This window comes from Strongylocentrotus purpuratus, unplaced genomic scaffold (assembly GCF_000002235.5).
Source record: "Strongylocentrotus purpuratus isolate Spur 01 unplaced genomic scaffold, Spur_5.0 spur5_contig_828, whole genome shotgun sequence".
Taxonomy (NCBI): Eukaryota; Metazoa; Echinodermata; class Echinoidea; order Camarodonta; family Strongylocentrotidae; genus Strongylocentrotus; species Strongylocentrotus purpuratus.
In genome coordinates this window covers 120,018-178,441 of record NW_022145533.1, presented here as the reverse complement: position 1 = coordinate 178,441, position 58,424 = coordinate 120,018, and the positions used below count along the sequence as shown (strand labels likewise).

At 38.1% G+C, this 58,424-nt stretch overlaps 2 protein-coding genes across 3 annotated transcripts; both read left to right on the top strand.

Moving 5' to 3' along the window:
• The first annotated feature begins 3,052 nt into the window (after positions 1 to 3,052).
• LOC115923050 (transgelin-3-like) lies at positions 3,053 to 32,824 on the top strand. 2 transcript variants are annotated; one of them, XM_030983170.1, is made up of 5 exons: positions 3,053 to 3,665; positions 25,410 to 25,549; positions 27,034 to 27,112; positions 30,131 to 30,235; positions 30,850 to 32,824. In XM_030983170.1, exons 1-5 carry the CDS (start codon positions 3,615 to 3,617, stop codon positions 31,054 to 31,056), a joined length of 582 nt encoding a protein of 193 aa, XP_030839030.1. In that variant the 5' UTR covers positions 3,053 to 3,614; the 3' UTR covers positions 31,057 to 32,824. The 2 variants fall into 2 exon arrangements, with proteins under 2 accessions (XP_030839030.1, XP_030839024.1); XM_030983164.1 differs by lacking the exon at positions 3,053 to 3,665 and adding an exon at positions 8,920 to 9,092.
• A 3,784-nt stretch (positions 32,825 to 36,608) lies between these two features.
• LOC752584 (cilia- and flagella-associated protein 57) lies at positions 36,609 to 57,178 on the top strand. Its single transcript, XM_030983155.1, has 19 exons — positions 36,609 to 36,708; positions 37,275 to 37,782; positions 38,293 to 38,549; positions 39,238 to 39,412; positions 39,886 to 40,038; positions 41,249 to 41,388; positions 41,978 to 42,143; positions 42,961 to 43,074; positions 43,924 to 44,136; positions 45,014 to 45,187; positions 46,338 to 46,502; positions 47,150 to 47,399; positions 48,591 to 48,781; positions 49,572 to 49,745; positions 50,469 to 50,627; positions 51,234 to 51,494; positions 52,348 to 52,479; positions 53,089 to 53,232; positions 54,284 to 57,178. The coding sequence occupies exons 2-19, from the start codon at positions 37,312 to 37,314 to the stop codon at positions 54,602 to 54,604; spliced, it is 3,660 nt and encodes a 1,219-aa protein (XP_030839015.1). The 5' UTR covers positions 36,609 to 36,708; positions 37,275 to 37,311; the 3' UTR covers positions 54,605 to 57,178.
• Positions 57,179 to 58,424: the final 1,246 nt, after the last annotated feature.

Here is a 58,424-nt window from a genome sequence, read left to right as displayed (position 1 = left end):
CCGTCATGAAAAAACGAACGTTTATGGCATTTTCTGTACGGAGCAAAGTAAAGTGGACATCGCAAGATACGTCATAGTGTTGCCAATCATTTTAGTGTTTCACTGATGACAACTTTAATTCATAACTTTCCTATTTTTAATGTTTAATGCTTAAAGTTTGACTCGTTTGTTTCTCGCGCTTTTCTGTTGTTATTTGTAACCCTAGCTAAATTAACAGGATAAACGACTAAAATGAAAAGGAAATGGGAGGAAAAAAACCTCGAGAAGAAAAGAAAGTTAAAAAGAGTAAGTCTAATCAGAATAATATCTTCGTTTTATGAATTTCATTCAGAATAGAAAGAAAATATAGAATGAATAGGAGGAAGAGAACCTTATAATGAACAACCATTATGTTTCTTGATTCATCTGTTTTGCAAAAATGTGATTGTATTTCCATGGAACCTAGGGGTGGTCTCAACTGAGCCCGGTAATCTCATTTCCGTATATCACGCAACGCGTTAATCCATTCAAGCTATCATTTTCCTTGTCCCGTCAATTTTTCCTTATTCGCTTTAAAAGGATTTTGCCCCCAAAATTGGCAATGTTTTTTGCTCAAACATGAACGATATAACATGAATTATAATTTGAATTTGTATATAATGGTATAATTGTCTTTTTCTTCCCCTCTCTCTCTCTCTCTCTCTCTCTGCCCGTCTGTCTCTCTCTCTCTCTCTCTCTGCCCGTCTGTCTGTCTGTCTGTCTCTGTCTCTCTCTCTGTCTCTCTCTCTCTCTCTCTCTCCCTGTCTTTTTTTTAATTCACTACAAAAGGATTTGGTGTTTTTTAATCGTGATAAGGCAATACTTTGTTCAAAACATGAACGATAAAACAAGAATCATTATTTGAATTTGTCTATAATTTTAAAATAATTATCTTTCTCTCCCCCCCCCCCTCTCTCTCTCTCTCTCTCTCTCGCACCCCTCTCTCACTCTTTCTCTCTCTCTCTCTCGCTCTCTCTCTTTCTCCGTCCGATATGCTTCTCTCTCTCTCTCTCTCTTTCTATCTCTCTCTCTCTCCCTCCCCTCTCTCGCTCTTTCTTTCGCTCACCCTCTCTTTTTTTTTCTCCGATTGTCTGTAACTATGTCTGCTTGTCTATCACTGTCTCCCAAAGTTCTCTCTGCCCCCAACTCTTTACCCGTCTGTTTCTGTCTCTGACTGCATGATCATCTCTGTTTTCTATCCTTCTTCCCGCTCTCTCCTTTTCTCCCTCTCTTTCCCGTTTGCTCTTGACTTCCTCTCTTCTCCCCAACTCCTTCACTTTTCTTCTGTCGGTCTAATAAATTGGCTCATTATAGTGTGAATCATCAATTTGAATACAGCTTATAATATAGACAAGAACCTGCATGGGTAATAAACACTCGACAAAGCTCGTTCAGTCCTAAATCCAAACCTCTTTCTGCATGACATCACACTCATGACTCCAATCCAGGCACGTACACAAACGAGGCGGATTCATACGGACCCCCCCCCCCCCCCCCCCCCACTCCGGGGTCGGGGGGACCGCATGCGTGTTCCCAAAATTTCCGGTAAAGAGGTACTTTTTACGCACCAAAATCCGGCCCGTATTGACTTTATACACCGGACTTAGGGGGGGGGGGTGTTTTCAAAAGGAGGGGTACTTTTTACGCACAAAAATCCGGCCCGTATTGACTTTATACACCGGACTTAGGGGGGGGGGGGTGTTTTCAAAAGGAGGGAACATGCATACGCGTACCCTAAATAAAACTGAGTGGGGGGGAGGGGAACGCCCCCACCCCTCCCACCGGCGCCTTTTAATAAACCAATATAGCTATTGTGATTCCATTCAGCAGATCACTTTTCAATTATCAAACTGCGGTGAAGGTTCAACACTCGGAACATGCAAATTAAATGTTGTCTAAAGACCTTCTCAATATCCTTCGAAACGCTCGTTACAAAAATTATGAAGGATTATGTTAATTCTCAATCACTTTTGAATTGCTGCAAGGACTCATCTTTCAACTGCTTACTGTGGTGGCATTCTAATAGTATGAATCATTACAAGAGATAAGTCCCATTCTCATTCAAAGCACATGCGACCGTGAATGGTAATTAAAGAGAATGAGTAAATACAGAAAGACAGTGGGGTGAACAGGGGCAGTTAGAACCCCCACGGGTGAAGCCAGCGTATACCCTTCCCCTTTAAATCCAGACTTCCAGAGGAAAATGATACTGCTTTCAATGAATCTTCAGGGCTATGTGGGGCTTCCCAAGTGCCTGCCCCTCCCCCTTCGATTGATAAATTTCTGTGTGCGCCACTGTGCAATTTTTGGTAAGGAATAAGGATTCGCATTTCGTTTTGTTTTCTTAGTCAAAGAAAGAAGCTCAATTCTCTCAACATTACTCCCTTGCAGGGTTTGCAGTTTTTCACATTAACGCCCCACCCAGCCCCCCCCCCCCCCCTCGCTCTCTCTCTCTTTGTTGCATGTAATGGTTATCCTGGGTCCGCTCTCGTAAGACAAGAGTTCTGAAGTTACAACCTTCATTTTAACTCCCTGATTATATACTTCATTAAGAATCATGCCGTGATGTCTGACCATTCATCCCTCTAGCAAGTAGCAACGGGAACCTGGCAAGCGTTTCCGCTTCCGCTCCAGACGCCTCTCTCTCTCTCATTCACAAGAAGGGGGGGGGGGGGGGTTGGAAGGGTGGGGGTATGGGCAGTTAATGTACTATCATGAATCACATAGTTTTCAAATTAATCAAATCAGTGAAAAAGGAATCATGCTTGATATAACTACGTTGATTATCGAAACTGTCCCTCCAACCATTGATTAATTATCGAAAGGAATGGCTAGATTAATTCACCTAATTTGTTTCTATATCGTTATGAATGTGATTTCTAAATCTTGGCCTATGATAACTAATAAGCCTGCATGCATCACGCTGCCCCGCCCCTTCGTGTCACAACTACCTGTTATCTGGTTATGCCACTTCGATATGCTTGTTTGTCACCTATACCTCGACGGAAACAAAATCTCACCGCCACATTCTTTGCACACTATTATCACCAACGTGTAAACAAGGAAGAAGACAAAAACAGTGATCTTGTTTCATGAAGGTCCATTGCTAACACAGAATAGCCAGCCAGCCATGCGATAGTAATTTTCTTTCTTTCCTAAATCGCATAAAACGACTCGTCACCCGGCTGTAGCCTAGAGCGCGAGATCGGATCGGAGAGGGTGTGACCATTTTTGTGTGGATGTTTCCCGCCATTATCCCGATCTAGGATACAACAGAGATCCTACGCATTATAGCACCTTACCTCGCGAATCGTATTTTCAAACCATTTACAATACGAGCCAGACCGTGAGACACAACATTCTCTCTTTTTTACTGGATATATTACCAGTACAATTGAGCTAGCTCAGTTTTGTTCACTCGCGAACAATAGGAACACACCTTCTTTTTTGTAATTGTCTGGTGAGACGACTCGACCTGAAGCAACTAGGTTCGGCCGACCTTTCATTGTAGTATATAAAATAGGGGAACATTTCAGAGTTGAATATCCTCTCTTCAATTTGACTCAGCTTCAGGAGTAACACAGAAATAAATCATCATGACGGGCCGAGCACCACCAAGCGGAATCAACAAGGACATTGAGGACAAGGTGATTATTATTGTCATTAATCAATTATGATTTAAAGATAAAGACCACTTATGGTCATGCGACTGCATTGTGAAAGAAACGTTGTGGAATCGATCAGAAAAGGTTGATCATCTAGCATATAAGTATTGGTGTGTACTGCAAGGTTCTGGAATCATCAAAATGATAAGAAATTTGGCCCAGTCTTGGTAAAGTTACAAGCACTGTATTACGTACACAGAAAGACGTGCGTTTATCTCTCACACACCAATAGATAAACTAAGTAAGCGATTTCCCGGCAAAATGTTTATCATCATGTATTAGTAAAAACATATTCTTTCACATGATTGGTAATAAGAGCTTCCATTTCATTTTTTGAAATTGGGGCGTTTCCAATACTGGTCTTTACCTTTAAACATGATCGCAAAGACTTTCAAGAAATCAACCCAAGGGCGATTTAAAAGCACCTTTGTATTGTCTACAGAAAACGGATTCGAAATATTATGTTATAGTCGTGTTCACACAATTCAAAAAGTGGACGCACATGAGTATCGAAATTGAGTTTTTGCGACCGTGTTATTGTTATCCATTTTATACCAAAGGATAATTTGATGTATTTGCTTGTGCTAAATATAATTTTTTCAAATAAATAAAAATGTATCCTTTCTCACCTTGTATGATTATCTGTATTGCGATTTATTTTCAAGATTATATATCATAAATTATATCTGACATAAATAACCAGATAACCTTACTCAAATATGTGTCAATATAATGTCAAGTGGGCCAAGGATTTACAAAATGATATTCATGGTTTTACTGCAATATACATGTACATGTACCAGCATAATATTCAAGACAATATTAACATAATGGATGTATACAGAGGCATGCACTACCTTCCAATTTGTTAGTTCTTCTCATGTGGTTTTACATATCTTTTGAAATAAGCACGCACATTCGTGTATTAGTATTATGAGACTTAACAACATTTATATACAAAATGTTGCTAATAATAGTGTGCCAAATGTGATTATGGTGTTGTTATAATGGGCATCAGTGCAGTGTTGTCAGCCGGTGAGCTTTCATTATTTTATGAGTTTGAGTAGGTTATTTGGCCTGTGGAGAGATGTTTTTCTTCTTTTTGTCAATCTAAACTCTCAAGGTATTTTAATAAAAAGGAATTTTCAAAAGTATTTCCCACTTTCCCTTTTCATTTTACTAGCCGAGTATATTATAGTATCGATACAATTTACACTTTCACTATTTATATGTTTTCATGTTATAGGGTTCCGGTATGTGTAACACATTACGTATCGGGGCGTTAAGCCTAAAATATGTTGGATATTCTAGTTTTGTTTATTGTAAAGACTGATGCCCCAACGTGACATGTTTTTCTCAAAAGCAGGAGAGCGAAACAGAGGTCATTATAAGTATGCAAGAATGTAGCGAAAACAATGTTCTCACCTTCGCAAGTACTATACAGTCATACCGCCAGCCCGACCCCCAAAACGACCATAAACCGACAAATCGGTGCCATTCGGGGGAGGGGGGGGGGTGTCGGCAGGTGTCGGTTGGCTGGCACTTTTAAGTCTGTCTGTTATCGGGTTTTGTCATCCTATTGTCGGTTTCCATAATATCTTTTCAATATATTTGAAAGATATTATCTTTCAAATATATTGAAAAGATCCTTCCCCGCCCTTTTGTAGCAGACCGATCGGGGTCTATAGTCGGGGATTGGTATATGGTCCCAGAAGAAGAATAATGAGGATAACAAAAAGGGTAATAAAATTATGATGCAGGCAATTTGGGAAAGGGATACCCTTTTTATCAACATGATGATTAATCATGACTTAAGACAAGCAGTAAAATCAGACAAATAGATAGCGAAACATATAGTTGTAAGAAAATTGGGCAACGTATAACAATTTTAGGTATGATATTTTTAAAGACATTGTATAGTATATCTGTAAAGCGCTTAGAGACGTCTGAGATGTATTAAGCGCTATATAAAAGCTGAATATTATTATTATTAATCAAGGGAAACTTTGAAAATCACCTTTGTTATAATGAGTTTATGTCATTCTGTCACTATTATTCATTGCTTCAGTTTGTAATATATTTTGATACAATCAAGTTTCTTTTTTATCCCCAACTAAATTAATTCCCTCATAGATTGCGAACGTTATATTGATGTATGTTATGTTGCTTTATATTATGTTACTTTCAGGTACCTTCAAAAAGGTTCATGAATTTAACAAGCTGAGGCTATTTCAAATATCATAATAATTAATTTCATCTCTTGCCGGATATAATACATTGAAGTTGCCATTAAGTCGATTTTCTTAAATGATTGCGATCGTGCTAACAAAAAAAAATCCAGCAGAAGCAGAAAAGGCTACAATATTTATTATTGAATCAATTTTCTGATTAAGAGCAACACACAACCTTTATATTTCACTTTTCTACTGAGATTAAACGATACTGAAAAACAACGGGTTTCACATTATAAAACGCCATCATCATTCTGAATGGTCGATTAAACTAATTTCACGCATTAATTGCCGCATGTCATGCTTTATACACACTGAATTAAACCCTGACGATTTAACGGGAAGCTTTATAACACGTTCTTCGTAGTCTAGTCCCTACGGAGATGACAATCCTTACACCTGGGGGGGGGGGGGGGCATTTCACAAAGCATTTCTTCAATGACAAATAACAAAAATCTGTGACAAATCTGGTGATGGCCAATCAGAAGCAAGGATTTCAGTAGCTTATAACATAAAATGTCATTTGTCACTGATGACAAATTTTGTGAAACGCCCCCCTGCACACCGGGATGAAGTTTCATAATGATGTGAACGAGAATGATGCGAAATACTATGTTTTGATTCGAGAAGAAGACATAAATTTGAATAGTCCCTCCCTCATTATTTTGTTTGCGGTCGTATTCATGAATATTGTAAATAGGTATGCTGATGTGAAATCCTTCGAACAATAGCGCCCACCCCCCCCCCCCCCCCCCCACCCCACACCGAAATGATTATGATGGAGGCGCGCTCGTGCATGCAGTTTTTACCAAGGAGTTCGGGAAGCAAAATTAGTCAAATTTGCCCATCTCTCTCTCTCTCTCTCTCTCTCTCTCTCTCTCTCTCTTCCCATGTCCTTTTCATTCAAATGGGGGGATGCGTGGGAGGATGCCACTAGATGTAAGTCTATTACCATTTATTTTTATTTCAGGCGATAGTGATTAAGAAAACGATTATCTCTTTTGCTCCAGTCCGTGAACGGTATGGAGCAAAAGGAAATAACTAGATTAGAACTAATATGTCTGAAATATTATTAGGCATTGGTGTTTGTGAGTATTTTGTTTATGATAAAAGATTATTATCGGCATTTTCATTTCCGGAACCGGAAGGTAAATAGCATGCTACCACTTTAAGATGAAAACAAAAATGTAAGATCACTTGAGTCCTTTGTTCACGGAATTCCAAATGTCTTTGTTAGTAAGACGGTGGTCGCACATCTGGGGCCCGTTCCATTTTATCTGAAGAATATCTGACGTCATAAAGACATAGTGAATGATAAAGCTGCGCACATACCGCATCGATGACGCATCATTGGTCACTGTGTACCCAGACACTACTCAGACGAAAGAGACGATAGAACATTTACCCCCCCCCCCCCCCCTAATTTGTCAAGTTTCTTCTTCGCTTTCAAATACATGCACACGACTGTCTGGCGAGGTTGATTAAAGCGAGAATCTATCCTGATATTGAGTTCATAAAAAATCCAGTTTATCTGAAAAGTTGTGAATGAACTTTTGGTAGATGGGGAGTGAAAAATGGCATTTTATACAAGGGCAAGTAAATTGTTGGTAAAACAAACATCATAAGTCATTAATTGTTCAGTAAAATTTTAAGCTGTTTTCACCGATCATCGGAACGCTCAGAGGGGGAGGGGTGGAAGGGATGAAGAGGAGAAATTCAAAAAAAATATGATAAAAGAAAGGGAGAAAGTCGGGATCTTGAAGAAAAGATCGAAATATTTTAAGAGAGAGAGAGGATAGAGAGAGAGAGAGAGAGAGGGGGAGAGAGAGAGAGAGAGGAGAGAGAGAGAGAGAGAGGAGGGGGGGGGGTCGGAAAAAAAATCAATGATACGGAAGCATTTCCCGATTTGATGACGTCACTTTGGTTTACCAGGCCCAAACAGCAGCGAGCTGGACAGACGTAATCTACATTTTTGATCTCTATATCATCTTCAGCTCAGCAAGAGGTGTACTAGGCCTATTTTCTTTGCTGATTTAAAAAAAAAAACTTAGGCCTACCAATAAAAAGCGCCACTCCGTTTGAAATAAGCCTGAGTTTATTTGAAAGACATTGTGTCAAACTGCCATCAGCCTAATTCCATCATTTTCAAAGGCATAGTACTTTATTCATTCATTTGTTTATTTATTCATTTTCTTTTCATTTCCAGGAACATTAACATTAAAGGAGTATAACAATCACAAAGAATACAAGAAAGTTAAGTAAAATGATAAATACGATAACATTATAAAAGAAACCATCAACCTATGCCTGTGGATTACCAAAAGAAATTGAGTTTAGGTAGAAGGCTCTCCTCACTAGCTGATGTCATAATACATAAATATACATATTAGAGATACATAGATATAGGTAATTACATAAGATATATATTATTCAATATTCAATACCAAGAAGAAGCGAATGACAAATCATAAGATCATCATTATAAACAATTTTATGTTGTGCAGGTCGTAAAAGCGTACAGTTTTAAAAGAAGGAAGAAGACCCCCCAAAATAACTTAAATTTGGCAAAGAAAAGCATGAAATAAAATTACCTCACTTAAAACTATTTTTTCGTTATAATTAGTGTTGTTGACTATTGATCAGTCGGATTGTCGATACATTTTTTATCATTTCCAGGAAGATAGTTTTACTTATCATTAATTTTCTTTCCGCTATTCTGAAAATTAACGGGACTTCTCTTGTTGCATGAGCTCTGTATACACAAATGAAACGAAAGAATGTTTATTGTATTTGTGTTGTTTAATATTAAATCATGGACCTACAAATGAATGCCCACATTGAACAGACTGGGCATGATGAATTTCTAAGAAATAAGAAATGCTTATAAATACCAGCTCGTGGGCGTGGACACCACACGCCATCACCCAGCATACACAAATTCACCAGCCATTCACACACAATTCTCGTGTACTCACGATAGAACAGCTGCTATAGTATACACAACTCTCAGCATCAGTTCAAAACTACGATCTCGCAAAGGAGTACATGTATCTCAAACTAAGTTTAGAAGGCCTTTCTGAAAACTACCTGTTGATTAATAATTGTGATTATACCTGCCAAAATGCCTGGCAACAATAGAGCACCGCCGAGTGGAATTAACTTGGACATCCAAAGGAAGGTAATAATATCAGATCAATAACTTTCTTTTCGTTTTGATGTATCATCTCCTCGGAGTTGTGAAGAATCCCTCTAGTCTTGGCCCGTATCTCCCCGTAGGTGCAGGTGGGACGTTCGTGAATGTCTGGCTGGCGCTGGTACTGGTAAGAGCGACAGTAAGGAGCAATCGGATCTTTACGAGTCTAGAAATTTCTCCAGACATCTTTGAAACTTTCCCTGCTGTGTGTTTTGTTGATTTGTCCATCTTGTGCTTAGCAAGAGATGGGATCTCATTCTATTCAGCACAAACCATTTAGAGATCTTTCATCTTCCTCATTAAAGACACAAAAATCTAATTAATAATAATCATTCATTCAATGATCCTGAGGCTGAAGATGAAACAAAGTGAAAATCAGCTTTGAAAACGATAGTCATTTTGAATGAAATGCTTTGACCGAGTCAATTTTTTAAAGAATGCCATGATGATGTTTGTGAAATTTACCCTACATGCATGTACAAAAGTAGAATGACTTGGTGACCAAAAATTAAGGAGATTAACAAAAACTATTACTGTAGGAATGTGATTTTCATTCTATGATTTCTCATATTCTTCACAAATCTATTTAATTCAAGTATTACCAAACGGACAGCAACATTTTAGACTAAAAATTGGTGCCACTAGACATTTTATTTGTCAAAGAATTCTGGAGGTGTCGTGATCTCAAAATTTGATGTTGGATTGAAATTATGGTCAAGCTTCATGTTGGCCCTGTGTTCAGATACAGAGCTAAATCAAATTCACCAACATTTAACAGCCTTCTTTTAAATTCTTCCATTAAAAGATACATCTTTTTAATTTATATTTCAATAGAAATGACAGCGACTGTGTGAAATGATAACACAAAAATTGTCCATCAATGAAATGCAAACCTTTCGAGCCAGATAAGGTAGTGGTGAAAAGAGAAGATTTTTTTCTTCAATTATCTAAACAAACAAATGACATAAAGCAAACTTTGCATTGGTGAGGAAATGGTGAGGTCATATTTGTGTTAGGGTGTGATGTGTGTGGAGGGTGAGAGGGAGTGAGAGAAGGTGACAGAGAGAAGGGGAGAGAGGGAGAGACAGAGAAGGGGAGCGAGGGAGAGACAGAGTTTGTGTTAGGGTGTGATGTATGTGGAGGGCGAGAGGGAGTGAGAGAAGGTGACAGAGAGAAGGGGAGAGAGGGAGAGACAGAGAGAGAAGGGTGGGAGGGAGAGAGAGAGAGAGAAGGGGAGAGAGGGAAAGACAGAGAGAGGGGGTGAGAGGGAGAGATATGAGATCGAGAGGAGGGCAATAAATAGAGGGATATGGGTGGGAAATAGATGGAGAGAAAGCAATACAGATAGTGAGATAGAATGTGAGACAGGGATAATAGAAGAGGGATTGGGAGGGAGAGAGGGAAGAATGGGACAGAGGGAAAATAACAAGGCAGGGACAGAGAGGAAAAAGAAAAGGGAGAAGGGACATTTCCAAGTTAACAAATTAATATGGGGAAGGGGGTGTGTAGAGAGAGAGAGTGTGTTGAGTGTATTGGTCGATAGAAATGTTGAAGGAACAAGTAGGTGTCCCAAAAAATTGATTCCCCAAAGTCCTGAATCACTTATAATTGTGTCAGAGGAAACTGAAATGTTTGCAGTACAAGATAAACCAAGCTATGCATTGTACTTGAAGTATTATTTTCTGAGTCAACCTCATAGAAAGAATGTAATCAATCATATCTGATGTACTTATGAATTTTGCATTGTTCTGTAAGTCGATATTACTTGATAATGTCAAAGATGAATATATCGCAAATATTGTACTCTTAAAGCAACAGTTTACAGCCTAACTATACATTAACCCACAGGCCTTTATACATGTACTACTACATTGTACTTTATACCATTATCGGATTACATAGGAAAAGTAACTGACCATAATTCTTTTTTAATTTTTCTACATAGAAGTACTCTTTAAATGCTTATTAAATAAATTATTTCCTGTATAACTATACAAAATGGCTTTTTGATTGGACAAGTTTAGTTTCGCTCTCACTCTCAGCAGTTGAATAACAAGTTAATGATAATTTATTTTAGACTGCACAATATGTTCAATTAAACAAAATTGTGATCATAAATGACTGGTTTCACAAATTCTGTATGTGACCTATTTAGGCCTGTAGGTTTTGAAATGTACAGGCAGTATAGGCTTTTATGAAATTGTTGTTATGCATACTTGGCAAATGATGAATGATAAACTTGAAAAGGAGGAGGGTAGAGGTGATTGTGTGTATCGTTTCTTAAACCATTTGGAGGATTGGCTCTAAGAAATGCCATGTGTTTATCTATTAACTAATTTTGCATTTCAAACCAAAATTCTTACCATATTCTTTCCTCACTTTTCCTCCAAGAATGAGCTCACAGATGTTGAGCATTCTTGCCAGTGACCTTTCAGCCTTTTAAGACTTTAACGACCCAGAGGTCAGGGGTCGGAATTGATGATATTCCCAAGATGAAATGAGTAAAGTATGGTTGGTATAGTACTGTAGTCTAGACTTATTCCAACCTTGCTAAACTTTCTAGAGCAATTCATGTCCTGTAATACTAAACCCATATTTACAATGTGTAACCTTAGATAGTTAGGTCATCATTGTTTATCAAGTTCAGAGATTTGCAAGAATAAATAGTACATTTGATTTCAGTTGAGAATATTAAAAACATGAAATTGAAAAAATAATGTAAACAATATAAATTTATTCTGAACACTGAACTCCAACCAAAGCATTTATTATACATGTAAATATCTGACTGAACAAAAAAGTAATCGGTGCAAGACTACATGTACAATTATACATTGTACTGCATGATGATTTCAATTTGTGTAACCTGTGAAATTAGATTATCATATGTTTTTATGTTTTTATTGTTTTTGTTTGTTTGTTTGTTTGCTTTTTGTTAAAAGGAGGCCTAGAAGCCTTAGCTTCATTTGGAATTTGTTCACTTTGGAAATGCATGTGTTCTTTAAACTCTATGATATAATTCCTGTGATTATCATAAAGAAAGGAAAAGACTTTTTTCTTCTCTAGTTTGCCAAATCTGTTTCTGTTTATAAATTATGTAAACTTATGTGACATGTACATGTATATAGCATAATATCACCGCTATAAAATGTTTCTAATGCACCACTTCTTTGTGATAAATGTCATCCTCTTGAAAGTAGGGATCTTTCCAAATTAGATTCTATTGCTTTTACATGTTTTCAAAGTGCCTATGGTAATCTAAATTCCCCCTTAATATATTACTGCTCAACCTCAAACCGTGGACATCAAATTTTCCTGATTGATTTTCCATGAGTTGCATGTTATGAAGCCAACCCATAATGTAAGAAACATCTTCATCTTGTCACAATTTCAAATGCCGTTTGCCTCATTTAAAGACTGTCAATACTACTGGGCCAGCAGGGATTAGACCACACAGCAAGGTCACTGACAGGTGGCTATCTCATTAACTCAGCTCTCAACTAACATAAGAAAAAGAGGATCATGGGGGACCAAAAGGCACCGATTGGGGAAGTTTTCTATATATAGAGGGAGCAAGTAGCTACAAGTAGGACAGTGGGGCTTTAATCAGGCGCGTAGCCAGGGGGGGGCGGTGGGGGCGGTCGCCCCCCCCAAAACGCCGGCCAAAAAAAAAAGAGAGAGAAAGAGAAGAAAAAAAAGAAAGAGGACGTAGGAAGAAAAAGGGAAAAGGAGTCGAGAACGGTACAATGAATCGTCAAAGCTTCCGCGCTTCGCGCGGGAAGGGGGAAATTAAGAAATATGAGTCGGGAAAGGTACAACGAATCGTCTTCTTTCTCTAATAATTTAATGAAACGTCAAAGCTTCGCGCGAGAGGGGGAGGGGAACAGAATTCAGACAAGGATTAAGAGTCGAGAAAGGTACAACGAATCGTCTTCTTTCTCTAATAATTTAATGAAACGTCAAAGCTTCGCGTGAGAGAGGGGAGGGACTGAATACAGATAAGGATTAAGAGTCGAGAGAGGTACAACGAATCGTCTTCTTTCTCTAATAATTTAATGAAACGTCAAAGCTTCGCGCGAGAGATGGGAGGGACTGAATACAGATAAGGATTAAGAGTCGAGAGAGGTACAACGAATCGTCTTCTTTCTCTATTATTTAATGAAACGTCAAAGCTTCGCGCGAGAGATGGGAGGGACTGAATACAGATAAGGATTAAGAGTCGAGAGAGGTACAACGAATCGTCTTCTTTCTCTAATAATTTAATGAAACGTCAAAGCTTCGCGCGAAAGATGGGAGGGACTGAATTCAGACAAGGATCATGAGTCGAGAAAGGTACAACGAATCGTCTTCTTTCAAAGCTTCCGCGCTTCGCGCGGGAGGGGGGAAACTCCCCCCTCCCTGCACCCACCCCCCTAGGGAGCGCGCTTCGCGCGCTCTTTAAGTGATTCGCACGCTTCGCGTGCTCACTACCGCCCCCCCTAAAATGAAATCCTGGCTACGCGCTTGGCTTTAATACTGTCTTACAGCTATAATGCTGTACAGATTATGTGGTAGTAACATTCTAATTATAATATAAATCTACATGTATGGTATTTCCTTGTAAACATGTATGCCGTAGACTCCATTACAGTACAGTATGACATTAAATACATTTTTTACTTCCATGTATACATATATCTTTTCAGAACACCCAGTACACCCCTGTATGAGACATGTAATGAGTGCATGAATTAGAAGAAAAATCAAAGCAAGGCAAAAGTTTATTTGAAGACTTCTAGAGTTTTTATAATTATGTTGGCCAACATCCCTTTACTAATATTTTGGGAGGATAGCTCCATTTTCAAAGAAGAAATAACTCAATAATATAATGTACAGTACAGACTGCAGTTATGCATTACCAGGGTCAAGTATTTGCAGACAAGTCTATTGTACCCTTTTCTATTTATTTCATAATTTGTTACTAAAAACGATTATTAATATCATGATATAAATGAAGCAGTGCCCCCTTTAAGCCTCAAAATTTAATATACGGTGCTAAAAGATGAGGGGAAAGGCCACTCTAGATATATGCCTTAATCACCTTCACTGATGGATTTGTCAGGCATGGGCTTGCAAGGCAATAAGAGTCATACCCCTGTCACACCGACAACAGACCGAACAAACAGTTACATTACCCTAAATGGCAAAAAGTCAAGTCGGTTAGGCAGTGTGACTGAGATCTTGATATTAACATTGCAGATATCCAAGTTAGAATCAGTGTACAGAACACACACATGACAGAGCCACCTGTTTTGGAGACATTGAAGTATTTTTTTTCCTCCTGTTCAGCTTTAAAAGGAAAACATGGTGTCTGAAATATATATTATGTTTAAAACCATAAGGGTATTAATTATAGTTAATACAGTTAATTACTTTAATGACTTTCAATTAAGTCCATTTAGTTTTTACTCTGGTATCCATACAATATGTAAAGTAACCTTCAAAACTACATTATTTATCCCCCCCCCCCCCCCCGATTCTTAATTCTGTTTATACTACATGTATGTACACTGTATAAATTATATAGAAAAAAGCTCAATGACACTTCTCTCATAGTACTTAATTTTTACAAATTGTTGGATTTCATGTTGGCCCTATGTACTGTACATGGTTTAATTGAAGGGATTTGTAGTATAAGTGAGGACACGAATGGCAAGAACTGGCAAATGATCATCTCTGTGTATATTTAACTTATATTGTTCTTGTGTTTTTCTTGTTACAAGCTTGTGAATATGAGTAAGAACCACAAAGTCTCTTTAAGAAAAGCTCAGGAAGTCTGATGTTGTGTTTGGATCTATTCAAGCTAAATACCTTCTCTGCATCCTTGTATTTGTCTTGCAAATAGAGCCCCGCCAAGCCATGTTTACATAAAACTTAGCAAGGTTGTGAAAACCTCTAAGTTTTAAACAACAGTACACTGACAGCTACATGTACATGTGTGATGTCTAAAAGAGGGTTCACACGGGATCAAAACAATGAGTATTCAAAGAGTTAAAGGACAAGCCGGCAAACAAGGCATTTTAACTACAATCTGATTCAACCTCAAAGTTAATTGCATCCTGGCTTCACAGAATTCAAGTGAAGACCCCCTGCTTCTCAGAACTATCTTGTTAGCCATAAGATTGCTTGAATTTGAAGTTTATAACTCTGAATAGACTTAAAGTTTCATAACCACAAGTGCATTCGCTCTACACATGGTCCGTAACCTCAAGATTACCTCAACGTTTAAAACCATGACCTAAACTTTAAGTTTATGGTTTGCCATGTGAACCCAACTCCTGTCTAGATAATACAATGTACATACTCAAGGTTTATTCAAGCTGATAGAAGGAGCTTCAATATGTCCTTAAAACTTGATACCAGTTACAGTTCCATTTACAACTTTTTGTATGTATTGTTTGCAACTTTGCCATGTATCAGCCTTCAAGAAAATGAATTGCAAATTGTAGGATTAATCCTCTTGTGCTCATGGTTCAATAATTTGCACTGGGCTACTTTAGACCAGGATCCTGTTTAGACTACCGTTACTTGAAATGGATGATCAATTCTCGATGTACCGGTATGCAGATCGATTGTTAAAATTGTGGGCTATGTCGGTTTATAATGAATTTGTAGTTTATCTCCGGCTCTCCGCTCCGTTCAGTAAACATGATTCCTCATTATTGATGCTTTAACTACTTTAACTACCGGTAATGATATATTTGTACATCATTAGTTTATTACGTTGCTATGGTCTTGCCATTTACGATACTAATTTACATAAGGATGATAAGTGTGGTGTTATCTTTACATTTAGGCTTTCATACTGTATTACATTGAAAAAGAGAAGAAGAATGTAAAGATTATATGCTATGCTCATCAAAGTACAGATGAATAAAACTTAAAGAAAGAGGAAATAATTGTGATTGAGTCTACGAAGCAAATTCTAGTGTGTCTAACTTCTTGCAAAACTCCACTTGTCAAAAGTAGCGTCGTAAATCATACCCAAACTATGCAATCAGACCATCTTTAATGAGCATGTATTTAATTTTTATGGTTTCACTTTCACGCTCAACGACAACACAATATAAGGTCTAGTTAAAGTAACATTAATACAGTTGAGAATGAACTGAAAGTAAATTGGAGTTTACATGTACATGGTGAAGTTAATAATTCTGAATGATGAGGAATGCTGCATTTTCATACAAAATTTGTATTAAGAATTCCTATTGAGTTATATTGGTACGTAATACAACCAATTTTTGTGTGTACATAGAACAACAAAAGGATAGAAACAGAGACTAATTTAACTATAAAAAGCCGGAAAAGCCTTTAAGAAACTATAGGATGAAAGCTCGTAAAAAAAACACATACATGTACATGATGTACACGTAAGCGAATTGGCGTACTAAGATATTAACTACATACATTATGTGCCTTGGCCCTGCAGGTTTTTTCAATCTCTTATACACCAAATTAAAAAAGAAGGGATTCTCATAAGCAAGTTAAACTATTTGTAAAAATTTTCATGTACTGTACAGTGTACATTGTACATCTTAGAAAATTTACCTGTAATTTTTTTAAACCAAGTTTCGTAGTCTGTTCTAAGTATGGGATGAGTAAAACCTTTGCAAATTTTGGAAAACGAAATAGTACATATAGTACGTACATTAGGCCAGTGTTTTTCATTTATATACCAATTTTTGTTCCACTCTTTGAAATAGATATTGAAATGACCTCTGTCTGGAAGCAGTGATTTATGTCCAAACCAATTTATTCAGCTATAGAGACCTGCAGAGCATGAGACCATAACCTGAAAAGCCAGCCTGGGCAAATTTGCTCAATGAAATTCCAAGTTTTCTTCTTTTTTATGTACCTAGCCTTGACCAATAGCCATAGGTATGGATGGCACAAATATGACCTTTACCCTCTAGATATAAGAGATGTTTGTTCACTTTCTAGCTCAAACTCATATTTCTTATCACAACCCTTTTTGAGAGACAATTTTTGATATCATCTGCTGAGAGCAAGAAATGCAAATAGGCTCATAGCTCATACAAACTCAAACATGTATACCGTTGAAGGTAAAGACCAGTATTGGAAACGCCCAAATTTCAAAAAATGAAATGGAAGCTCTTATTTCCAATCATGTGAAAGAATATGTTTTGACTAATACGTGATCATACAAATTTTGCCGGGAAACAGCCTACTAATTGATATATTTGGTAAATTAGTTTATCTACATGGTCTATGAGAAATAAACGCACATGTGCGTATAGTCCCATATACATCTTTCTGTGTACAGTGCTTGTAACTTTACGAAGACTGGGCCAAATTTCTTATCATTTTGATGATTCCAGAACCTTGCAGTACACACCAATACTTATAGTTATATGCTAGATGATCAACCTTTTCTGATCGATTCCACAACATTTCTTTCACAATGTAATCGCATGATCATAACTGGTCTTTACCTTTAACAACAATATTATTCACACCCTTACCAAGTTTTGTAAAGTACAGTACAGGTTATATGAAAAGTTGATATGTCCCAATTTATGTTTTTTTGAGAGTGTGACATACAGTATGAAAGCTTACACATTCATCAAGTAAAGCCCTAATTCAACCAGTCCACCTTTTATTCTTGAGTAACGAAAAAATAAACCATAAAATATCAAATTTACAAGGGGAATATGATTAATTCAATTGTTAGCTGTATGTACTTTTGTATGGAGTTATCACCCCTAATTTTATGAGCAGGCAGTATAGGTCTACAATACATGTGGTGTGAAGTGAAAGTGTTTTGGTAATTTTCTTGTTTTTTAGTTTTTATGTTGTTGTTGTTGTTGTGTTTTAGCTTATTGGCGATTAGTCAGTAAGTTCACTATTGTCGCCAAAATACTTTACGTCATGTATTATATCTCTCATTTTGGTATTATGACAATTATATGGTGGCATGGAAACATAAAAATGTTTATCATTTTGCAACTTACAGGTTGTTTACTTGAAACTTCATGATTACTTGTTAATTAGGAAAGAAATGTAATCATTATGATAGACTCATGTTGCTTTGTTTTGCCATATTTTGTTTGGTGAATTTTGTATTCATGATGGTATTGTTTTATGTGGATGGGGCTACAAAATATAGACGGCAATCAGGCTCTGAAAGAGTCCTTGAACTACCTGTTTTGCCAGCTAGTGCTTATCATCTCTTCTTATTAAAAGATAAATGCAAACATGAGCTTGAAAGTGGGATCCTTTTACAGAAAAAGTATTCCGTAAACTTGATGTGACAGTCTTGCGTCAGTGGAGTGGTTTGTAAATCCTGGAACGCAGTCCTCCCAATGGATGAGAAAATATGTGGTGTATCTTGTAAGACAATCTTCTTTTCTTTTTTTCTTTACTCTCTTCTCCTGGTGTGCCCTAGCTCTTTATGAAATAAGAACCTACTGCTTGATGTGACCTCATTCTCACTGGAAAATTAGAACACTCTTATTAGCAGGTCAAGAATTGATCCCAGACTCCAGAGGGACATTTTGTTTGGTTTAACATGGAATGCCTAGGCACTCTCAGCCTGCATGATATAAGCTTGCATGACTTGCAGACTAGCGGTTGACACATTGTCTATGGGGTAATTTCTTCTTAGTGAATTTGTAAAAATAAAGGTCCAATTTGATGCTCTAAGTCCGGCTTAGACTGCTCTCATTTCACAAGTGTGAATAGGTCTTTGCAGTTTTGTCTTTATACTGGCATGACATCACTGTTTGGTCCAGCTTAGACTGCTCTCATTTCCTAAGTGAGAATGAGGTCTGTACAGTTTCATATCCAAGCTCGCATGACATTGCTCAGGCTTAGACCGCACTAATTTCACTAGTGATAATGGGGTTAATAATCTGTTAGGTGAGTCATGACAGAATTAGACCATGGATTGTTGACGTTACAGAGGCAGGTCTAGTTCATTGTTGAGTGAAGTGTTCGATTGACCAAGCCCTAGCCTATAGCAGCATTCCAGACTGCCATTCATACCCAAATGAACTATTACCTACATTTATGACTATACATACCTGTACTCTATCAGTATGGAAAGAATGTTGAATCTTTTATATATATGGTCTATAATCCTAGTTCTAACCACCTGCCCTTTTGGCCTAATTGTGGTTGTCTGGAAGGAATTAAAGGCAATATACATACCTGTACTTTTTGTAAGAGAAACTTTCACTTTCAAGATATCTGGACACGAACAGAGGATCCTTAGTATTAGTTCAACTGTGAATTCGTTGGAGAACATAATTATAACCTATGTACTGGCAAAACAGTGGAATCCGAGAAAAATCAATCATTTTTGCTTGCAGTGTATGAATGAAGCTTGTGTCTGCAACAAACAACCCCAAAAGGTATAGCAAGGGTCACTATGATTCCACAATATATATGTCATCTACATTGTAATACTTTACAAGCCCATTTGTAAGCAGCATGAGAGCATATAATACCCAGAAAGCAAAACAGGTTATATGAGACATGGAATGTTGTAAAACTAGGTTGTTTGGTATCAACATGTTCAGGGGACCTCCCTGCACAATTTCTAGGTGGACTACCTTATGAATATGCTGTACCTACTTGCATTTCAATTCTTAAAGGTAAAGACCAGTTTTGGAAACGCCCTCCTCTCAAAATATGAAATGGAATCTCTTATTACCAATCATTTGAAAGAATATGTTTTGACCAGTATGTGATGATACAAATTTTGCTGAGAAACCGCCTACTAATTGATATATTTGATAAATTATTATATCTATTTGGACCTGATAGATATCGCGTATGTGTCGCACACGTGTTGCGTAGTCCCGTATACATATTTCTGTGTACAGTGCTTGTAACTTTACCAAGACTGGGCCAAATTTCTTATCATTTTGATGATTCCAGAACCTTGTAGTACACACCAATACTTGTATATGCTAGATGACCAACCATTTCTGATCGATTCCACAACATTTCTTTAACAATGCGATCGCATGACCATAACTGGTCTTTATCTTTAAAACAATTGTGATAAGATTGTAAAAAAGGATTTATGTTATCATTCCTAATACATTCTCAATGTATTAGTTGACATTTGTTAATATGTGATTCAGTGTAAAGTTATGATGTGTTTACAAGAGTATATGAATTTACAAAACGATCTGTTACCTCTCTCGATCAGTATTGAATACCCAAGAAAAGAATATTAATCCATGCGCCATTACCCAGTATTATTACCACAAACTAGGACCTGGGGGGCGTTTCACAAAATTGTCATCAGTGACAAATTACAGTTTTTGTTATAAGCTACTGAAATCCTTGCTTCTGATTGGTTATCAGCAGATTTGTCACTGATTTGTGTCATTTGTCATTGAAAAAGGGCTTTGTGAAACGGGTCCCTGATTGGTGTTGGTTCATCAATCAGTCGAATGCAATTTCATTTTTCCATCTGTTCAAGCCTCCTTCAGACCAGCCACTTTCCTCTGTATAAGCTTTATGGAATTTGTATAGCTAATAGTGCTTTACAGTATGTGATTAATATTTTTTGTGGTCTGAACATGTTCCTTCCGTGAGAAATGATTTGCAAAACACAAATTAAACATTTGCTTAATGAGTGTGCATAAAGGTCTGTTGACCTATCAATCCATTCATAGTGCCAGTGGTTGCATGCTTGTCTGACATGTGAAAATCACATTGATCGCCTTAAAGGCTAGTTCACATTGATAAATTAGGACTTTAGAAATAAATGCTCGATGTAACAGGCCCGTAACTAGAATTTTACTGGGGTGCAGACATTACATTAAGTGGACCTTATTGAGGGAGTGAAGCAGGGAAAAAATTAATATATATTTTTGGGGGGCTACTTTTCAACCTTGCCTGCATGAAAATAACATTCTAAAATTTGTTTTGCATCGAACTCTATGCAAATTTAAGGGGGCTCTTTTCTGATTTCCGGGGCTATTTTGCCCTGAGCACCTGTGTATTTGTTTCCCTGGAGTGAAGCAACTCAGCATGGGCAGGGGGGGGGGGGGGGGGGGGAGGTGGGGGGTTCTCAATTTTCTATGTGAAAATCAGGTTTTTGGTTACAGGGGCATCAGAGCATATTTCAAGGAGGGGGGCACCAACAAAATGGTCTCTTTGGAGGAAAAGGGGGCAACTACACATGTACACATGGTAACACATAATATGTTTAACCACACAAAGCGGAAAAATTCAACTTTAAGATATCATTTTATATACTGGTACATAAAATGATATACCCCTACATTCTAATTAAGGCATTGTCATGGATCATCTTCTAAATTGTATTGTTTCTCTCTTTAATAATAATGATAATATTAGATATTTATATATTGCACATATCCACCCTGCGAGGTATCTGCTTCTGCATCATACTTTCTACTTGTTTGCATTGTTCTGAATATCTATTTGTGAGCAAGTTGGCAATTGTGTGAAAGACCTTGTTAGCGCTTCTCCTATGTTTCTTTCTGCATAAGAAAAAGTCTTAAATTTTCTTTTTTTTTCTTCAATCTTACAAGATTACATCTTATGTTTATTTTTACTCCAGATAGGCCCATATTTTAATATATCCCCTCTATCAGCAACCAAAGAAATGGAAATTCTAGCCCATACCAGGCGCGGATCCAGGATTTCTTAGGGGGGGGCAAATTTGATTAGTGTGCTGAAATTTGAAAATCGTGCCGGCCAATATTTCGCTCAGTGTGTGTGTGTGTGGGGGGGGGGGGGGGGTAGTGAGCACTTACACATTTTTTTCCCAGGGGGTGGGGGGACTGGGCTTCCCACTCCCCCCCCCCCCCCCTGAACCCGCCACTGCCCATACATAGTTGCAAATTTGTGTTGGATCACTAACAACCTAAAAAACTTAATAGCTTTTTCATCCTTTATCAGATTTTCAGATCATTGGAAGAAGTCAGGTGTGAATATGACAGTTACTTAAGGCCATGTTATTATCATTATTGTAATACAGTACATTAACATATACCTGTTTTATAAAGTTTTGACTGTATCTTTATTTCTACAAACCAGTCTGCAAATGTGAAGACTTACACCACCACACCCAGCCAGCCACTCCATCCTTCAGTACTCAATGCACTAGAATGCAGCCACATAAGGCGCGTTTTCATCATCTGGAGATTGCCAAATAGCCCGCTATTTCTGATTTTGGAAACATTCCCGAAGTTACAAATCGCGTGTTCATCAGCTCAAGATTTGACCTCGAAACTTGAAACTCGACCTTAAGAAATTAGGATCAAGATATTTTGCCCCGCGTTCGCGCATAGTGCGAGTCTTCGGTTTGGTGAAGACGCACCGGACAAATAGCTGGATATTTTGCAAACTATCCCAAGATTTCTTGGGATGACAATCCCGACCAAATGTCCCACTAATTGCAACTTCGGGCTGATGAAGACGCAAATTAGCTGGATAGTTTGTGATTGGGATAGTTCAAATATCAGGATATTTGGCAATCTCGAGCTAGTGAGGACAGGCCTATAAACAACCTTTGGCATACTGCTATACTTCCTTGTGGCTACTATGTCAAGTAGCCAGTGCTCATGTTTAGGATGTTGCCATGGTTTCAACGATCAGGTCATCCGTGTTCAAGGAAGTGGGTGTGACATGACAGAAACAAAGAGAATGGTCTAGCTGTCTAAGATTGATAACCAGGATAAATAGGTTATATTGCAAGAAGGATCCGGACATGAGCATTATGGTGTATCCTATCATTTTATTACTATTGCACACTTTATGTTTTGAACTAAAAGGTACCGGTACTTAAGTTTGTTTAGTCTATCCTGTCGATCATGTTTGCACTAAATAAATCAAATTTTGTCTTCAATATCAGTAGTTGAATCATGCATAAAAATATACATGTATATATCAAAATGATTTGTTCAGATTACCATAATCATTAGGCAATAGGCAGTTGAATAAAAACTTAATAAAAACATTTGCTTTGTTATTCTAAAATAGTACTGTATATTTTAAGAAATTGTATATCCAAGGCAGCAATTGTGCTTGAATCTTACTCTTTATTGCGCCCACTTTGAAATACATGTAGGCATATGCACTACTGTTGAATGAGTTCAGTATACTATTTGAGGCTACTGGCAGCATTTTGATGAATGCATGCATTTCCCATCCAATCAAAAAATGAAATCAAAATCCCTTTGTAGAGAAAATTGCCTCAGGAAAGCGAGTTAAATTGCCCAATATTCAAGCACTTCCATAAAATAGAACAATTCTCGGGATGCCTTAAGGCAATTTTCCCCCTGTTATAGTACCCATCCTTTTCTTTTGATCTGGGCCTCTTTAGTCAAAAGGATTTTTTGTTGTACATGCAATTGTAAGAATTGTATCATGCCTATTTGGTGGGTGTGTTCCTATATATTCCAAGCTATATCTGATATTATGTTGCGTCTCTGTTGTTCCCAACACAAAGAGACAGGCTTCCAAGTCAATCATTGTAACTACCGGTATTTGTTCCTGTGTTCAGGCATTGCCTACTACTACAGAGTGATGTTGTTGCAAAGTTGATACACAAATGATATAACAACTCCATGTAATCTCAGATTATAGACTTTCTTTTCCAACTTCTAGTGGACATCAAAGTGGCTATATATCAAAGACCACATGATTTAGATATTAAAGGTAAAGACCAGTTTTGGAAACGCCCCCCTCTCAAAAAATGAAATGGAAGCTCTTATTACCAATCATGTGAAAGAATATGTTTCGACTAATACGTGATCATACTAATTTTGCCGAGAAAGTGAGAAACCGCCTACAAATTGGTATATTTGATAAATTATTATATCTATTTGAACCTGATAGATATAACGCACGTGTCGTACACGTGTCGTGTTGTCCCATATACATCTTTCTGTGTACAATGCTTGTAACTTTACCAAGACTGGGCCTAATTTCTTATCATTTTGATGATTACAGAACCATCTAGTACACACCAATAGTTATATGCTAGATGATCAACTTTTTCTGATCGATTCCACAACGTTTCTTTCACAATGCAATCGCATGACCATAACTGATCTTTACCTTTAAAATGGTATCTTATTTTCATTTTGTTCATTTCATGTCTCATTGGCCACCAATTACAAGCGTAATGGATGGTAGCCACGTAGTGTTTTTCATGGAAGTACTTACTGATATGTATCTAGAGGAACCAGTCCAGGGCAGTATTGTATATGTCACCACATTGCTTTGAGAAAAAAAGTTGTCTTAGGCCATTACAAAAAAAATACATTAATTTTGTTTTTTAACTATTTTTTTTTAATTAAAGAAGAAAAAAAATTAAAGAAAAAAACATGAAAAACACTGCTAAAATAAATCTATTTCTGATTTTTTTTTTGGGGGGGGGCCATCTTAAATATTAGCCCGACTGTCAGGGGAAATGTACCGAGCTGCAATTTTGAGGGGCCATTTTGAAAGAAAACAAAAAAAGGGGCCTCCTTCCTATTTTTCAAAGAGGCAGGACACTAAACATGTTTTTTTTTTTGTTTTTTTTTTGGGGGGGGCCTTATTTCTCTTGAACAGTCGGTATATACAAGTGTGAGGGCAGTACAGCAATAATTTGGCAACAATTGCTGTAGGGATTATTTTCCACACTAAAACAGAATTCCTTTATTCAACCAAACCATGTTGCAGAAGGAAGTGTGGAATAAACTCTATACCCATGGACCTACTACGAATCCTAACCCCCAAACTTGTAGAGGTGTCGTGGATGAGTGGATATGTCACCGGACTGTGGATCACAAAGTCCGCGGTTCAAGTCCCACTGCGGCACTAATGTCCTCTGGCAAGACATTGATCTACATTTGCCACTCTCGATCCACCCGGTGTTAAATGGGTACGGGGTAGGATGCGAATGCTAATGTGCTTAGATTAGCAAATGTGCGCTTGTAAAAATGACGCCTGGCTATATGGAATACCCCCCAGGGAGTGGAGAATGTGCATACATTGTGTGCGGGTAAGCCTGAATCCGATGACCGGTGTAATAATATAATTGCAGGGCCCTCAGGGAGAACAGTATGAATACTGATGAGGCTATACCTGAGGAAAACAAGACATATTATAACTCTGTATCTTTGACTAAATTTTACAGGAGAAAACGCCACAGGAGCAAGTGTTGCATCACTGACGCGACTATAGATGTACATGGTAATATTTTATCAACTTATGTACAAAACTTACGTTTTTGGTTATCACTTTTGTTTTTTTATTTCTGCACAGAAAGCTGCAAAGTATCCTACGGATATAGAGATAGAAGCAAGGAAATGGGTAGAGGAGGTCTTGCGCGAACCCTTGCAGGACCAGGAGGTCGGCTCTCATCACTTTGCAGAGTCACTCAAGTCTGGTGTAGTGTTGTGCAAGTGAGTATGAACAGGGAAACTTAAAGGGAAGGTTGAGTTCTGGGAAGAGGTGAAAAATAATTTGTGAGCGTTATCATTGTTATAATGCAATTGTGGAAGAACATCAGATAAAGAATGTTCCCTGACAAGTATGGCTCTTCAAATGCCTTCATATTCTAAATATGGCATGTAACATCGTAAAAAAATGGACAGATTTTTAGGTCACGTGTTCGTGTAGTCCCATATACATGTACTACATCCTTCTGTGTACAGTGCTTGTTACTTTACCAATACTTGACCAAATTTCTTATCACTTTGATGATTCCAGAACCTTCCAATACACAAGAATACTTATGTGCTAGATGATCAACCTTTTCTGATCGAGTCCACAGCGTTTCTTTCACAATGCAATCGCATGACCAGAACTCAACTTTATCTTTAAGCAAGGGCAGATCCAGAATTTCGTAAAAGCTGGGGCATAATATTCAAAAACAGTTTCTTGAGAATGTGATGTATTAATGCTTATGTCTAAAAGTCTAAAAGTATGTATCAAAAGCCCTAATTCAACCAATCCACATTTCATTCTTGAGTTACAAAAAAAACAAAAAAACATGAAAGTATTTACCAACATAACGTGATAGATTGGGGGTAGAAATAGGTTGCCCATATTTTCAATCCCTTAGTCAAGTGGGCTCAAGTTTATTGTGCAAGTAACGGTAGTTGTTTTCAAAAAAAATTACCAGTCGGTATAAAAAAAAATGTTAGTCAGTCTGGTGCAAAACTAAGAAGTTACAATTGTTTTTCTAAGTATCCTTATGAAGTGCACTACCAGTTCCCTGAGTAAAACTTATTTTTGTTATATGGAAATTGACAAATAAGGAAAATACTTCTCCGCGAAATCAAGTATTTGAGGAAGACTTTACAACGGGATGACTACTATACAGTTTCCACGTCAGGATGTGAGGATGATAGGCTAGAAATTACATTCCTGATGAAAGATAATTAATCTGTTTGCTTTCTTCCTTCTCTCATTTTTGTAATCTCTGCTCCTTCCCTCTATTTCTCTCCCTCTTGTTTTCTTTCTTCCCCCCTCTCCTCTTCCATTTCACTTTCCTTTCTCCCCCTGTCTATTCCTGCCCCCTATTCTCTCTCTCTCTCTCTCTCTCTCTCTCTCTCTCTCTCTGTCTCTCCCCTCTCTCCCTCTCTCTCTCCCCTGTCTATTCCTGCTCCTTCCCTCTATTTCTCTCCCTCTCTTTTTCTTTCTTCCCCCTCTCCTCTTCCATTTCACTTCCCTTTCTCCTCCTGTCTATTCATGCCCCCCCCCTTCTCTCCCTTTCTCTCTCTCTCTCTCTCTCTCTCTCCCCCCCCCCTCTCTCTCTCTCTCTCTCTCTCTCTCTCTCCTCTCCTCTCCTCTCTTCTCTCCTCTCCTCTCTCTCTCTCCCCCTCTCCCCCTCTCTCTCTCTCTCCCCCTCTCTCTCTGTATTTTTTTTCTCCCTTTGTTACAGATTGATCAACACTCTCAGTGAACATTGTCAGATGCCTAAAATCAAGAAGATCAACGAAACAAAAATGGCATTCAAACAGGTACTGGACCTCTTTTTTTCATAAGACATATTATCAATAACAATACCGGTAATTAAAAAAATCTACTGGTACTGAAATCATGAAATGCGATTGGCAGAGAGCTCATTTCTTATAGAAAAATGACATTTTTTTTTTCATAGACTAATTTTGTTAAAGGTAAAGACCAGTATTAGAAACGCCCCAATTTCAAAAAATGAAATGGAAGCTCTTATTACCAATCACGTGAAAGAATATGTTTTGAATAATACATGATGATAAAAATGTTGACGGGAAACCGCCTACTAATTGATATATTTGGTAAATTAGTGTATCTCTTGCCTGTTGAGAGATCCAAATGCATGTGTCGCGCATGTGTGTGTAGTCCCATATACATCTTTCTGTGTACAGTGATTCTAACTTTATGAAGACTTGGCCAAATTTCTTATCGTTTTGATGATTCCAGAACCTTGCAGTACATCTATGCTAGATGATCAACCTTTTCTGATCGATTTCACAATGTTTCTTTCACGATGCAATCGCATGACCATAACTGGTGTTTAGCTTTAAACAGGCCCCTGATGTATTTTCCTCACTGGAAATGTAATTGAAAAGAAGTTTCAGTATTTTGTCTGTTCTAAAAGGGGCTAGGAGTCAAAGTAAGCCTAATGTTGCTTTTGTAAGAAGATTATCACGAGAGCAAACATGGAGTGAAGTGTGTTGTTATACCTTTTGCAAATTTACCTTTTGTTTACATCAGTCAGTAAACTGTGCTGTAGAGTAAGACGATTTGCAGCAGATTGGCTGTGCTGAGCCAGTCTAGCATGACGTTTCACTCATCGTTTGTGTTGTGTTCATACAGAGTTATTTGTGTTCAACCAAGTTATTTGTGTTCACATAGAGCTGTTTGTGTTCACACAGAGTTATTTGTGTTCACACAGTGTTGTTTGTGTTCACACAGAGTTGTGTGTGATCACACAGAGTTGTGTGTGATCACACAGAGTTGTGTGTGTTCACACAGAGCTGTTTGTGTTCACACAGAGTTGTTTGTGTTCACACAGAGTTATTTGTGTTTACACAGAGCTGTTTGAGTTCACACAGAGTTATTTGTGTCCACACAGATTTATTTGTGTTCACACAGAGTTGTTTGTGTTCACACAGAGTTGTTTGTGTTCACACAGAGTTGTTTGTGTTCACACAGAGCTGTTTGTGTTCACACAGAGCTGTTTGAGTTCACACAGAGTTGTTTGTGTCCACACAGATTTATTTGTGTCCACACAGATTTGTTTGTGTTCACACAGAGTTGTGTGTGTTCACACAGAGTTGTGTGTGTTCACACAGAGTTGTTTGTGTTAACACAGAGTTATTTGTGCCTGCCAGCCTTTTATATCTAGAGTGGACATTGACATACACAGTGAAACCTCGGGAGGTTGTGGCACATTTGGGCTAGATATAAATGGGATGTATGACGTACACTTTGTATTTCTGAGCAGTTTGAGTTAAAATCACAAAAGAGGTTTAGATTTAACTCAAGGTGTAACCATGGTATAGACCACTCCTTCAAATAAAATATGTGTAAATAAGCGTGCAGAAGCCTATATATTGTTCATTTATTGGACATAAGGGCATGCATGTATAGAGGTTTAAACCTTTGGTTAAAGGCCAAGTCCACTCCAAAATAAATTGCTTTTAAAGCTAAAGACCAGTTATGGTCATGCGATTGCATTGTGAAAGAAACGTTGTGGAATTGATCAGAAAAGGTTGATCATCTAGCATAGGTTCTGGAATCACCAAAATGATAAGAAATTTGGCCCAGTCTTCATAAAGTTACAAGCACTGTACACAGAAAGATGTATATTGGACTACGCACACGTGAGCGACATGTGCGTTTTTATCTCTCACATCCCAATAGATAAACTTATTTACCAAATATATCAATTAGTAGGCGGTTTCCCGGCAAAATTTTTATCATCATGTATTATTCAAAACATATTCTTTCACATGATTGGTAATAAGAGCTTCCATTTCATTTTTTGAAATTGGGGCGTTTCCAAAACTTGTCTTTACCTCTAATAGATGCCCAGAAACAAGAGAAACAAAAGCCAAAAAAAATGATTAAAATCGGATTAATAATAAGGAAGTTATGAATTTTTGAAAAAGTATGGAACAATGGAAATCACTAATCAAATTGCCAATTTGGTTATCAGTTTGTGACGTCATTGCCTCACTATTTATCACTTGCTTTACATATTTTTATCCCATTAATTGCCCTTTTTATCCCCAAAAACTTCATTTTGCCGAGGTTGTAGGATTTGTATCATATTGCATGCATGACATTTTACAAAACCTTTTATGAACCTTGAAAAATTGATACTAATTTTTTAATATTGAATATTCATAATCATTTATTTTTATATAAATAGTTTATCAAAATTCACATTTTTCATGATTTAAATGAAAAAAAATTACTCTAGATTAGTGTGTCCACACAAAAACATATTACTATCAATATAACTTGGATGCTGGTGCGAGGAAATAAGATTCTTAGTGGTAAAATTGCAAATTTATATTATCAATATAAAGAAAACAATTAGTAGAGAGTTAGGCAATGATGTCACAGACTCATGAGTTGCCTATTTGTCTTGTGACTTTCAAAGTTTTTCATGTCATTAAAAATTCATTACTTTTTTTCTTCCAATTTTGCTCAAACTTTTTTTCATTGGTTTGTCTGATATATTTGGAGCGGCCTTTCCCTTTAAGAATTAAGATTAACCAGTTTTCTTGAATTTGGTCCTATATATATCAACTTTAATGACTGCTATATCCATGGGCGTAGATCTGTAATTGATACGTATTGTTCAGGGGGGATGATCTATTCATTCATCCCCCCTGAACAATAGGTATTATGTAAGGATTGACGCCCATGGCTATATCATTCTAGCTTGGGTAACATGTTTTCCGACAGCCTTCATGAAGGCAAAAAGGAAAATTGCAGAGAAGAAGTGATTTATTTCATGACTCATTTCTTCTTTTATTCTACAGATGGAGAATATTAGTAATTTCCTAACGTTTGCAGGCGATTTTGGTGTACCAAAGGAATCTCTCTTCCAGACGGTGGATCTCTATGAGGAACGAGATGTGGGGATGGTATGTATTCAGCTGAAAATCAATATCCTTGGCTGGGGTAGATCAAGAGATCTGTAAATGGGGGGGGGGGGGAATTGTAAATATTACCCTTAACAAGAAGTGTAAAGGTACCGGTATTCCATTTTGGATGTGCCACTGTACTTTTTTTTGTTTTTTTGAAAAGAAAATATTAAAAATGTTATCACAATTTTCGAGTGCTTTGGAGGTCGGTAATCTTAAAGGGGGGGGGGTGCAAAAATATAATTGGAGTAGGTACATTTCCGTGTTTGTGTGTACTGGGAGTATACTGGTGTGACACCCCCCCCCCCTCCCCCCCCCCCTGATATTTACTCTTGGTCCAGACAAAAAATAGGGCATTGTAGCACAATCCAAATAATTTTGTTTTTATCTCCTTCAGAAAATTATTCTTGCTCATACTATTATATTTGAGAAAAAATTAACTATATTAAAAAATGTAGCAATATCAACCCTGCCCATATGAAGGGGGAAAAGGTGATTTTCCTGTTGAAAACGTTTGTCTCTAAAAAAAAAAAAAAAAATCATGTTTTTTCTATTGTAGTTATTTTATTTTATTTTTTTTTGTTTTTGTTTTTGTTGTGTGTTTGTGTTATCAGGTTGTGATGTGTCTCCTTCGGCTGGGTGGCGTAGCTACAAAGAAGGGCTATCCCATCAAGTGGGGTATCGCCGTCGCGGACCCCAACAAGCGTACATTCACCGAAGAGCAACTGGCTGCAGGCAACAACATCATCGGCCTTCAGGCTGGCTCGAACAAGGGCGCATCCCAAAAAGGATTAAGCTTTGGAACACAAAGAAAAATGTGAAACTCCCCAGATAAATATGCACGCATACATGTACACCTTGGCACGCCGGTGTTACCCGTGAGAAATATATAATGTCTGCTGACAGCTAAAAGGGCATTTAATCAGTGCTAATGTATGAGGCCCGAATTCACGAAAGTGGTTTATCTTAGCCCATAGTGTATATCTCCATTTTAATTAAAGCAGACTAGTACATGCATGTCCTTGTGTCCAGTGAACAGGCAATATACAGTCAAACCTGCTTTAGTGACCACCTGTCTACAAAGGCCACATTTGTTGTTTCCCTTAAAAATGGTTTCTCATTGAATCATGTACTAAAGGAACCTGTCTACAAAGACCACCTGTCTACAAAGGCCACTTTTTGTGTTTCCCTTGGGTGGTCGCTATAGACAGGTTTGACTGTATATGCTTCTTTACCTGCTTCTGTATGTATCCTCACTGTATGTTTCTTTACACAACAGTAGCTCAGTTCAGGTGGGGGTATTTCAGTTCAAGGGGAGGGGTTTTTAACCATAGTAAAGCCATTGGGTTAAATTTGAACCTTGTTTTGTGAATTCAACCCTATGACTTATGTCCTTCTGGCTCTCAGCAGACATCATGTACTAGTTTGAGCTAGAAACATAAAGCCGGATCTTAATTTTGGCCCATCAAAAAATGTTGGTTAAACTGAATATTCTCTGGTGCTACATAAAAGTGAGCAGTTCTTCCATATCATCATTAAGTTTATTTGTTCTTTGCAACTAGCATCATGTTTCTACAAATTAGTGATTAACTTGAGCGCAAATCACAATCAAATACAGCTTTCATATCGTCAGCCACATCAGCCAACTTCCAACAAGTAAAGGGTACAAGAAAACCTTCATTCTGACTTGCTTCTGATAAGAGGGCTGTTATTGGTTATTAATGGCATCCAATGAAATTGCATTTATCTGTCTAAAAGGCTTGTTCTCCAAATGCTATTGTGACTGTAATATTGAGAGTATATTGAAGATGAAATTAAATAAGATGACTTGATACACGGGAAGCTGGTAATCATGGAGTTTTGAAATTAGTGTCAAGTCTGACAGACATGAGCGCTATACAAGAACCCACCATTATTATTATTATTATTATGAAAAAATGACTGGCATGTGTGGCCCAATATGTATCATACATCTCCTTATTTAGTAAGTTTTATAGAAAGAAATTGTACTTGTTTTTCATAGAATAAATGAACTTCTTTTATGTGCCATTACATTCGAAATCTTTCTACCATAAAATCTTCTTCTGACATTTCCAAGGCATACACATTCCCACAATATTGGCACCATTCCTTCCTTTTCTGTACAAAATGTGAGATTTCAAGCCAATTGTACAGTTGTAAATAAACGTGAGGACTTACTTGAAGCAGACAATGGCTGTGTAGTTTGTTTTTCATAATTTCCACCTTAAATATGATAAGCTATGGCACACAGGTTGCTATGACGATGCATGCTGACTTGTTTATTGAAACATTATACGTGTAGTATAGATTTTAATAGTATAGTGTGGATTTTGTTTTCTCATTCTTACACGACTCAGTTTTTATACATATTTGTATTTGTAGTTTTGTACGTCATTTCTGTGTGGTCTGCGTATTTTGTCATTATGAGGTATTTTGATGTTTACCTTTTTCTTATTAAAATGAAGATCTTTCTTCCAAAGCTAAATGCATATTACAAACTCGTAGTTTCACTGCAGTTGATTTTTCAAAGACATTTTAGAGGCTGTTGGAGAAAAAATATAGGGCGAAAATAAGTTTTAAATTGATATGTGCAGTATTACTCATACATAAAAATCTATGTAATTGTATCTTGACAAAAGTGACAAAAGTCAACCAATCTTTGAAAGAGTTCTAAAATGTTTAACATTTTGGAATGAGAATTTTGTGGAGTAAATACAGAATGTTTTGTCTTCCTTCCATTTGTGTATTTGTTTGCGATAGATATATATTTATGCTGATTTATTTGTATTTAGATGCTATTTAGTAAAGTTGGTGAATAAAACATAGGCATGGATTTGTCAAAAGTACAGAAATCAGTCTGTGTCAGTGAAGTTATATGTCATCTCTCTCTCTCTCTCTCTCTCTCTCTCTCTTTATCTCTCTCTCTCTCTCTCTCTTTATCTCTCTCTCTCTCTCTCTCTCTCTAACTCTCTCTCTCTCTCTGTCTATCTCTCACCTCTCTCTTTCTCTCTCTCTCTCCATCTATATCTCTCTCTTTCTCCATATGTCTCTGTATATCTCTCTCTTTCTCCATGTCTCTTTCTCTATCAGTCTCTCTCTCTATCAGTCTCTCTCCATCTCTCTCTCCATCTCTCTCTCCATCTCTCTCTCTCTCTCTCTCTCTCTCTCTCTCTCTCTCTTTTGTATTTGTCATACATTAAGTTAAGGTGAATATGAAATTGGTTCAAGGTACTGTCTAACTTATTTGAGGCTAATGATATTACCTCCGTTATTTTGGAAATCTTGTTAAATCAGGGCTTCAAAAAATAGAATACAAAGAGATGGAACTAGCCAAATTACCTTGTAATTACATAAGTAGAGTTTGTTATGACCCATGCACCAAGGTGTTCTTTTCAGGGGGAGTAAAGACTATTCGTGGATTCTCTTGTCATTTTTATTTTGGTTCAAGAACATACTGAAAGAGAGAGAGAGAGAGCAAAGAAACGGACAAGGAGCAAGGGGAGAGAGAGAGAGAGAGAGAGAAAGAAAGAGCGAGAGTAGGGGGTATGGAGAATAGCAAGATTACAGAAATCAGTCTGTGTCAGTGTAGCTGTAGGAAGAAAACAGAAGAGAGATAGAGAGAGAGCTGGCACTGACAGACCAAAATGTAATGAAAAATTAAAGAAAAAAAACACCAATGAAACAAATAGAGATACCAAATCATCAACGTTTTCATGTTTTTAAATGCGCGCAGTGTAAGAAATGGAGCGCCAGGGGGGGGGGGGGGGGGATCTCCAAAAAAAGGTAAAATCAAAGTTTAAAAATGTAAAATACACCTTTTTTTCCCCATGTGACAGTGGCCATAGAATCTCCCCCCCCCCCCCCCCCCCCCCCCTCCCTCCGCTGACATAAACGCCCCGCAGTCATGAAGCATTCTGCCAAGTTGGAGAGCAAGGACGTGTTTATTTACAGACGAGCCGTGAAGAGAGCGGTCTGGCGCCCTCTTTGACATTAAACCATACAACATTTTTCTCCAATTATCTTTTTTGTAAATAGATTTATCGATGGTTTACTTTTTCTTCGATATTATTTTCAGGTTATGGGATGGTGATGGGAAAATGAATAATGTTTGATAACATTTTCCAACAGTATATCGAATATATCATTAGTAACTGTATGCTCCCTCGGGTATAATGCAGGCAGCAGGCTAATGTAAACAAATATTTAACAACTGGGGTGCCGCAAGAGAATTTTAGCATTACAACAAATGTTGTTATTACTTTAGAATAACGTCAATTCCGTCAAAACCAAATATTAGAAATTGCTAGAGTACACAGTGGTGGATCCAGGAATTTCTTACCGGGGAGGGCACAAAACTGCATGGGGCGAAATATATGAAAAACGATGGAGCGAAGCGACAGAGCGAGGCGCCAGCGGCGAGGCAGCGGAGGTCAGAAACTCTTTTTTTTTTAGTAGGAAGCATTTAGAATTTTGAGAACCACATTTAGCACATTAATGTCCACCGGCATTTCCTGGAAAAAACGAGGCTTTCTGATTGGTTAGAAGTTAGAGAAAAGTGATCTGTCACGTCGCGGGACGTTGTATATGCTTCGTTACTGCACAATGCACAAAGACGGTAGTCTGGTACTTCACCAGTTGTACTTGCAAAAATTATCTCGAGTGTGTAAACTGTGTTGTTATCAGAGGCGTCGCTGGACCTTTTTCAGTGGGGCGGGGGGGGGGGGGGGGGTAGAGGCCACCGATTACCGACAAAACTAGCCGTCAATTACCAACAAACATATTAATGCCAATGTCCCAATGTCTAGTTAAAGTTACTTTTCAGTTTCCCCCTCCTCCGCGAAGCGCGAAAGCTTCGACACTTCATTAAATTATTAGAGAAAGAAGACGATTCGTTGTACCGTTCCCGACACGTGATCCTTGTTTCGCCCTTCCTGCGCGAAGCGCAGAAGTTTTGACGTCTCATTTAATTATTAGAGAAAGAAGACGATTCGTTTTACCGTTCTCGACTTTTAATCTTTGTCTGATTTCATTTTCGCTTAACCGCGTGGAGCGCAAAAGTTTTCACGTTTCATTAAATTATTAGAGAAAGAAGACGATTCATTGTATCGTGTCCTTGTCTGAATTCAGTTACCCCCCCCCCTCCCGCGCAAGGCGCGAAAGCTTTGACGTTTTATTTGGTTATTAGAGAAAGAAGACGATTCGTTGTACCGTTCCCGACACGTGATTCTTGTTTCGCCCTTCCCGCGCAAAGCGCAGAAGCTTTGACGTCTCTTTTAATTATTAGAGAAAGAAGGCGATTCGTTTTACCGTTCTCGACTTTTAATCTTTGTCTGATTTCATTTTCGCTTAACCGCGCGGAGCGCAAAAGTTTTCACGTTTCATTAAATTATTAGAGAAAGAAGACGATTCGTTGTATCGTGTCCTTGTCTGAATTCAGTTATCCCCCCCCCCCCTCCCGCGCAAGGCGCGAAAGCTTTGACGTTTTATTTGGTTATTAGAGAAGACGATTTGTTGTACTGTTTTCGACTCTTAATCCTTGTCTGAATTCAGTTTTTCCCCCATCCCGCGCGGAGCGGAAGCTTTGACGTTTCATTAAATTATTACTCTTGGTCCCTATCTGAATTCATTTTCGCCCAACCGCGCACCGGGGGGGGGGGGGGGGGGGGGGGGTAAGCGGACACTTTTTTTTTTTTTTTTAGTCCAAAAAAAAATCGCAACGACTGAGCAAGCCGAAAAGTCGCTCAGTGGGGGGGGGGGGGGGGGGGGGGGGGGGGGGGGGGGGTAGTGAGCACTTCTTTTTGGGGGGGGTCCTCGAAAACTTTAAAATCTGCACCCCCCCCCCCCCCCTGGATCCGCCACTGGGCCCCCCCCCCCCTCTTCCCGCCGTATTAAAAGTGTGATTATTTTTTGCCCGGTCGTAAAATTTATTCATTTGTTCATGGCCCTTGACGAGTGTCAGAGTGATGCAAAATTAATCTTCTGTAAATAAATTTGGAATTTTATTTCTTAAAAGGGTACCTTGACTATAATTTTTTTTTTTAATGAACGCTAGCGCTGTTATACCCGATCAATTGCAAGTTTACAAGTACCATCATCATCATCATCATCTAAATTGCAAATATAAGTTGCGAATTAATCGAAACTGTTTATAATATAACTTTAAGTCACCCCGTAAGTCACAGAACCGAAATCTCCCTTACATACCGACTATGTGAACACACTGCTAAACAATCACTTACAAATGAAGAAAGAAACAAAACGATTTATCAATTTGAAAAATATTTGAACGGTCTGTGAACACCGAGAACGCCGATCGGAGATCTTCCCGACACGCGACGTACGGACGTGGGACGTATACGTTTTCAGCCTCATAGCAACTGAGAGACAGGTGCATAGCAACAATACATCAATACGCGCTTTGCTTTGGCTTTGGAGCACTTCCTACATACACGGTAAGCTGAAGAATTTCTACATTATGTTAGTTGAAATTGTATAATAAAATACTGACATTTGAGAAAGTATTACTTTTTCTACCAGTAAGAATAATGCGTTCTTTGAGTATGATGTGTTGTATGACACAATTGCGTGTGGAATGTGACGTGTTCGAGCGAGTTCTTTTGATGCTCAGTCCCATATGCGATCTTTTGTGTTTGTTGATAATGATAGGGTGTCTGATCGCGCTCTCGATTTTGTGTGCTAAAATCCTATGGCTATGCAGTCTATGTGCATTGCGCGATCATGCATGTGTCTCTCTTTCCTATTCTATTGCATAGTTAATAGCTAGAAAGAAATATGTTGAAAAGTTGCTTCTCAAACTAAAAGTCAAATGCATAATCTGTTTAATCAGTGATGAAAAAAAGAGTGAACAGACTTGACTGAAAATGTGGCAACTTTCCTGATGATCATGAAGCATACATTTTCATGAATAATGCAGGCTTACAATGAAACAAGTGAATGTGGTTTCATTTGACATAAGAAGTTGTTGCTGTGACATGCAATATCATTTTACTATTTACAGAAACACAACATAAGGAGAAAGAAAGAAAGGTACAAACATGTCGATAGCACTCTCACAGCCCCGCCATGTATTTGGCATGAAGGGGGATGTCTCTGGCAACATCAGCTATGTTGACGAACAGACAGTGGTCTACCCTTGTGGTAGCAACATCATTCTCTACAACATCGACCAAAAGACCCAGCGATTCATACCAGGATCGGACAAGAGCTCTGGATTCTCTGCCACATGCGTCAGCCCCAACAGAAGGTATATCGCGGTTGCAGAAAGAGGGTCAGACAAGGCACTTATTACCATCTATGATCTCCACTCCCTGAGGAAAAGAAAGGCCCTGAGCTCCACTGACATCCAGTCCAATGAGGTAGTCAGCATGGCCTTCTCTCCAGACTCCAAGTATCTGATTGCCCAGGGGGGCAGGCCAGAGTGGACCTTGGTCTATTGGACCTGGGAAAAGTCCAAAGTGATGGCTGTGACAAAGACTACAAATCCGGCTAATAATGACATCTACCAGGTATACAAAATGAGAATCATTTTTAATGGTTCACAAGATCAATTGCACTTTGCGATGAACAGTTAATGTTGTGTAATGCTATAGTTTTCATTTATTACTTACATTACAGATGAAGCAGATGTACTTTGTTGTTTTGGATTTTGATGCAATCATTTGAATATTTTACTTGGTCTCTCTAATGATGAAGACGTTTTTTTTCTCCCTCTTTTGAACACTCTTTATCATGCAACATTGCAAGGATGGAATTTTAGAACCTAAAGTTATGAAAAAAGACATTTGCTGGAATAATCAGCTGTTATAAGAACAGGACAGGTACTAAACATCTTGGTTACAAAATAAATTTGTTGGATGACCATTCTTCAATTTCATTCTTATTTTGTTAATGTATTGATGCATACTCTTTATTTAAGATAGCTTGTTCAATATATGTTAATATTTGCAGGGCGTTGGGTCATTGGTACTGTATGTGATATCTTGCTGAAATTTGTGGTATTTTTTTTCCTTATCTAGGTGTCATTCAACCCCCAAGATAACACCCAGATCTGCGTCGTTGGTAATGGCATCTTCAAGCTCTACCGCTACAGTGAGGGGAACCTCAAACAGTTTGCTTTCCAGAAGCTTGAACCTCAGAACTACCTCTCCCAAGCATGGGTCTCGGATGAGAGGGTGATCGTAGGCACAGACATGGGCAAGCTCCTGCTGTTTGAGGCTGGAGAGCTTAGGAATGAGATGACGGTCCAAGTTAGCTCCAAGCAAGATGCCGATAAGTAAGTAACCGATATTATCTTCAAGGCATCGTCTAACAATATTAAATCTGAGATGAACGGCCCTACATGTTATCAGTGTCTGTGATATGGTGTAATGTTGAAGCCCTAAAAAATTGCGCTTCAAAATGATCAAGAAGTGCCCCCAAAAAAGTAAAAATCTTTGAGTGACCGGTTTTACCATACTCGTTTTCCCCAATAGACTGTAGTGTTTTGAAAACCGTTCGGCAAACGCAAAATTGGTTTGATTTCCAATCATAAATATCTTGATAATCAGACAGGCGATCGGCTTGTAAAAGTCATGGGGTTCCTGACTGACCTAAAGGTTTATAATTATCATTGCAGCATGAGCTAAATCCAGGATTTTGTTTCAGAATCTGAGACAAAGTTACCAGATCCCTTTAAAGAGATTTTTTTTTCTTCCAGAAACGGAACTGATTCCATATTGTGCAAGACAATTAGAAAGTAGGAAAGGTGGGGTGGGGGGTATTGAATTTTTTTTTGCTTGAGGTCCGTCCAATACACAAAAATACTTCTGCCAGATATATTATGTATGTTGTACACTACAAGTCTTAAATGGGAGTAGGATTACAATCATAATTTTCTATTGTTAAAAGATGTATTCCTATTGTTTGCTGACTGAGTTCTGGGATCATTGATGAACTGGAAACTCAATTCTTTCATATCATAGATCTGCAATGGGCACCATTACTGAGAATGAGGGGACCGGAGCTGCCGGCACACCTCGGATCACTGCTATCGTCTCATCATCTAAAGGATTCGCGTGCTCAGCTGGTCATGGGGTTGTAGTCGTCTATGAGAAAACAGAGGACAAGGATTCGTACAAGAAATCCAGAGAGATACGGGTAATTAATAAAGAAATATTTTTGTTCAACTGGAATCTGCTGTATAGAATCAATCGCTTGATAAGGTTTCTTTTAATAAAAGGGCAATTTGTTAACCGCCATTACAGATATGTGCAATGTATGAATTCTAGTTACAGAGTTAAGATTGATGGGGATTTTACACTAAACTTTGTGAGATCATTTTTGTAGTCCATCATTATTTATGTAGAAAAAGTTCTCTTAATCTTAAAGTTTTGGCTATCAGAAAAAAAAATTGAATTCTTTGTCGTACAATGTCATGTTGCTTATGAACATAGTCCTGATAAAAGGGAAGATGTTATGAGAATCGAGAATACAAGGTGTATTATGATCAAATCAGCAATCCTTCTCTTTAAATCTTCACAATTATACTAATGAGTTTGTCTATTTTTATAGAAAGGCATATGGAAAAAGCCTAGGATAACATAATCATCATCTTTCTCCCTTTCTTTCAGATTGTCAACAATGCTCTAGGAGCAGATGACAGCAGAGCGGAGAGCCATGAGATAAGAACTCTGACTATCAGCCCATCCGAGGAAACCTTAATCGCCAGCACACTTACAAATCAGCTCTATGCCATCACGCTGTCCAGTGCAGAGATTGGCAAGGTAAATATATTTGAGCAAGTGTATAGTCCAAGGTAATTTTTCCCATAGGTTACCAACTTCATCAATTCAATCCAAAAGATATTTGATATAGCGCCTTTTCCTCGCAGTTACAAAGCGCCGCACACACGCTCCACAATGTTTGGGCCACTTAAAAACAAAAGTTAGACACTTCTCAGAGAACATGTATCTGTATATTAAAGGTAGATAGCCTCTATAGCTAGTCGCTCGTACTGTCATTGTTTATATGTTCCTCATTCTAAGATAATTGGTATTTTCAAATACCTAGGACATGCTCATTTTCAAATATATTATTTATTTATATAATTGCTGCTCTGACTATCTATAGATAGTCAGAGCAGCAATTATGGGGACTGATCTTTCATGTCATCATCCAAAAGACATGACTCTGGGTTCAAAGCTAGGTTGGTTGGTTGTATAAGTAGACCAACTAGATATCCCAAATACACCTGGATCAATTATTTTCATGAAAGTTACCTAGACCAACTACATTCCATTGTAAAAAAAAAATAAAAAAAAAAATAATAATACCGGTAATGGGGACTTGTATACGGTCAGTCAGATTGACCCTCCTGGCACTCCTGATTATTACCCTGGCTTTAGCACGGCTGTCATATGGCGCTCTAGCATTTCAAGGAATAAATTCCTACCAGGTGTCCATTTACTTCACCTGGGTGGAGTGTGGCAAATGAAGATCAATGTCTTGCCAAAGGACATTAGTGCAGCGGCGGGACTCGGTGCATTTAAATTAATTTATTGAAATTTATGTTTAAAAAAAGATAATTGTCAATCAGAACTAAAAGAGATCACCAATTTATACATCAGTTACACCAAAGAGATTGACACCAGACTGCTTCCAAACCAAAAAAAATTGCATTACTTCCAATTGCCAGAAATCAGTCAGTTTAGAGTTGGCGTTATGACTCAGGTATTCATGTGATTAATAATAATATTCCACTTTTATAAAGCGCCCAATACATCGATACAACAATGTTTATAAGCACTTTACAGATATATTATAACCCGGTCATCAGATTCAGGCTTACCCGCACAATGTATGTACATTCTCCACTCACTGGGGAGCATTCCGGCCAGTATGATTCCATACGCTTTGATACATTCTGCTTGGTTTCGAGCAAGATATATTTCAAGATTGTTCAAAATGTTCTGTTTTCTTCTCGTTCTTGTGCAGGGAGACCAAGCAACATTTGAAGTTCTATCCCAGCCGTTCCATTTTGATATAATCACCGGCCTTGATGTGTGTATCAGAAAGCCTCTCGTAGCAACTTGCTCCACAGACAGATCTGTGCGTGTTTGGAACTATGAAACATGGTAGGTCATCTTAATATTTAAAGCCACACTGTCCTACTTGTAGCTACTTGCTCCCTCTATATAGAAAACAATGCCTAATTGGAGACCATTGGTCCCCCATGATCCTCTTTTTCTTATGTTGATTGAGAGCTGAGTTGATGAGAACCACCTGTAATTGACCACGCAGGGCGGTCTAATCCCTCCTACAAACTAGTACAGATAAGCTTTTAGAAACAAAATATTGCTCCACCACTTTTACTTTGTCTTTTATCTAATGGCCAGACACTCTTTATATTAGTACTGTGGCTTTAGCTTGATAGCAACTTGTAGCGTTCATAGAATTTATGAATTCTAAATATGAGATAGCAATTCTTTGCTTTAACACGTAATTGCTAAATTCCACAGGGTGCGATTATAGACTCGTAATAGGAAGTCAAACATTGATTTGTTTATTGCAGTCTAGAAACTGAATTTGTTGATATGATTGCAGAAAAAATGAGGTCAGCTAGACATGCATTATGTAATTTCTTCAGTGATCAAGTCTCTACCTCTTCTTGGAGTTTCTGTACAGGCAGGCATTTTAAAAATGATTATTCATTTCCCCCTTTAGTTCACTGGAGCTATACAAAGAGTTTCAGGAGGAGGCCTACAGCATCGCTCTTCATCCATCTGGTCTCTACATCCTGGTGGGTTTCAGTGATAAGCTTCGTCTGATGAATCTACTCATCGATGACATCAAGAAGTTCAAGGAATTCCCCATCAGAGGATGCAGAGAGGTAGGTTTATATCATCTCTTAAGATCCAGAAGGGGCGCTAAAGGTAAAGACCAGTTCTGGTCATGCGATCGCATTGTGAAAGAAACGTTGCGAAATCGATCAGAAAAAGGTTGATCATCTAGCATATAGGTATCGGTGTGTACTGCAAGGTTGTGGAATCATCAAAATGATAAGAAATTTGGCCCAGTCTTGGTAAAGTTACAAGCACTGTACCCAAAAAGATGTATACGGGACTACGTACGCCACACTTGCGCAATATCTATCCGGTCCGGATATTTACCAAATATATCAATTAGTAGGCGGTTTCCCGGCAAAATTTGTATCATCACGTATTAGTCAAAACATATTCTTTCACAAGATTGGTAATAAGAGCTTCCATTTCATTTTATGAGAGGGGGCGTTTCCAAAACTGGTCTTTACCTTTAACTTGTATTCTTTCAGAAACCTTCTGTGAATGCCTTTCTGTCTCTGAACAGACAATTATATCTTTCACATCTTTATGGTGGATTCATAATCCGCAGCGCCATCTAGCAACACCGGTGATATTTGATTTCTCGTGATGTAATTCTTTAAGGTATCAGAAACTGCAAAACATCTTAAACTATCACAAGTTTTAAATCAGAGCCTTGGTTATAGAAAAGATACCCAATACAGTATTCAAAGGAAAGGTAGTGAAGTGAACACAAATTTAAATGATTAAAGCTTCAGTTTTGCACACAGACTGTACAACAACACTTTAACTGTTTTATTGGCATGTTTGATTATTATGAATCATAAGTGAAATTCTTCTGTATTTTGTTTTATTTCAAATTTCCAGTGCTCCTTCAGCAATGGTGGTCATCTGTTTGCCGCTGTGCATGGCAATGTCATCCAGATCTACTCATCAACAACATTTGAGAATGTCTCCAATCTCAAAGGCCACAATGGAAAGGTAAAGAAAAGAAATCTCATCATTTTATTTTGTAAAAAGTGATTTGCAAAAGTGGCATTGCAGTGCTGATTGAAAACAGATACTAGCAAGTATTACAATAGTGCACTGTTATGGAGAACATTGTTAATAACAAACTCTTGTAGAGGTGCTGTGGTCTATTGGATTTCTACAGACTGTAGATCACAAGGTACAGGGTTCAAGTCCAGCCTATAGGCACTATAATGTCCTTTGGCAAGACTCAAATCTACATTTGCCACTCTCCACCTAGGTTTGAAATGGATACGGGTAGGAAGGAATTCTTTAATGCCGTGAGCACTGAAATTGGTAGCCTAGCAGAGCTGGGGTAATATTTGAGCGTTTTGAGCACCTAGCGTAGTTGATATCTGCACTATAGCTGATGATGTTTGGAGTTGTTGTTGTTGTTGTTATTACAATAATGTTATTTTGCTTTCCCCAAGTTATTTTGTATTCTATTAATTTTGTAGCCCAGATACAACAATTGAATTTACTTGGTAAAAAGGCATTTGTTATGATAATATTCAACTGCACCGTCATACTGAAAATAAAAACGGAACAAAATAGACGGATCGATGTCTAGATGAAATTGAAACTAACTCTCCTAAAGGAGGCGCGATAGCTCAGTCGGTAGAGCAGTGCATGGTCTCTTAAACCGATGACCCGGGTTTGAAACCCGTAAGGCATTATTAATCCTCATTACCAGGTCCTAATTCGGAGAGGACCTTAAGCCGATCTGCCATTTTGTTGCTTTACTAACAAGCATTTATGCTTTCTTAGCAGTCAGGTAAAATAACCACCATCACATCACAACTTTCTTTGAACTTTCTTTAGGTGAGGTCCGTTATATGGAGCTCCGATGACAGCAAGATCATCTCTTGCGGTATGGACGGTGCTGTATATGAATGGAATGCCTTCTCAGGCAAGCGAGAGGGTGAGAGTGTCCTCAAGTCCTGTAGCTATACCTGTGTGACCTCCAGCCCCGATGGAAAGGTCACCTTTGCCGTGGGCTCTGACAGGACCCTCAAGGAAATATCAGATTCACAGGTGAGTTTCAGGGAAAAAAATACTTTAACAATTTTGGAGGCTACTTTTCAAGCTTGCTTGCATGAAAATAACACTCTTTAATTTGTTTTGCATTGAACTCTATGCAAATTTTTGGGGGCTCTTTTATGAGTTTCGGGGGCTCTTTTTAGCATTTTGGGGGCTAATTTGCCCCAACCCCCCCGTGTATATTTTTCACTAGTGAGTTTTGATGCTTACTCCAAACAGATAGTTCCTTCTTCATAGAGGCTTGTTGTGCCTTTTCACTTTGTTCATTGTATTGGTTGAAAGTTAAAATATCCTTTTTTTTATAACAATCTTCAGAGTCTGCTGTTTTGCCCATCCTTTTGTGCTACCTCTGCAAGTTTATACCATAGGCAAATCTTTAAATTTTCATCATATGTGCAAAGAGAGTAAAAGGTTATTACACATCATATACTATGAAGAAGGTATGTGGAGATTCTTGAATATTACTTCTTTTGACTGAGTATTATCACTTCATTCTGGAATTTCGATTTCTTTTTCTTCTCAAAAATACTGTGTAGTGTCGACTATTCGTCATGTTTGTATTAATTGGTAATTAAATTGTTTCCAAATAGAGTACAGAAGCTGTGCCATCATCAAAATCTATTTTAGGGATTTTTCGATTTTGTCTTCATTTTCCGAAAGAGCATCAAAAATAATGTCCAAATGTCGAAAATTAATCAAATATGTTAAGTATTGGCTGAGATATGACCATCTGAATATAGAGATTTCCTGTAGGAACTCAGTGTTATATTACTCTGGCTCGTAATGTTAAATTCCACAAATTATATTTTTCGAGTTGATTGTTGAGATAGTAGATCATCTTTTAATGTTTTGATGTTTGATATTACCACAGATCCTTCGTGAAGTGGATTCTAACGAGACCACTCTCTCTCAAGTTGTCATGTCACATAGTGGGCGGATGTTGTTCGCTGGTACCGGTAACGGGACCCTGCGCTCCATGAAGTTCCCTCTCACTGTACCAGGTGAATGGCAGGAGCATATGGGACATGGAGGAGGCATCACAAAGGTAAGACCCGCTTTAAGCAAGCAACAATTTAAAGCGGGGCTGCACTACTAACTTGTGGCTACTTGCACCCTCTATATGACAAACAATGCCTAAGCGCCGGTTCCCGTTGGTCCCCCATGATCCACTTTTTCTTATGTTAATTGAGAGCTGATTTGATGAGATAACCACCTGTCAGTGACCTTGCAGGGAGGTCTAATCCCTCCTGGCCAAACTAGTACAGATGGGCTTTAAAGGCAGAAAGTCTCTGACTAAGAACGAGTGCTTTCCAACTAATATTAGAATTTACAACTGTTTCTATAGAATGCTTACAGGAAACAAGACAAGTAACTTGATGTACAGCTTAATTGTCTCTTGATGTATTTCATATGTATCAATGGAAATATAATCAGCTGTTCACAGTGAAAACTATGCAGATTTTCCATTCCAGTTTTTGCTATAAAAGCACAGATGTGTATTGATAATTGGTGGATGGAAAGCCTTTCCCGATCATGATTTTGACAAACTGCTCCTAAGAAACCAATAAACTATTTCAATTGGCAAGTCATCTATATATGTTTGGAAGAAAACAAACATGTGCTTACAAAATATAAAAATTGTTGATGATGAGAGAGATGCTGTTAGTATACAAATAATACACTGCAGTGAGGGCATTAGTAAGAATTACCCACATGCAAGGTACCTTTGGAACAGTCTAACACGCCCGAGGCGATAGCCAAGGTACGTGTTTGGACTGTTTCGAAGGTACTAATGCCCAATCAAAATGCTGTGTATTATTTGTTTTATAAAATTATCACATGGATCCTTGTTATTTGATAAATCACCCTCATCTCAAAGTCTGTACATTACTAATTCTAGGTCTACATCTATATCTAACTTAGATAACTAATGCGTTTTAAATTCCGCTGCAGCCATTTTCGCGAGTAAAAGTAAAACGATACATCTCAATGGTTGCGATTGCAAAACATGATTGCCAATGACCGGTCATTACCATAGGATAATGACCGGTAGTTCTCCAAATTTCGCGTTAGGCTAAATAAATGCACGGTCACGTGTACACTTTCAACCAATCATTGATTAGGATCTACGTCATCATTTTATAATTATAGTTCATTCCCATTGATGAATTGTATATTTTGTTCTTTTTGTATAGATGAGGATCACATATGATGACCAGTACCTCATCACCATCTCAGAGGATGCAGTACTTATGATCTGGAAGATCAATGATAAAGAAGGACGTGGTCTCAAGAGAACAGACAAGGAGGTTGGCTACGCGGAGGAAATCCTCATCACCAAGACCGACCTAGAAGACAAGGTACAGTGAACCTCTTTAGTCTTACTTTGTCTCTTTATCTTCCTTCCTCTTAGTGTCTCTCTCTCTCTCTCTCCCTCCCCCTCTTCCCCCTTCTCTCTCCCTCTCTCTCTCATTCTTCTTTCTCCTTCTCTATCTTTCCCTTTCTTATTTTCTAATTTCTTCATATCTCCCCTATATTTCTCATTCTTTATCTCCTCTCCCCTTGTTTGGCTCTTCTTCTGCTTATCTATCTTTCGAAGTCTCTCTCTGTCTTTCCCTTTCTATACCTCCCTTCTCTTACATTCCTTCCTTTGTGGATCTAATCCTATTCCCTTGCCAAGCCTGCCTTTTAAATTAACTTTCCCATCTTTCTCAATCTATATCTCCTCTCTATCTCTCTCTCTCTCTCTCTCTCTCTCTCTCTCTCTTTGTCAGTTTGACTCTTCTTCTGCTTATCTATCTATATTTCTCCGTCTCTCTCTGTCTTTCCCTTTCTATAACTCCCTCCTTCCCAAACATTCCTTTCTTTGGGGGTCTAACCCTAATTCCCTGAAGAAATCAGCCTTTAACTTTAATCAGCCTTTAACTTTCCCATCTTTTAACATTTAAAGGGTACTTACTAATTATTCAACCATCCTCTTTGATTTATCCCACCTTTCCTTCTTCAGAACCAAGAGATGGGCGAGCTGAAGCAGCGAGTGGAGGAACTCAAGATGGAAAACGAATACCAGCTGAGGCTGAAGGACATGAACTACAACGAGAAGATCAAGGAGCTGACGGAGAAGTTCATCCAAGAGATGGAGTCTCTCAAGACCAAGAACCAGGTCCTCAAGACAGAGAAGGACAAGGAGGAGGCCAAGCACGACGAGGAGCTGGCGGAGACGATGGAGAAGCATGCCAAGGAGCTTCAGGATCTTGGTAAGTTTTTTCATTTTCCCTTTTTTTTATCTTTCTTTCTTTTTTGCCTTCTCCTATTTCCCTCCATTTTTTCCTCTCTTATTTATTCCCCCCCCCCCCCAAATCTATAATTTCTTAGCTACATATTTTTTTTCTATTTATTGATTTTCTAAGCATACTTAGTATATTATTGTTATATTGTAAAACAGCATCTGAGGAACTAACACTTCAACAAGCTCTGCTTCTAGTTAGTTCCCCTTTTCTCATGCTTTTTCTATTATATTTGTCGTTTCCTCGCATATTTTTGTAATATAATTATTCATTGTATTATGTTTTGCATGAGAAATAAAAATCATTTGTAAAAAAGTGTTCCACCCAGGGATGTTTTCCAGGCGCAAGCTTCTGATGATGCCACCGTCATTAAATCAAATTTGAATAAGTTGTTGAATTCTCTGGTCAAATTGAGATTTTGAGAGAACATCTTATTGAGGAATTAATTTTTCCTTCAAATAAATCCAGTTGCAGATTGTCAGCATGCACATCTCGTTTTTGAGATTTTCATATCATTCGAAATACAGATCTCTATCTGGAGCATGAAGATAGATTTAAAGATAGTAACCTTTTATTACATTTATAACAAGCCCATTTGTTACAACGTAGCAGAGATGATGAATTTCACACTCTCTAGTAAAAACATTTCAATTTTTTGTTTTTCCAAGGAGGATTGAGATTTGTCTTTTAACTTAAGAAAGGTTTTGTTATTTTTTAGCAGACATTCTTAAAGAGATATACTGTTCAAATTACCTCCTGCCATATCTGACTTAAACATCAGCTTAATTTCAAGATATAGATTATCTTTAGTTGTTGATATGGTTGTGATTACAATTGTTAAAGGGAGTCACTCGTCAGTTTCCATGTTCAGAAGGCAATAATTCACTGCATGACACCAGACTTGGTGGAAATATCATTAATGAGAGTACAAATCTGCACACAGCAAACCCGTAGGCCAGTCAAGAATTTCCCCCTAATCTCTCAGAGAATACTCGAGAGTCTTCGGGTGACAGAAAAGCAAAGCATTACATAAGGTCTAATGGCCATAAAACTGGTGAATGACAACACCTGTTATTGGGTAAACACCCGAACTGTGTCGAATTCCCCATGAGAGCTGACTACTGAGTGTCTTTAACATATTTATTTTCCTTTGATGCGTAGAATCTGCCAACAACCAGAAATTGATGATAGAGTATGAGAAGTACCAGGAGCTGCAGTCTAAGAGTCAGAAGATGCAGGAGGATTACGAGAGACAGCTGGCCGAGATGGAAGAATCCAAGGAGCAGGCCCTGGAGGAGCTCACCGAGTACTATGAGACCAAGCTACAGGAGAAAACAACACTCCTGGATCAGGTAGGTGGACGATGGATCCCTTTAACAATCAATTCAATTTCCTGCATAACCTCCCTTTCTTGGAATATGTTTGTGACTTTCACTTGCATATTAACTCATATTTAGTAATAATGATAATAACAATATTTATAAAGCACAACATATCCATCTCTAGAGATGCTCAAGGCGCATACAAATAATTTAAATTAATATTCAACATACTTAAGATTAAAGAAATATTAAATGTTAAATTATATTAGATCACACAACTTCATGGTGCCATGGTACAACATGGTCACATCTCCAGACCATTTCCAAACCAACCCAAATATGTAGGCCATGCATGCAGGGTAATTTAAGTTTTGTTTGGGCTGTTGTAGGTCTGATGTCTTTGTAGTGTAAATAGTATATAATTGTACTGATATTTGCTACATTCTTATAATATGTGCCATACTCAGTTCGTTTGTACAATCAAATGGAGTGAGGAGCATGCATGTGGCCCAAGTATCGGCTTGGCATAGTTTTCCTCCCTTCCTTCCTTCACACTGATGTTCTATCCTTTTCATCATTTTCAGTGTGTAATACAAGAATATGAAAATATTTCTATCTTGTCTATCTTTTATTTTAATGGTTCTTCTATGATTATAAACACAATGATATAGTTTCTCATATATATATATATATATTACGTATTTATACAATTTGTGACCAAACAAATTTCCATGTATTTTTTTGAATTTGTATGAATAAAAAGAATTGAATTGAATTGAATTAAGTATGACTTAAATTTGTTGTAAATGTGTTTATTCAGGCCACAGAGGAGTCCCGTCAGCAGCAGCGTGAGTATGAGGAGACCAAGAAACAGATTGAAGAGGATGCTGATAGGGAGATCTTAGACATCAAGAACAAGTATGAAAGAAGACTGAGAGACGAGAAGGAAGCTAACATGAGACTCAAGGGAGAGACAGGCATCATGAGGAAAAAGGTAAAAATAGGATTAAGCCACAGCAAAAGGAATGAAGTTTAAAACTAGCAGTAGTAGTAGTAGTAGTAGTAGTAGTAAAAGTTATGGTAATTTGTTAGGAGAATACTTGTGTAGTCCAAAGCTGTTACATTGTATATCCCACTTCAGATGAAGCCAACTGTATTTATACATTGTCTGTTTCATGGAAGGATATTGTTTCTTATTAGATATCATGCAAAGATCTGTGAGCTCTTTTGATTCTACTCTACTCAATACCTTAATTGTGAGTGATATATTGCTTCGCACGGGGGGAAATAGTCTCGTTAATAAGACAATAACATTGTACTTTTGTGTATTAGGCCAGACATGATAATGTTCGGAAGGACCTTTAAAGTATCGCCATGGTTACTGTGGTACTGTTGATACACCTACGTATATATATATCTTAAGGTATTCAGAGAAGAAGCTCCTTTCGGTTGTACTCCTTTGGTTTAAGCATATCCATTGCAAGGGCTAGACTGGTAGCTGACCCTGTCTTGAGCAAAAACCAATGACCCCACACTGTATGTAGATCTTAAGGTATTCAGAGAAGAAGCTCCTTTCAGTTGTACTCCTTTGGTTTAAGCATATCCATTGCAAGGGCTAGACTGGTTGCTGACCCTGTCTTGAGCAAAAACCAATGACCCCACACTGTATGTAGATGATTGTAAACATTAAAATGGCGATGTTTGTTCCTTGTAATAGTTCACCAGTCAGCAGAAGGAGATAGAGGATCACAAGGATGAGATCAAGAAGCTTCAGAATGAGCAGACCAAGCTTCAAGGTGTCATCAAGTCACTGGAGAAGGATATCTATGGGCTCAAGAAGGAGATCCAAGAGAGAGATGAGACCATTCAAGATAAGGTAGGTCCTATGTGCTCATTTGTGAATAGTGAGTTATTGCATGGTCATGAAGATTCAGTAGGTTTTCATGTCATAAATGTGTTAAGATTGGAAAGCGATTTAATCAGGTTTGTTGGATAAGTTATAATTTCAACAATTAATAAGAAAAAAAAGTCATACCAAGGATATTTGGTGGATTCTGTTGCGTAACATCGGTCTCAGTGACAGAGACCTCTAGTACATTTCATAACTTGGTCACAATCTGTTGTCCTGCCCTTTTATCTAGCTTGTTCAATGACTGGTCCACCTCGGCAGTTGAGAGGTTTGCAAATGAAGATCATTAATTCTATTCATTTAGTTAGATATATCACAATTAATTGCAGAGTCCTAGGTAACCTAGTTAGCTTGCTCTAAGATACCCATTAATGACAACCATTAATTGAGGATCCATATTAAAATAGCTTGGTCTGCAATATGTTTTGAATTTAAGAATACAGTGATCTATTTTCAAGGTTCATATCAATACTGTAGATGTGTGTTGATGACAGCAGCAAACGTCACTTTTCAAACCACTGGCTCTCCTAATTCCCTTATCTCCCACCCCTCCATCGCCCTACCCTCTAACAGGAGAAGCGCATCTATGACCTGAAGAAGAAGAACCAGGAGCTCGAGAAGTTCAAGTTTGTCCTGGACTACAAGATCAAGGAGCTGAAGAAGCAGATCGAGCCCAGGGAGAACGACATCAAGGACATGAAGGAGCAGATCCAGGAGATGGAGAGCGAGCTGGAGCGCTTCCACAAGCAGAACACCCAGCTGGAGCTGAACATCACCGAGCTCAGGCAGAAGCTCAAGGCCACCGAGAAGGAGATGCTGATGGAGAGACAGAAGGTGAGAAGTAGGAGGAGGAGGAGGATAATGTGATGGTGGTGTTGATGGTGATGGTGTTGATGATGATGATGATGATGATGATGAAGATGATGATGGTGGTGATGATGATGAAGATGATGATGGTGATGATAAGGCTGATTATGATGATGGTGATGATGATTATGATTATGGTGATGATTGTGATTATGATTATGGTGATGGTGATGATAATGATGGTGATGATAGTGATGGTGATGATGATGATGATTATGATGTTGATGATGATGATGATGATGATAATGATGAAGATAATGATGATGATTGTGATGATGATTATGATGGTGATGATTATGATGATCGTCTTGATGATGATGATGATGATGTTGATGATGATGATGATGATGATGATAATGATGAAGATAATGATGATGATTGTGATGATGATTATGATGGTGATGATTATGATGATCGTCTTGATGATGATGATAATGATGTTGATGGTGATGAAGATTATGATGATGGTGATGATTATGGTGGTGATGATTATGGTGATGATGATTATGATGAAGATGGTGATGATGATGATGATGATTGTGGTCGTGATTATAGAGGGGGTAATGATAATAATGATATTAATCATTGGATTCAAATAGCCCTTTTACAAAAGGATAAAAAGCACTTATCATTATTATTACACCTACCTTATAGTCATTATGGCAATAGGGCTCAGACTTTTTGAAGACTTTCTTCAAACCAGGTACCAATGAACTTCATTTCTGACAATGAGACAACTATAGTTCTAATTTTCCAATGTTTCTTGCACAAGTGTTTCATAAGAAGTGCTAAAAAACTCCATCTTTCTCTCTGTCTTTAGGTGCGAGACATGGATGCCATCAGCAGGCGATTCAAGACAGATCTTCACAACTGTGTAGGCTTCGTGCAGGAGCCCAAGAAGCTCAAGGAAAGCATCAAGGCACTCTACCAGAAGCATGTACAGGATGACACAGTGAGTAGAATAAGACTTTGGGTATGCCACTTACCTGATCGACAAATGTGTATCTTGAGTGAATGTTCAAAAGCTACACTTATGTTAATCTTGTATGTATATAGTTCATGCCATGTATAAAGTCAGTTTTATTTTGGGCTCTAAAATAGTAATAAAATGGGCTGGACTAGACACTAAAACTTCCTTGTAGCTAAAATTGTAGACTTTTATAGGCACGTTCAATTCATTGGATCCATCTTATCCATTGATTACTTTCAAGTTTCAAGTTTTTCAAATTCCTGTCCATACTGTCTTAAAGGGAGTGTAGCACGACGAGACTACCTGACTTTCCCGTGGCCTAACTTGGGGGCCAATCAGATATAATACGACTACGGACGACTTGACCGCAGTATTCACATGCATGCAACATACTCGAAACCGAAGCATAAGGAGAACTTCGGTCTGTTTCGCGAACGCTAGCGCACTCTGACTGTTAATCAAGTCCATTCGCTTATGTGCAGAACTGTCCAAAAGAAGTCGTAGATGGCGTTATAACCAGTATTTGCCATGCTACACCCCCTTTAAGTTTGATTCAGCATTAATCAACGTTTATCCCAATCCTTGTTTCAGATGGAGTCGGCCAGCGTTGATGCAGACATCCAGAGGGAGTATAGCAGACAGAGGAAACATCTGGAGCAGAGCGTAGCCTCCCTACGTAAGAAGCTCACCAAGGATACAGAGATCCATAGAGCAGATAATGTCAGAATCATGCAGGTAAGATATACTACCAGTCTTCTACTTACTTACTTGGGTATACTTGGGTGTAGAGACTGCGAAAGCTTAGCTTATTTGTCCCTTTTTACTGTTGCATCCCGTCTCAAGTATGGTTCAAACTCAATTGGATTGTTTCTCCAATACCTTTCTAGGGATGACTTGAATTTGTTAATGGTGGCAGCATTGACTACTTCCTTAGGCAGGGCATTTCAATTATTTACACTCCTTATTGAGAAACTATACTGCCTAAGTCTTGTGTTGAAACGTTGTTTGACAATCTTGAAATCATGGCCTCTTGTTGTTGAGCCAGTGGCAAGTTGGAAGAATTTTGAAGGATTCACTCTGTCAAAGCCTCTCAGGATTTTGAATATCTGTATCTGGTCTGCTCTCTGTCTTCTGTAAGCCAAAGTAGGAAATTGTAGTTCTCTAAGTCTGTCTGGATATGCTTTTTGTTTCAGCTCAGGAAGAAGATCTTTCCCCTTATAATCAGGAGTTCCGTGATAGTGCTTTTGATCCTTTTTGAAAAAGACTCTTGTTTGGAAGAGCCATCCACCCCATATATTGGAGGGGGGAAAATTGTTTAAATTAAAAAATGATATGTGTTGTATTCAATTGCAATAAGCTTGTATTTGAACTTTTTTAAAGATGTGTATAGTGGATTACCAGTTGATTATCCTTACTGTGGACTTGCCCCAATTTAAGTCATTCGTTTGTCATGAATAAACGGACGAGTTAAGATACCAAGAGATAGTTTTAGTATACTTTGTACACAAAACTATAAGTTTACCTAATAGTAATTAATAAAAACTAATTCTGTAGGATATTAAATACATTTAAGATCTAGAGAAGTTGATTACAACATGAATATGTTTGTGTGTGTAATGGTGTGTAGTCTGACGTTAATTGCTTTATGATGCAATCCTTACCAAAGTGACCATTTCATTTTTCACAGAATCTGTTTTAGAGTGATTCATATAACTCTTATTTGAGAAGGATTGTAGAATGATAACTTGATGCAATTAATATAAAGTTTATTTTCTTTCCCCATCAGGAAAATGTTTCACTGATCAAGGAGATCAATGACCTGAGGAGAGAGCTCAAGATTGCCCGCACCCAGGTCCACGATCTGGAGGCCGCCCTCGGAATCAACAAGAAGAACAAGACCCCCGCCCAAGATCTGACCTCCGTACCCAACGGATCCATCGTCTCCGGCCTAGCCTCCAGAGAGGGTCGCAACGACGAGAACGTCAAGATCATCGAGATGCAGCGAGAGGAGATCCGTAAGCTGAGGACCGCACTTACAGACGCAGAGCAGTTTGCAACGCAGAGACCGCCGTCAGGTGCGAGGCTCCCTCCTGTACTCGCACAATAGTTGATGTATACAACCTGTATGTAGAGTATATTCTAGACTTTATTGTAGATTCTTCAGAATCACTTGGAGGTGTGAGACGCTATAGTTTTTTCCCCTCCAAAAAAAAGGATTTATATTGATGCCAGGCTCATGAATCACCTCACCTATATTCTAGAACACAAAGAATCATCCTTTGGGTTGATAACTGAAGCTCCCAATCGTTGGAGAGTTAATTGCGCTGTTCTTTCAAATTTGCATACCATTTTGAATATCACCTTGTCAAAGATTCAACATATTTTTCACATCATTCCTTGTTTTACATCAGTCAGCCTTCCAAGTTTACTCCATATTCTTGTATGGAATCCTCACACCTTGAAACAGAATGCAACCAACTGTGCCTGAATGCATTGTTAAGATGACAGATCATGTTAACGTTCACACATTAGTGCACATTTGCACTTTGATGTCTCTCTTGCAAATTCAAGATAACTTAAGTCATTGTCAAGGAAGAATTAAAGACAGGTGTAAAAGAAAACAATGATACATTGTCTTTGCCAGCATTGTAAACTTTGATTCTTTTCCAAGGGTTGTGTCTCATGAAATGAGTCATTGGACTGAACCTTGCAAAAGAAGAATGAACATTATCAGCATTTAATTAAATTTGCTTCTGTGACAGTTTATTCTCATACTCTATTCAGGGTTCTTATTCCTTACAAATGTTTAGATCGTTTGTCCATTTTCTACTGAAATTTAAACCAGACAGTGGGTCTAAAAGCTTTGTCTAAATTAAAGTTTCAAGAAATAAAGTAGACCTAGATTTAAAAAAAAAAAATTGGTCCCTTTATTAACTGGTGTAACTGACTGATGAACCTAGTTCATAGGCATTGGCATTTACTCAAGCAATGATTGTACGGATAACACATTGCATGGTTTGTAACCTCAGCCGTAAGAAGGAGGAGCATCTTTAAACCATGTGCACCCATGCCCTTTACCATGGCCAGCATAGGTCGCAGGCAGCCAAAGTCATTCAGTTTTCATGGGCCTGTAAATTGATCCTCGTGGTATGTGGGTGGTATTACTTCATAGGCAGAGCTGACTCCAGTGATCTGTTCCATCAAATAAATGCCTTGCTGCCATGATGCTTCGACTAACAGATTATGAAACTTTTTGAAAAATTGGCTTCCAAACAGATATTCCAGTGCGTATTCACACAAGATATTACCTGTCTTTCAAACTGCCTTTACAGTGTGATGCAACTTTCCACCTTACCCAAAAACTTTATATAAAGTTTATGATGTACTGTGTAAAGACATGAACTGATTCCTGTCTCTATCTCTCTTACTCACACTTGATGTTATTAATTAAACTTTGAACATTATTTCCTCACAAATGACACATTGCTTTTAACTAGAGATAAGGAGAACACCTATTAAACGTTTTTGAATTACAACAAAATGAAGAAATCAAAAGAAGATGTTTTGCAAAATTGAGAGAACATCAATTTTGGAAAGAAAGTCATTGGACCTGCAACACCCGATTAATGTAAGCAGCCTAGAAACCGAATATACAACCAATTTTGGAACTGGTCATGTGACTCAATCTTTCATATAATCTAAAAACATCCTCAAAAGAAACTGAATATTTAAAAACAACAGTGAGCACAGCAATGAAAGCTAGGCACTGCACTTTCCAAACTCATTTTTTTTTTTGTATTGAACTTTTTATGATGTTGTAGGCTTCAAGCTAAACAATGGATCTCTCCAAATTATGAACTTGTGAGTCATGCACAACAAAGTTGTTAATTGATAGCTTCCTATCTGTTTAGATGGCAAGTCTGTTTTACTCACCATGAGGTGTGGGAGAGAGAGAGAGAGAGCAAGCAAGATATGTGCTGTCAGCGAGACCATAACATGAGACCATGTGAAACCAAGCACTTAACATTCCAAAATGTTCTCGTACATGTCTGCTTGTCATCGAGTTAAATTATTCCTGAATGAAATGTTCATAGATCTTTTTCATTACATCATTTTCTGTGGTATGTACTTTCTATCTTGTATTTTGATAGAAAAATGTGTGCAAGTTTGAATTCAATATTGCTCATATCTCAAGATTTGCACAAACTGCTCAATTTTGTATATCTCTTGCAAAATTTCTTTTTTAGGATAGATAGTGCGTCGCTGAATGCAAGTTTGATTATTGAAAACTGAATGTGCATGAGAACAGACCCATTTATTTAAGATGGTAATGTTCACATGCAAAGCTGTATATGAAAATTTCAAGATTTACACGAGACAATGAATCTCTGAAGTAATGACACATGCATCCTCTTGAACCTTGATTATATTTAGATTACTATCTCCCACTAATAATGATGAACTCTTTCTATCTGTTGGCTCACTTTTTGAGCCAAAATGGGGCATAAGGCTTTCCACAGCATATTCATTGTTGAGCCTATGCTGATTTAGCAAGTGTTGAAGTGATCGGTGCTGATGTCATACATTAATATGGGAGGAAGTATGGCACGTGAAGAGAAAGAGGAACATTCTTTTGTTTTGAGTCATATAACCGCACTTCCTGTCGCAAGTTATGAATCAATCAAAGTTTGAGGCTGGAGACAAGCTAGAAGGGGTCTAGGGTACAGTGCCCCCTTCCCACGTACCTCCCCCTCCTATCAGCGTATTATGATTTAACCTTATAGATTGGTGGCTCCTTAAAAAGAGTAGATTTTTAGAAGCCCCTGAAATTTAATCATAATCTTGCCTTTTCCCAATTAAGGATTTTGGTATTTTACCTCTGACAGTCATATCCCAACCCCCTCCCCCTCCCCCTACAACTATCCATGCATCTTACCCCCCCCCCCCATGAGGATCCTGACTGCACTCTACATGTGGACAAGGAGATGAGGGGGTAGCTAGGGAAGGATGGAATGTGGTAGACTATAGGTAATACTGTGATGAACCCCAGGCCCATCAAGGTCCAGGCAAGCCCCCTTTTTGAGGAAAACCCCTCTTGATACGACACATACATCTCGGCATCGAGAGGGGGGGTGGGGTTTAGAAGGAATGTGGTAGACTACATGGTGATACTTCGATGAATCCCCCATCAAGGTCTAGGCAAGCCGTTGACTGGATGGAATTCCAGCCAGCCTACGCTCTTATATAGCCTGTTCAGACTATCGGAAACCTCGCGTAAGGAAACATCGTATAAAGAATCATCATATAGCAAAAGGAGCGTAGAGACTAGAAAAACAACATTAATTGCAGAAATTTGGTTTAAAGAAACTAATTTTAAAGAGGTCATTTTACCCAACAGCTGACCGATCATCAGAGTACCATACACTCACAATAAGCCATGTCCAGTTATACAATTTTCATATGATGGGATGTTCAGACCACAACCGGACTGTGACTCAAGTTTTGATGCTCAAACGTGCTTTATGCTTTTCATTGTTTCTTTATACAATGTTTAAGACTATATATGAAACAAATAATCTCTTATTGTGTAGCTGCATGTGAATGATGAATTCCAGTAGTCTAGCTGAATGCAGGGTTAACATTGCATTACTCGAAGTCAAATGGGTCTTGAATGTCACGTGCGAAATTAATGGAGTAGAAGTTAGTGGAAGAGGATGCGCTGAGTGGATGCACTGAGTCACCAAGGAATCAAGATAGGAAAGCCTCCATAGGGTTGAGGTATGGGAGGGAAATAGAATTGCTGTGTGGCCTTGTATGTTAGGGTTTGGATTTCAGCTTCTATTAAAGGTAAAGACCAGTTTTGGAAAACTCCCCCTCTCAAAAAATGAAATGGAAGCTCTTATTACCAACCATGTGAAAGAATATGT

Coding starts and splice junctions, on each gene's coding strand:
- LOC115923050 (XM_030983164.1), top strand. CDS start 9,036: ATGCCTGGCAACAATAGAGCACCGCCGAGTGGAATTAACTTGGACATC. Junction 9,093..25,409: donor ACTTGGACATCCAAAGGAAG/GTAATAATATCA, acceptor ATTTCTGCACAG/AAAGCTGCAAAGTATCCTAC. Junction 30,236..30,849: donor AGGAACGAGATGTGGGGATG/GTATGTATTCAG, acceptor TTGTGTTATCAG/GTTGTGATGTGTCTCCTTCG.
- LOC752584 (XM_030983155.1), top strand. CDS start 37,312: ATGTCGATAGCACTCTCACAGCCCCGCCATGTATTTGGCATGAAGGGG. Junction 42,144..42,960: donor CCATCAGAGGATGCAGAGAG/GTAGGTTTATAT, acceptor TCAAATTTCCAG/TGCTCCTTCAGCAATGGTGG. Junction 48,782..49,571: donor AAACAACACTCCTGGATCAG/GTAGGTGGACGA, acceptor GTGTTTATTCAG/GCCACAGAGGAGTCCCGTCA.